The sequence below is a fragment of the Saccoglossus kowalevskii genome, chromosome 16 (genome assembly GCF_978046115.1).
Source record: "Saccoglossus kowalevskii chromosome 16, keSacKowa6.1, whole genome shotgun sequence".
Classification (NCBI taxonomy): Eukaryota; Metazoa; Hemichordata; class Enteropneusta; family Harrimaniidae; genus Saccoglossus; species Saccoglossus kowalevskii.
In genome coordinates, this window is record NC_140656.1 from 10,253,106 (window position 1) to 10,313,088 (window position 59,983).

Sequence of the window (59,983 nt, forward strand, 5' to 3'; positions counted from 1 at the left end):
ACTATATATCACATTTATCCATTCAAGTGTTTATTTTTTTTACTACTTTTGGTACTTAGGTGGTATTGAACGATGTACGGTCCTGATCCGTTTCGGATTGAAAATCATAATCATTTGACAGTTTTTGACCTTTTTAACTAATCATCATATTTCACTGAAACATGGTACATGGATGTCACAGGAAATTGTACAGACCTGGTTAGTTTTAGGTTAAATTCTGTGCATAATAATAAAGTAATTATAATAACTTAATTCCACATAATTGTGCTTACCAATTATAAGCAATCAATTACCTACTTACGCTCATACAGTAACCTAAATTTGCATAATTCATCCGTTTTTCCATCAATTATCTCATTTTAATTAAACTTGGCACAAAGGTGCTCTGGGTTAATCCATAGTAGTGATCAGTTTCGAATCAAAACCGTGAATATTAATTACCCAATTTTCATTTGTTAGCACATCTCAAGTACAACTAGTATGTATTTGCAGAACACAACTGCCCTCTACACTAGAATATTTTTTTTTGGTATGGCATGAAACAGATAATTTTGTGTGACAACTATACAACATATAAATGGACTAGTATTGAGTGTTGTAATTGCTACTTTCAGTACCAGTTTCACTATCTCCATATAAAACTACCCTATCTACAATAGTGTCTACTCCAGAATCGTCAAAATCATGACCTATATCAAATCAGAGGATTCACTTGTATTCTGTTCGGACATGCTGTCTTAAAAAATGATCCATCGATATGCTGACAAGTGATTTTCAGAATTTCAATGATTTTTTAGCATCTGTATCGGAGAACACGCCGTAGTTTAATTGTTATCGTTGAGAAACTTTCTGTCGCTTATTAAGTGACGGTCTTTTACTACATCTTTAGAGGGCGCCGCGTCCTGCTCGATATGGGCGTATACAATGCGTGTAAAATACATTGTTTGTTTACTGCGCTGCGCGACGACCACCGCCTTTTGTATTTCAGTACAAGCATTTATTACCTAATTTGCATAATAACTAGTCAATTTCCAACTTTTCTATCAATATCTCAGAACTAATTATCGCATTTCAATAGAACTTTGTAGATATATGCTCTTAGACAATGCCCAGACCTGGGCTAAAATCCGTCATTATTCATCATATAATTTTCAGCTTTCCAGTCTCAATAACTAACCATGACATTTTAAAGAAACTTGGAACATAGATGAATGTGCACAATGCATATCCATTATAATCCTTAGCTTTTTCATTGATATTCAATGATTTCTTAGCACATAGTACATAAGTGCCTAGGGACAGTGAACAGATTTGCTTAGTTTGGCATTGAAAAATGTGCATATTAAATCTAATTTGCATAAATTAATCCTTTGTTATCTTCAGATATCTCAATAAACATTCATTAGACTCAATACATGGTCAGGGGTAATATAACACATCAAATGACTAATTAGTGATATAACTCATTAATATGCATAACTGTAATATCTCAAACACTTTTGCAGATATTATGCATAACTCTCATAGACAGGAACATTCGACCAGTGCTATAATAAAAACATCAAACAAGAGATATGACAAACAGATAATATATACATGGTTATGTGACCTCATTATTATGCATAACTATTATAGAGAGGAACATTCGACAAGTGTTTAATAAAAACATCAAACAAGAGATATGACAAACAGATAATATATACATGGTTATGTGACCTCATTATTATGCATAACTATTATAGACAGGAACATTCGACCAGTGCTATAATAAAAACATCAAACAAGAGATATGACAGATAATTATATACATGGTTATGTGACCTCATTATTATGCATAACTATTATAGACAGGAACATTCGACAAGTGCTATAATAAAAACATCAAACAAGAGATATGACAAACAGATAATATATACATGGTTATGTGACCTCATTATTATGCATAACTATTATAGACAGGAACATTCGACCAGTGCTATAATAAAAACATCAAACAAGAGATATGACAAACAGATAATATATACATGGTTATGTGACCTCATTATTATGCATAACTATTATAGACAGGAACATTCGACCAGTGCTATAATACAAACATCAAACAAGAGATATGACAAACAGATAATATATACATGGTTATGTGACCTCATTATTATGCATAACTATTATAGACAGGAACATTCGACCAGTGCTATAATACAAACATCAAACAAGAGATATGACAAACAGATAATATATACATGGTTATGTGACCTCATTATTATGCATAACTATTATAGACAGGAACATTCGACCAGTGCTATAATACAAACATCAAACAAGAGATATGACAAACAGATAATATATACATGGTTATGTGACCTCATTATTTCGCATAACTATTATAGACAGGAACATTCGACCAGTGCTATAATAAAAACATCAAACAAGAGATATGACAAACAGATAATATATACATGGTTATGTGACCTCATTATTATGCATAACTATTATAGACAGGAACATTCGACAAGTGCTATGATAAAAACATCGAACAAGAGATATGACAAACAGATAATATATACATGGTTATGTGACCTTATTATTATGCATAACTATTATAAAATATATATATTAAATATAGGATCACGCAACCAAATCTAAAATGAAAGCATCAGACATCAGATGACCATTTTGGGGTATATGCATAAATGTCTCGTGCATTGTTAGAGGTATTCAGAGCATGAATAACCTATCAGATGACTTTATATAATCACATGACCTCATTAATTAAATCAGCATATCCTATTCCGAGAAATAAACTGTAGATATGCATGTGAAACTATGATTAAAGTATTAATTCAAATATTCCCCAATTCTGCTTCCAGTACACCCAATACCCTCAGCACTGGACTTCATTCTAAGCTTTCTTTGATCTTTACTCGATTTGAGAGTAGTGTTGAAGCTGTTTTGCATTGCATTGCTTTTTCTATGCTCAGAAAAAAACAAATATTTGCTAATTTGCATAATCAAACTTTGTGCCAGAATCGCCAAATATTTTCTAAACATCTATTGAGTTCATCCAAAAGTTGTGTATAGTAAACTGTGTAAAGACATTCCTCATATAGTACTCTTGTTTGCAGCCCTTGTTAATCATTTCAAAGACATGCAGCTCAGCAAATAAAGTACTAAACAATTTTCAATAAAATAAATATTCTCGGTCCATTACAACATTGGTGTGCAATCTTCAAAAAGTCTAGCTATATTTAATAGTTATTTAGAACAATAATTACCAAATATATTATCTACTAAATATCATATATTTATTGGTCTGAGCTTCGTTTAATTAGCACTCAAGAATGGCCTGGTGAATTGCTAACTTAAATACATAGACAGCACAGAATTCTGTGTCATCACTGTTTGGTAATCTCTCATGCCTAGAGTACATTACCATGGGAACTCGCATGCGTGGATTGACCTGTACACAAGGGCCGGTCCACTGCCCTCCAGACTGATTCACTAGTCTATTATTCGTAAATAGACTAGCCATCACCAATAGTTTAGTCATTTGTATCAGTTTTTCATTAGGCCCCACTAATCAGTTGATAAATATGTAAATTATGCAAATAACATACTATTTATTTAGATAATTTTTGAAATGTAATATTTATTACGGTATATCTACAAAACTAACTTTTGAAAGGCAAGTTCGAGAAAGCCAGAATTCCAGAAAAGTCAGCAATACAGACATTTTATTGTTGTGCTGGTATAATATTTATAATCTCAAATTACTAAGTTACTGTGGTAATTTTCCATGATGCAGCTAGCTTGTGAAAGCAAAAAATGTTAACTTTAAATGGGATTTATCGCAAGAACACAACGCGTATGCTACACATAGGCTTTCATTTATGAAGGTAGTCAGCTTGATTGCAATCAGTTAAAGCACAATTGTTTGGGATATAGATTGGTACCAAACCAAGACTTTTAATCTCATTTCTAAAAAAAATGCTTGCATCAAGGTCACAAGTTAAATGTATGTACCAAGTCAATTAAAATCTAATGTGGAAAGGCTCAACTTTGATGCATTTCGAGCACTAAATTGGCCACCATCTATCCATCTTCAATTAGATAGTGAAACGTATGCACCTGCATATATGTGATATGATGTATTATGTATAAATTTTGAATGTAATCGGTCAAGGTATCCAATGCATGCATATACCAGGTTGAAATAAAATCTCCTGATACCGGTTGCCGAATGGACCAAATTCTTGATTTCTTGAAATGGATCATAAATGTGCAATGTATGCTTAAAGATTGAATGTGATCAGCCAAACAATGTCAGAAATATGGCCCAGGAACACTAAATGTTAAATCAACATGGCAGCCATCTTGAATCCGATAGTAAAAGGAATGCGCATATGTATCCTAAGATGTATATATGAAGTTTGAATGCGAGTGGCTCAGGCATGCCCAAGATATAGAAGTGGGCATGCACATAGGTCAATCCAGTCTCAGGTTTTGTCCTGTGAGGAATGAAAAATTATGTACACACTATAAATATATCATGTAAAATAAAGCTACGATTTTCGAGTAGCATTTTTATTTTATAATAGTATCGCATTGACCATGGGCGCAAAGCATGCCCATATCAATCATTTGACGACAATCGGAAAACAATTACTCAAGTTAATGTAACCACAAGAAAGTTAACATTGAAAACTCTGTAATAAGAATCTCTCCATTTTTATATGCTAAAACGTGAAAACCAAATAAGCACTGTCATTTTCATTAACCTGCATAAAACGAAATATGAAATCATTTTAGCAGTGTTATTATTTTTAGAACAATCAGAAATATATTGCGAAAAAAAAATTTCACAAATATTGTCAGAATTTTCTATAAAATGTGATTCAATGGTCGGCCCATATATTTCCTCTCAGATGTGCTCTGAATAAAGGTGGTCTATTTTTATATCTATATATTTATTACCCACCAACAAACTAGCAAAAAGGGCATATCACATAACAAAAATTACATCAGTACGGCCACCAGACAGACATTTTGGATTAAATCAAGTCGGCTTACATGTAAACATTCATGACTATATTATAGTAATTTTAAAATAATTTATTTCAAGGCATCATTTACATCTGTTCTTCTGTCAACAAAGTTGTTTTTTCAACAAACCTGACCACTCCTAATCTGTCGGGACAACATTGACGACATTTCTCTGAGCGTTAGTGTTTACGAGAATAATGTTTTTCCAGACTAGTTCGAAACAAAGACTGGAGTACTAAAGGCAGATCGAACATCATGTGTATCAACAGTCTTTGAAATCCACTACATGAATAGTGTATTTATACAAACACATGGACGAACTTGCCTAAAGTGGTTTGATATTTAAGCTGACTGCAGTAAAATGAACCGATCAGCTACCATGTTGGTGCAGTGTTAGCCAAACGACGCATACGCCTGAAAAGAAAAAAAATATCAAGAAATTAATAAACAGATATTAAAAGATGGTGGTTGGCATAGCAACATAAACATTACACATGTTGTAACTATATGTAGCTGCTAAAACAACTGCAAATCTACAGGAACTGTACTCCGAATTTATACAAATCAAATTCTTAATGTCTGCAAGTTTTTTAATGAAATTTCAGGTTTAATTCTCACCTTGTATTTCTGTCTTGATCTCGTATTTTCTTTTCCATTTCTTGATCTGTTAGTGTTTCTAAAAATGGACACCACTGATCTGCTTCCGCCTGGTTACGAACTGCTATTTCTACTGTTGGCAGTGGTGATTCACTGAGATGTAGAATATAAATAAATGAAGGAAATTAAACTTGCATGTATACATTTAACTTTTTCAAAGTGAGTCATAATTTAATAAATGCCATTTTGGTTTATGCATGCTTCTATTGTAGATGCCCCTCTAATAGCAAAAATATGGAATTACCATAATAACAGCCATGAATGTAAAATATGATATTTACCTAAAAGCATATGTTCTTTGATGCCAGCTGAGTTGTCCTCGTATACTATAGGCAATGGCAGTAACAAACTCACCACCAAGTCCAAGTTCAGAACATAGTTTCAGTGAAAACTCCTCAGGGCTATTATCTTTTTCTGTCATGTCCCATTCAAACTGGTCAACCAAAGATATATTTCCCACGTGGATATTGAGCTGAGGTGAGCAATATTGATACAAGTACATAAATAAACTTTCCTTGTATGACATCAGTCCCGCTGATGCAGGGTTATAGCCAGAAAATACAAAGTACCTGTCTGAAAAACTTTATTGAAATGAAAGATAGCAGTGGCTAGTATGTAACCACAGAATAGCAATCAATTTTTTGGTGATTATGGTTATTTTGTAGTTTACTGGTAATTTTCAATAACAATTAGATAGCTTTGTAGAAATTTTGCTTATCAAATGAAATTCTGTCAGTTTTTTTTTTTCAAACAAAACAAAAGAATATCACTATCATTCCTCCTGACCATTTAATATTATTTAATGTTCAAACTGCAAGTGCTGACAGATAGTGGATTTCGCCACAGAAACCATATTCCTGTTTGGGGGTACACAATAAGGGCTGTGTGGCCATCTCTGTATCTTGTAGCAATTTAATGTGCTATCCTGGGATCAACCATGCCCTGTTAAATACAAGCACCTGCTTACCTTCCCCATACAGTTACATTTGTTGTTGCCAGTGGATTTAGCCTTCCCAGTTTGCGGACATAGGTAACTAGTAACCGCCATATTGTTCCACTGGGCCAGGATTTTGGCCCAAAGGTACGTGATTAAGTGACATAATTTGAAAATATTCCAATTTTAGTTTCCCGTAAACAAGTCTTTATTACTGCAATGAAGCCATGCCAACTCAGTCTGCCTGCTTAGACTTCCTATTTGAGATGGTTCTGGTATTTCTCGCTATTTGCGCAACAAAGAACACAGTTTTATATTCACGCAACTTTTGAGAGCAAAAGGAGAACCCTGCTTCATATATAGAACGACCACAAGCGTAAGTACTGCCGTCAGGTTACCAAGGGAAATAGAACAAGGAATGAGAACGTGATGAACCAATCATAATGCCTGAACCATTACTAGTTACCAGCCTTTTGTGGCTTGGTGCGCCATGACACTTGTACTGTATGTCATTTCGACATCATGGTAGCATATTAACACTAGAGGGCTCGGCTCACTCACCTTCAAAATAACCCTTTGGTCTGTTTGATCTTCTAGTATACTATTGTCAGCAGGGAATGCTTCTATCTGCGTTCTAATGGCTTGTGATATAGCAGGCACAAAATTGATGGGATTTAACTCAAGATCATCGGCAAGAATTTCAGCAAAGATTTCTGGGGTTATTAGAGTTTCTGTCAAAAATAAAATCAAGCATGTAATTATATAGTAATTGTTATACATCTGTTGATGTCCCTGTATAAGTTACAATTATGCTAGTCAGTATGTAGTATTTCTGCTCTTAAACATCTCATTACCAAAATTAAAAAATTTGTAAATTCTTGAAACACAATTTGTTTAAAAATATTAACGAGTTCCTGAAAACTTGGGCAGAGTCCAAATGATCAAGTATGTATTGTAAAACCACTTATTTTCACTATTTCGATGCTTTGAGCGATTTCACTGAGTTTTAAGTTCATTATCCTGGCAGGAAACAAGTTCTATTGTTATTTTATATGTCCGCATGGATTTAATATTACTTTAATATTACTATAACAGTTGAAAATATATACAGTGATAAACATGGTACAGCTGCATGAATTGTTTTTCTCCCCATACTGTTCCACCATGGATAAAATGATGACAAGTACTACAAATATCATGACATTTACTATACCATATTAGCAGTGATATCCAGGATAAACATCACAATGATATGCCGCATAGTCTTGTGATAATATTTAATTTGGATAGAAATTGTGCTGTTAGAAAGAAGAAACTGAGTATTACCATTGAGGTCATTTTGACACAGAAACTTACCATTTTTGTTCCAAGTAAAAGTATCTCTTAGTTTTTGTCCTTCAAGTTCCATATCTAGTCTGATTGGTACAAGGACGTCTCGCTGTGCAGCATTATCATGTATCAGAGCCGGATCATGGTCATCAAAACTGCAAGAAATGCAGAAAACTATCAAAGCCTTGCCTGCATATGGAATTCTGATTTCTGATGTAAGCAATGTTTTACTCCATGAATTAAAAACTATCAGAGCACCATCTCTTGATCAAAAGTTTGGCACCCGTAGTTTGGTTATTCATAGGAGTGCTTATCGATTATCTGATATTTTGTTTTCTGTTAAGATAGTTTGTGTATTTTATTGGTATGTTTGCAAATGTGTATTAGACTCAATTGCAACAATTCTTCCCACGAGTTGACATTAAAACCCATTCTAGTATTCCCATGGGATTTGGGAAATACATGTACATTACCAATGATATTAATCACAAGATAAATAATTTTCTTCATTGAACACATACACCAATGTATATATTCCTTCTGGACTCTTAACCTTTGAATGTGTATCAACAGTAATCAGTCAAGCAGAAACAGTAAAATGAGATTTTCACTACGACTTTCTCAATTTTTGCATATTTTCACATAGGATATTTGTCGTTCACACTATTAAAAGGTAGATTTTATACTAATGAATTAGGTGACCAAATTTGATAGAGTTTTGGAATAGAATTAGTAAAGTTATTGTGCACACAACAATTATTAACAACAACGAAAATGCTGACAGGCATTTTTTCAGTTACAGTTACTTTTGATTTGTGTGCTTCTAATCCTGCCAAATTTTCTTTATAGAAAAAACCTTTCTTACCAAAGTGGGAATGTCCTTTGTCTTTTTGGTCCTATTCTATTTCTGTTTATAGCTGTAGAACATGGGACAGCGTCCAAATGATGGGAGCTGTTTGGTATTGCCGGCACCCAGTCTCTTCGCTTGGATTTTCCTTCCCTGCAAAGTAACACATTTATAAATATCGATGAGTTGAAAGAGATACAAAATGTAGCTGCATCCCTGTTAACTTGTTTGTCATTCAACCAGATTTGTCATTTATCAAAGAAAGTTAAAAACCTATGTATTTTTTAAAATTAAATCCAGACAATGATCTTAGAAAGAACTCCCGTGTGCTGAGAGTATTGGAGACACATTAAAAATTAATTCAAAATTACTTGAACTTGAGATGTTGATGGAAACGCAGAAAATTAATTATGCAAATAAGGTAACAAACAGATTTAAGTGTAAAACTAATAAGATCTGCACAATGTACCAAGTTTTATTCAAATGTGATGATCAATACTTAAGATATACAGTATTAATTACGTTAATTAGGTGATTAAGAAGCATAAATATTTACCAAAAACTAATATGGTGTATAATCCTAGGTTCATTGAAATGTGATGGGTACTCTTTAAAAGTTTCATTGAAATCCAATGAGTGGTTTTCAGACATCAGTGCAACAGCCATAGAACAGCAAAAAATTAACTAATTATGCAAATTAGGTAATTAATAAGCACAATTATTTATCCCAAAATTAATCAGGTCTCTGCATAGTTCTAGAATATCTATGTCGCAAGTCTCATTGAAATGTGATGATTAGTACTTGAGATATCTGGTGAAAAGCTGAAAATTAACTAATTATGCTAATAAGGTGATTAATATGCACAAATATTTACCCCAAAACTAATTAGGTCTCTGCACAGTCCTCAAGTAACTATGTACCAAGTTTCATTATAACTCGAAATATCAAAAGCTGAAAATTAATTAATTATGCAAATTAGGTAATTAATATGTACTGATATTACCCTAAAAACTATCAGGTCTGTGCAGTGTCATATGACATCTATGTACCAAGTTTTATTGAAATGTTATTAGTACATTATGTAAATTAGGTAATTAATAATATTAACAGATTTTTACCCAAAACTAATCAAATTAGTTCAGAGCATCCATGTGCCAAGTTTCATTGAAATCCAATGAGTGGTTCTTCAAAAATCAGTGGAACAGTCATAGAACAGCTTAAAATCAGTTAATTATCATGTAAATTAGGTAATTAATATTCATAGATTTTTACCCAAAACTAATCAAACCTGCATATTGGTTCAGAACATCCATGTGCCAAGTTTCATCAAAATCCAATGAGTGGTTCTTCAAATATCAGTGGACCAGTCATGGAACAGCTTGAAATCAGTTAATTATCATTCAAATTAGGTAATTAATATTCATAGATTTTTACCGAAAACTAATCAAACCTGCATATTGGTTCAGAGCATCCATGTGCCAAGTTTCATCAAAATCCAATGAGTGGTTCTTCAGATATCAGTGGAACAGTCTTGGAACAGCTAATTATCATGCAAATTAGGTAATTAATATTCATAGATTTTTACCAAAACCTAATCAGCTCTGCGCATTATCCCAGAGCATCTATGTATCAAGTTTCACCAAAATTTGATTAGTGGTTCTTGAGATAATGGTGGAACAAAAAAAGTTACATACATACATACATACATACATACAGACAGACATACAGACAGGGTAACTGCAAAGACTCCCTTTTGTGCTTCGCACACGGGAGTCAAAAACACAATATCCCGTAGACAGTGTGTAATATGATGCAAACTGTTTGCAATAAAACTCCATATCAGTTTTGCAGTGAGATTTACCATAGGATGAAATATACCAACACAACTGATAAGTAGAATACCAGTCACTTACTAGTAACTGCTTTGATTGAAAATATAAATACATTTTGTTGATGGGTAACCATGCCTTTGGCCATGATTGACCATCTTACCCTATAATTTGGTTTTCTGACTTGTATTTTACCTCCACATTATTGACTCCACATGTTGACCTAACATGTAATAATTTACCAGATATTTATTCAAAGCACAATAGTATGACGCTTACATCATTGTAGTGTAGTTATATGTTTAGCTCCCAAGAGTTTCCTATTCACAGATTCTGAACTTTTAATTTATATTTGATTCAGTGAAATAGAAATTCAGGCGATGGTGAGCACATAGCGCCCTCAGAAGCCATTTAGTGAATACACCTTGAGAGGGCGTTCTTCTCACAGGATTCTTTAATCTCTCCCAGAATGTGACCCTGCTCTAGTGTAGTAGAAGCTTAACCCATAAGCATCCAATTATCCATATCTATCCAAGCAATGACAGAATGAGCATAGCAATAGGGTGAACACTATTCACATCGCCATCAGCAACTAGCCATTTTAATGAAGAAGTTACTGCATTTGCAGTTGACCCATTAGATTAATATATATAAAATAAAGCACTGCTCTTGCGATTTTTATGTTAGTAGACCCAGGCATTAGGCTAGGACTAGTATATTTTTTGGGGCACTGAGCACACACTAGAAAAGGCTACTTTGCCACATGTGATGCAAGTATTTGCAGTGATTACCTGAGATGGCACACTGGAGATGGCTATTTGGGGTCATGTGTGAAGTGCTTACCTGAGAGGAGTGGGATCAACAGAGATGGAAACAGCTTTGTATTTTTCATCGTTTCCTTCAAGAATTTCTTCTACCTCTGAGGCTTTCAACAAAGTAACATTGGTGGCTAAGCTGTGCTGACCAAAACCTAAGAAAATTGTTAATTTGTAATGAATAATCACAGAAATTTAACCATTGTTGCCCGGACTTTGACATGTAAAGGGACTATCTGATAGTTTCAATTTTAAAGGTCTTGACTGACTTTAATGAAAGAAGGTACATTGATATAAATGGGTAGTACAGTTATGATGAGTGGGGCCAAAAATATGTGGAATTGTGGTGCAATCAGGATTTATCAGACACAACCCTTGGATGCCACCCCTTGTTGTGTAAATGGTACAGCCCATTAACAAAATCAAATCAATTTGACTTGATGGAAGGATAAAAACAAAACTATCAGATTATAGTACCCTTTAACGGGAAAATTTAAGGTTAATACAACAGAGATCACTTTAGCTGAAAATGTCTATTTTTTTTAAGGTTAAGTTTGACATTTTCTTTGCAGCTCCTCAAGACGTTAGATAGAACCCCAGCATCTGAATAGATTCACATATGGGGTATGAGGAATAACAAGTGAAATGCTAAATTTAACACTTTTTGAATTTTGATATAACAAACTGTACTGAAAGATATTTAAAGCAGTGATATGAGGGAGATCACTTTTAAACCAAGAAATTGAAAATTTGGTTCAGGCTGCATAAACATTTCTGACATTTCTGGTTAATTCATTTTCTAAAATCAAATATTTTATTTTGAAATTGTTCTAAACCAGTGCTTCAATTTATTCTAGAATTCTGTCAAAAACCAAAAAAAGCTGTCACACACACATTTTCAATCGACATACAGAATGACTAGAAACAAACTTTCAGCTACTTGAGTGTTTGTACACGACATACATTTACAACAGAAATCAAAATATTTTCAGCAAAGTTTGACAGTGTTGTATCAACTTCCTACATGTGCTGGAGTCAGACTAGACTAGCTATTCTAAGAATGTCATGATTTCATTTCTACACACTACCTGTGAAAGAAAATAAAAAAACAAACAAAATTAGAAAAGCTAGGAGAGCATGGTACTAGTTAAAAGCAAAAATAGTATCAGATGTTTAATTGGCTACTTCTATTGTCTGTGCCTATCCTATGTCTGTTTTTACCATTTTGTCCATTTTTCTTCTCGGGCGCCGTGTTTCCTACGAAAAAATCAGAATGTGGTATCATGATGTAGTGAATGACACATGATGCAAAATGTGCAATGCAATCTACGGATGTATTACTGAAACCCAAGCAAATGAAGGAGGGGCAAAAAAAAAAAAAGGAAAAAAAAGACAAGTTTGCATTTTAGTGGTTTTAGTGGATGCAGTTGCCAAAAAAAAAAAAAAAAAAAACACCAGGGAAGTCAGCAGACCATGCAATAAAACCATGGAATGGGTTTATCTATGGCTAGCATTTATGATGATGATGACAAACCAAACACACTCAGCAAGAAACATGCAATGCAGTTAAAGAACAAGAAAAGACAGCATGGAGAACATGCTTGAGACTTGAAATGAGTACATGATGATAGACGACTATACACAGACAAAACAGTAAAATTGTACAGCTAGGATAGGCAACATAAACCCCCCCCCATCCCGAACAATTTAAATTTACCTAAAAAGGCTTCTACATGTATATTTTTATTGCTTATGTGTTGTGGACACGTTACTCAAAGAGTAGCAGAGTACCCAGTCTGTAGTATGCTAAGAATGTATGGTTCAAGACAATTTTTGTTTTTTGCAAAACACAAAGAATGATTTGGAAAACATTAAGAAGATTTGTCTTATGTTTTCGGATAAATTCTTTGAATTTACTAACATCACTACAAGATTTCAGCCTAGCAACTACCGTAACTATAAAATCTGCAGAGAGTCAGATTTTAGAAAACCTTTAATATCAGGTGATACTAAACTACATGTACATGCACAGTGTAGGATAAGTCAAGATTCTAAAATCAATCTCCAGTTCAGGTTCAGAGTAGACAAAATCTCAATACGGTACACTCCACTTGGTCAGAGTCTATCGTTAGGAAAAAAAAAACACATACATGGTACATGAGATATGACAAATGTTCTAGACAATATGTTAAAAAGGAAATTTAGATGACAAGAAGAAGAAAGTCACATGAAACATGTAAAATCATGTAAATAAATGCTTTTACTTACGTTCTCCCAAGCTGACTATTTGTTTCCTTTCATCCACAGTGGCCAACCGTCTCCATAGTGATGGGTACTTTTTATATAGAGAGCCACGGAACATGCGCAAGTAATTACCAACCTGATAATAACAAATGGTTTATTGCAATATTTTGTTACAGCAAAGATTAAAAGGGCGTTGATCGTCATGTCGTTTCTTGCTCAGTGAGGGACTCATAGCAACACACACAATGTGTGTAAAATGTCTTGTTTGTTTACATCATATTCGCATGACGACCACCTTTCTTTAAATACAGATACCCAATACACAAATGTTTACTGTATAGAGTTATCTATTTAAAAAACTTGGGAAGGGGGGGGGGGGCATGGCTTGAAGTTTTTCAGCACAGACTGTATTAATTAAAACATACATGACAACTAATTTTTTATTTGCTATTTTAGTGAATATGACTTCATCATTTGATTGATTTTATTTCGCATCATGATCCCAAATATTCAGATGAATGAGCATTTACGAAAAATGCCAAGAACCACAACTGTAAAAATAGACTTCAGCTGTCAGCAGATTATAAACACTGATGTACATGTACCTGCTCATCATATCAGTAAGGTAATGTGATGACAACAATGTAACAATGGAGTTTGCATTGATGCCATTGGATATTCCCTATTTTATTCTTATGATGCCAAGGCAATTTTATCAATTGTGGTCTGGAAAATGGGTACAAAGCCCTCTCAACTTGGCAATTCGAGCCCTGTAAATGTGTACATGTACAATACTTGTGGTTTGCAACGCGCATAGTACTGTATGGTGACATCATGCCAAGATCCCATTCAAATCTCATCTCGTAGATAGCGAGACTGATGCTACAACCTTTTGACATGAAATAGGCGGTTTGTAATAAAAACAATAAAACATGGATTACCACATTCATAGTGAAAAAATGTAGTACATGAAAAATGTACAGAAAATATAGTTATCGTAATCCATCATATCGTGAGCAGCTATTTTGATCCACCTGAACATCCCAGGATTCTAGTTACCTCGGGCATGCGCATTCGCATTTTTCTGAATTGGAACGCTTATGTGACAGCGAGATTGAAACGGGATCTTGGTATCATGTCACCATAGTGGCAAACACCAAGTAATGTACTTTTTTTTTTTGTACCTTTGATACTACCCATTGATGATTCTTACCACACCGTCAGTGGGCTTTCAAAGTGGTATTAAACATGTACATAAAACAAAAATAACCTAACAATGCAATTACATTAAAGACCATGTTATTTTTAGAAATATGATATGTTTGTTACAAAATTGTTCATGATAAGCAAAAACTGAAATTCACACACTAAGTCTTAGGCTTACATACAATACATTATCTCTTTATTATTTTATTATCTATTATCTCATTTTAATTGTATATGCCCCTCTTCAAGAGACATAGTTGGGGGCTGGAGTGATTAATATTAGGGGGTGGGTGGGGGTGGGGTTGAGGCTTAAACTCTTTACCATAAAACATAATCTTAGATCCATGGTAAATGCTACTACTAGTTAAATGAAGGTTAATACTTTCGATATCATGGAACTGTAATGGTGTGTGTTATAATTTGCATGTCATAGATTTATTTCTGGTGTCCACTTACTAGCACCTTCTTTTCAAACCCGAATAATTTTGAATAATCTTCTGAACAAAGAAAACATCAAAACATTGTGTCTGCAGCGATTGCAGACGCGTGCTGGGTGGTTATTATGAGTTCAACATAAACACTACGTAAAACGTATTCCTTTACATACCTCCGAACCTATCATGTACCATTCTCCAGCTTCTAAAAGCTGAAATTTCTCCGGCTTTTTGCCGAACGTGCGTGAAGCCGCAGCCATTTTGTTTGATGGACAAATTGTCATTACGCCCTCAGCGGTAGTGGGTTACTTTTAATCAATCAATTTTGAACAGAAAGCGAGAAATAATTAAAATTCGAATTATTGTTCTTACATAATTCGATATTTAATGAGGTTATATGATTTATTGCGGTACACTAATAATCTACAAGTCACCTACAAAGAAATATGTATTGTCGGAAATTTACAGTTTCTTGGATAAGCTGTTATGTACGCGAAAACTGATGACGTTTTATGCAGCTGGCCTGGACTGGAGGTAGTGAGATCACTGGCAAGGAAGTGGATCGGCAATATTCAAGGCTCAAACTCTGTCACTTACTTTAATTATTCCAACCCGTTTCCGGATCATTTTAGCCTTATTTATCAACAAGTGTGGACATAAAGAAGGCCTACAAATATGCGAAATTTTAGGTAAGTCACCCAGGTAATGTAAATTGCAGTACATTTTTCAGTTTACGTTGAGACCGCGTGTACCATAACACAGATATAGCATGAAGGTAAAATCAGATATAGATACCGGTGTGCTTGTCATGAATTATAGGTCATGTAGTCTGGTTCCACTGTGTAGCCCCCCCCCCCCCGAGTAAATATCATACACTTTTGCAACGACATGATCGAGGGCTATAGGTCAGTAGAATACAGAGGTTTGTTTACATTTGAATCGACCTTCCATGATCTATCCACAGTTCTTCTTTTCAGACGGGAATGTGATCTATCAATGTTTTCCACCAGAGGGGAGGGGGCAGGTAGTAAATTGAGTTTTGTAATGCTATGGATTCTTTTATTTTTGTCGTCCATTCATTCATTTGGTGGTCAGTTTCCCTCACCAAAATATCAAGAATTTATAATTCATTTTTACTAGTACACATGTAATGTGTGAGGTTGTGATATAACCCAACCCAATTAACCCTAGCCTAAAACATATTGCCTACCCCTAATTTTTTTTTGGCCAAACAGGAAAATATGATGCAAAATTACACAATATTTCAATGAGACTTAAGTGAAATTGAATTTATTATTCTGAATTCTCGTCAAATTGGGAAGAATTTTCTTACTAGGTATGTTGTTTGTTTCAGAGTGTATGCTTGTACCTGGAATGTTGCCACTTTAGATCCACCTTCTCCAGAGCTCCTACGAGAACTATTACACTGCCAGGAGGAGGAAGAGGGGGAGGAGAAAGAACCTGATTTGTACGCCCTTGGGTTTCAAGAAGTCAGTGCCAAACCACATCATTTTGTGAGAGATGTGGTTGTTGATGACCCGTACACAGATTGTATCTGTAAACAACTATCTCCTAAAGGATATATAAAGGTTAGTGTGAATCAATAGTCTTGGGAAAAATGTCCTGAAATTGCAGTCATCCAATAATACAGTACAGTAAAGGGGGTAATTATTCACTGGGTTTTAATTTAGCTTATTTCGCTGACTGGAAAAATGCGCTAAATTAAAACCCAGTGAATATGTAAAATTTAGCATAGAACACATTATCTAAATGACGAAACTGTGAATTTAAAACCCACTGAATATGCCAGAAATGGCAAATCAGTGGAATTTAAACCCAGTGAAAATTAGTCATTTTACAGTAATATCTTCATTGTGTTCATATTAAGCTTTTGAATGAAATGCAATGCAGATGTGAAAAAGAACAAAAAGAGTAACGAAATTATATTCAAAATGTGAGAAAAACCATATGCATCTGAAAGATCATCCATGTGCAATCAGAGAAAACTGTCTTCAACATTTTAACATGAGGTATTTGACTGGTCTTAAAAATTAGGTCAGAAAAAAAAATAATACATTAAAGAAGAAAAATAAATCCCAAAAAATAGAATAATTCTCGCACATGAAATGCAATTTTTTCACGTATAGTCTATATTCTTGCTAGCAGGGACTGTGCGCTCTGTTGTAAGCGCACCACAAATACGAAACTGTATCAAACATACTTGATAAAACCTTCTTTAATTCTTATTTGTTAGAGTAAAATGACCAATGTCAGTTTGATTAGTGACATTAAGCCAGGAAGTTGAATGTACCGGTACATTTAAAACTTTTGAACTGTAACAAGACTGCAAGGTTACACTTTCATTCACATCATTAATATTTCTATCATTTCTCAATAACTTTGTTATGATTATAAGATCTTACTAAAATTAGAACTGATGTCACAAACAGGAATATGGGAAACAGATCAAATGCTGACAATAAAGACATTCACATTTCTAAATACAGTCTGGGTTTTTAGTGTTTTGTGTTACATCAATTTATTTCATTATTTTTTATTAGATTAGAGACATACGTCTACAAGGCTTACTCTTGTTGGTCTTTGTGAAGCTACAACACGTACCATTTCTTAGAAATATACAAACAAATTACACAAGGACTGGATTAGGTGGATTATGGGTAAGTATTTTGTTCACCCATCCCCATTGTAGTGCAATATTATGCTGTATTTCATTTACGGTAGTCTTGGTTTCAAAGGTCAAATATTGAACTTTGTCATCTGAACTCAAAGGTGGATGTTATGAAGTAGGTCAAACCTGTTTAAAATAAGATCTTAGTTTGATCTTTATTTTTAAATTTTTTTTTATTAAATATGTATTTAATTATTTATATTTATTATACATTTTCTTTAACTTTATTTTTTTTAATTTTAATTTATTATTTATTTGCTGGCAGATTTTAAGAGTTTTGGTAATCACGACAGCCCAAAAAGATTCTGACCCAATGCCCATATAAATCCTGTTCAAATCTCGCATAAGCTACAGCCAATCATAACTAGCTTTTTGGCCGACAGCGTATGCACTGGAGAAAATAGTTAACAAACAATGACAATGTACATTTTTGTACAAGAAAAAAGATTGTGTTGCGTGGCATTGGTTTCATTTTCAAGACAATCATCTCAATCAAAAGTTGGCCAGAGAAAATGCCAGAAAAAAGGTGGTTAGATACTCGTGTCAATTTTTCAATTGGCTTTGAATACTTTAAATTCAGCTGTCGGTCCATCAATCACTACTGCGACAGACAATTTATTTAAAGTTGTATAACGGTCACCAGCACAAGGCGTCCATGCTTAATATTGGAGCAAGAAATATTTCCTGATCAATTGCGATATGGGGAAATGTTTTATTACAATCCATATAAGTCAATTACTTAAATAAAGAGTAATTGTACATACAGCTACGGCTTTAATACCACAGACTATTTTGGCCCGTTCATCAACAAAACTTCATCTGTCTCCAGGGCAAGCGACCGCAAAAAGTTACCAGTGTTCGTTCAAAACAGTGGAAACAAATCTTCACTCCCGGAACAACCATGCACAATATCGACCTAACCTGTAACCATTTAAGCTACAATATGATCATAAAAATCATAGATGATTTTTGTTGCATTTATCAATGATAAACTTATCAAAAAGCCATGTTTTTCCCGATTGTTTTCATCACTAACATCGGTAGAATCCACCATTTTATTTGAGTGTGTTTGTGATCTGTTTTTGATCAGTGACGTCACCAGGCGCGCTATAGAAGGGGATTTTTGATTGGTTGAATGTATCAGTCAGAGGGGATTTCGTTGAAGTCTTTTTATATATGTGTTGTTTCAGATGAATGTGGATATAGTTGAAGTAATGCAAACTAAGATGTATGTAATATTAATAAAAACAATTACAAATTATTAAAAATATATAGTAAAAATAAATTTTAATCAGATTGGATTCTGAGCATCATGTGCTCTTGCCTTTCTTCCTGCCTTGCTGCTTTGCCTCATTGCCTGCCTTGCCTGCTGCTGCTGCCATTCATTCTCAACCAATGCAATTTACATCCTATTTCATATAAGGATTTTACCTTGTCCATATCATTGTAGAGGAAGGTCAAGTACATGCTTGTTTTTGTAGTAAACCGATATGTTGTTTTCATTATGAGTATTAACCAAAAAAGTGACAAGTTTAGTTTTCCCACTTTTTTCAAAACTGGCTAGTATTTTATTTTGCTTGTATATATTACTGCACTATTATTTGGAAACTTTTATACAATTCATGTTATATAATTATTTAAAGGAAATTGAGATTAATACAGTACATATAGAACTTGAGGAACATGAAAATTGATTAATTAGGGTTTCAAGCCCAATTGATTCAAAACTATGATTGTTTCATTTATTATTATTTTTTCGCTGATTTTTCATCAAGCGTTTTGTCTACTCTGCTGTTCTGATTAGCTTGAAATTTGGTATGATAGTGAAGTTTGATGTGATTTGGCGCATATCCTAAGTTCAGCCACATATATCACATGACCAGACCACCATCTTGAATTGAAATATTTTCAAATGTCGCTCTTGCATAATAGGGACATGCAACCAGTGCAGTATGATGCAATGCATGTCGTTTTGTTTTTCAGATTCAAAATGGCCGACTGGCAATTATTTTGTTTTAACAAATGCTGTTTCAGACGTATCTCTGACATTTCTGACCAATCACAATCACATTTCACACATACATCAAGTCTAGACAAATCATGTCTCACAGTGCCACGTCTTATTTGACTATTTTTGCCTGTAAATTGTGACCCCTTTGTTTTCATGGACAACACCAATGTGTATCAGTTTAAATATACAACTCATTGATATACATGTACATGTATGCCCTCTAGTGGCAATGTTTGCAAATGCCCTATTCTTTGGAAAACTAAATAAAAAAAATTTTGTTTTTTTTGGAATGCACAAATCCTATAAAAAGGGGAAAAAAACTGTTGAGCCAATATGTTCCTAGCATTTTTTTCAATAATTGGATTTACAGATGGTGTCATTTTCTCTTATCAAGACAAGACTACTAGATAGGTGATTTGTCTGGGTCTCTTGATCTCGTAATCAATTTGATAAACAATGTAATTGTTTCTATGCAGGGGAATAAGGGAGCTGTTACTGTAAGATTTGGTTTGTATGGATACAGCGTGTGTCTGGTAAACTGCCATCTGGAAGCCCATTTAGAAGGCTGGAAGCTAAGAGACAGAGATTATTCTACCATTATTCGAGATCAAGTCTTCGAAAATTGTCGTGCTAAAACTATACTTAATCATGAGTAAGTACATAGCCGGGGGAGTCGTTACCTGCACATGTGACAGACGGCCTTAGCAAGTCATTGTTCACAAATAAGTGTCTACTCATGACCCTTTGCATTTGTTTGCATGCGCTGTTATCATCCCTTAGAACTTCCCACGTATGTGCAGGTGACAACCTCTCAGCTTTAAGATAGAAGCCTACTCACAATTACTGAGAAGGTTGGTTATAAATAGCATGACAGTGTTCATTGGTTTATTATGTAAAATCATGAGCTTTTGTCCCATGGCACCATGAAACAGCATTCGTTTGTGTGTTACAGTGACGTATTTTGTGGATCTTGTCCTAATATTTTTCAAAAATCGCTATTTTTAGAATAATTCCATAGAGCACAATGTGAAATAAAAATTGCATTTTTTGACACTTTTTAAAATAATTTTCTTGAAAAAAGTACAAAAGTACTCCATCATTAACAGTATGGTTTATGATTTTTTCAGCCTATGTCACCAGCCTACAATTTGAGATATGGCATAATATCTCTGCCATAGGACCATATGATAAAACTGTTATAATACTGCCAAAACAACCACTATCAACAAAAATACAACCAATCAAAATTGTAAATTAGGCTGGGGACCCCTAACTTTTTTTAAGTCAATATTCTTATCCTTGGCATACAATTTTTTGTAAAATTAATAAATTACTTGAATTCATGAGTAGACTTCTACCTTAAGGTAGAGTTATCCTCAATTTTGCAAATAATCACACTTTTATTATTGGATGCAGTTTACAATATATTTGATTTAGTCCATCTGTTTTATTGGATGTTAGAGGGCGCTCTACCTGCTGTGGTTGATGTTGTTAGTTCAAACGAACAACTCATCCATTCTAGATGTTGTACATTGGTTAGTTGCAAAGTCTGGTGAAAAACCATGTAGGTTTACAAGTTATGTAAGATTTACAAATGGCATTTTCCTGTGTGTAGTTGCATTGTGTATAGTTCATGCCAGTATTGCACTGATTATTGCTTCTGATCTGTTGAAGGTATGCCTTCAATGTATAGCAAGTTTGTTCATGTGAGGTGTGGCCTTTATTTGAGAACAATTGCGCCCTCTATAGCTCTGTTATAGTTACCGTAAGTGTTTTCAGGAGTATCAGTCTTAGATCTCAGTGTTATATATTTTTTGAGTGCGTACTTTTATGATATATTTTTTGAGTGCGTACTTTTATGATATATTTTTTGAGTGGGTAATTTTATGATATATTATTTGAGTGCGTACTTTTATGATATATTATTTGAGTATTGTGGTATATGCAATTTGTTTGTTGTTTTTGTGAATGATGTCTAAAGCTACTTGGAGATTAAAATCCCGGCCATAGATAATTTTTCAATAGTCTTAATTCTATTGCTAGCCAGTTAGAGGAGAAATACAGCCATATTGGTTAACAATCTGCATAAAGACAATAAAACATTCAGAACAGTGGATCATGTGACCAAGAGTAGTATAAAAATGGTTAAATATCTACATCCATCTTATATTAATTCATTTTTTTGTTTCAGTTACGTAATTTGGTTAGGAGACCTTAACTACCGTATTTCTGACATTTCGATTGAAGATGTCAAAGATGTCTTAAATAGAAATGAATTACATATACTGAAATTTAAAGACCAGTTATTTTTATCACAAGAAGCCTGCGATGCCTTCCATGACTTTAGCGAAGGAGATTTAAATTTTCCACCAACTTACAAACTGAACCCAGGAACCAACGAGTATAATGTAAGGTAAGTCAAACTGTTGATTGTCTGTTGAAATCCTGAAACCCTGAACCCACAAGTTTTCATTGTTAAATCACTGAAAACCTGAGCTATCATTGTTAAATCACTGAAAACTTGAGCTTTCATTGTTAAATCACTGAAAACCTGAGCTTTCATTGTTAAATCACTGAAAACCTGAGCTTTCATTGTTAAATCACTGAAAACCTGAGCTTTCATTGTTAAATCACTGAAAACCTGAGCTTTCATTGTTAAATCACTGAAAACCTGAGCTTTCATTGTTAAATCACTGAAAACCTGAGCTTTCATTGTTAAATCACTGAAAACCTGAGCTTTCATTGTTAAATCACTGAAAACCTGAGCTTTCATTGTTAAATCACTGAAAACCTGAGCTTTCGTTGTTAAATCCCTGAAAACCTGAGCTTTCGTTGTTAAATCCCTGAACACCTGAGCTTTCATTTTTGAGATCTGAACAACTGAGCTTTCATTTCTGAAAACCTGAGCTTTCATTGTTAAATCCCTGAACACCTGAGCTTTCATTGTTAAATCCCTGAACACCTGGGCTTTCATCATTAAAACCCTGAACACCTGGGCTTTCATCATTGAAACCCTGAACACCTGGGTTTTTATCATTGAAACCCTGAACACCTGGGCTTTCATTGCTGAAACCCTGAACACCTGGGCTTTCATCATTGAAACCCTGAACACCTGGGCTTTCATCATTGAAACCCTGAACACCTGGGCCTTCATCATTGAAACCCTGAACACCTGGGCTTTCATCATTGAAACCCTGAACACCTGGGCTTTCATTGCTGAAACCCTGAACACCTGGGCTTTCATCATTGAAACCCTGAACACCTGGGCTTTCATCATTGAAACCCTGAACACCTGGGCTTTCATCATTGAAACCCTGAACACCTGGGCTTTCATCATTGAAACCCTGAACACCTGGGCTTTCATCATTGAAACCCTGAACACCTGGGCTTTCATCATTGAAACCCTGAACACCTGGGCTTTCATCATTGAAACCCTGAACACCTGGGCTTTCATCATTGAAACCCTGAACACCTGGGCTTTCATTGCTGAAACCCTGAACACCTGGGCTTTCATCATTGAAACCCTAAACACCTGGGCTTTCATCATTGAAACCATGAACACCTGGGCTTTCATCATTGAATCCCTGAACACCTGGGCTTTCATCATTGAAACCCTGAACACCTGGGCTTTCATCATTGAAACCCTGAACACCTGGGCTTTCATTGCTGAAACCCTGAACACCTGGGCTTTCATCATTGAAACCCTGAACACCTGGGCTTTCATCATTGAAACCCTGAACACCTGGGCTTTCATCATTGAAACCCTGAACACCTGGGTTTTTATCATTGAAACCCTGAACACCTGGGCTTTCATTGCTGAAACCCTGAACACCTGGGCTTTCATCATTGAAACCCTGAACACCTGGGCTTTCATCATTGAAACCCTGAACACCTGGGCTTTCATCATTGAAACCCTGAACACCTGGGCTTTCATCATTGAAACCCTGAACACCTGGGCTTTCATCATTGAAACCCTGAACACCTGGGCTTTCATCATTGAAACCCTGAACACCTGGGCTTTCATCATTGAAACCCTGAACACCTGGGCTTTCATCATTGAAACCCTGAACACCTGGGCTTTCATCATTGAAACCCTGAACACCTGGGCTTTCATCATTGAAACCCTGAACACCTGGGCTTTCATCATTGAAACCCTGAACACCTGGGCTTTCATCATTGAAACCCTGAACACCTGGGCTTTCATCATTGAAACCCTGAACACCTGGGCTTTCATCATTGAATCCCTGAACACCTGGGCTTTCATCATTGAAACCCTGAACACCTGGGCCTTCATCATTGAAACCCTGAACACCTGGGCTTTCATCATTAAAACCCTGAACACCTGGGCTTTCATCATTGAAACCCTGAACACCTGGGCTTTCATCATTGAAACCCTGAACACCTGGGCTTTCATCATTGAAACCCTGAACACCTGGGCTTTCATCATTGAAACCCTGAACACCTGGACTTTCATTGCTGAAACCCTGAACACCTGGGCTTTCATCATTGAAACCCTGAACACCTGGGCTTTCATCATTGAAACCCTGAACACCTGGGCTTTCATCATTGAAACCCTGAACACCTGGGCTTTCATCATTGAAACCCTGAACACCTGGGCTTTCATCATTGAAACCCTGAACACCTGGGCTTTCATCATTGAAACCCTGAACACCTGGGCTTTCATCATTGAAACCCTGAACACCTGGGCTTTCATCATTGAAACCCTGAACACCTGGGCTTTCATCATTGAAACCCTGAACACCTGGGCTTTCATCATTGAAACCCTGAACACCTGGGCTTTCATCATTGAAACCCTGAACACCTGGGCTTTCATCATTGAAACCCTGAACACCTGGGCTTTCATCATTGAAACCCTGAACACCTGGGCTTTCATCATTGAAACCCTGAACACCTGGGCTTTCATCATTGAAACCCTGAACACCTGGGCTTTCATCATTGAAACCCTGAACACCTGGGCTTTCATCATTGAAACCCTGAACACCTGGGCTTTCATTGCTGAAACCCTGAACACCTGGGCTTTCATCATTGAAACCCTGAACACCTGGGCTTTCATCATTGAAACCCTGAACACCTGGGCTTTCATCATTGAAACCCTGAACACCTGGGCTTTCATCATTGAAACCCTGAACACCTGGGCTTTCATCATTGAAACCCTGAACACCTGGGCTTTCATCATTGAAACCCTGAACACCTGGGCTTTCATCATTGAAACCCTGAACACCTGGGCTTTCATCATTGAAACCCTGAACACCTGGGCTTTCATCATTGAAACCCTGAACACCTGGGCTTTCATTGCTGAAACCCTGAACACCTGGGCTTTCATCATTGAAACCCTGAACACCTGGGCTTTCATCATTGAAACCCTGAACACCTGGGCTTTTATCGCTAATTTCAGCTTGTTAAAAACTTGAAAGACAAAATAACTTTGTTGTATGTGAGAATTTAATCACAATTTTAACCAGAGTTTCAGCTTGAATGAATGTGTTCTAATATGACATAAGCATGACACATATTTTCCAAATAGGCAAAACATTCTAACTCATTCGTTTTACTGATGGATGAGTGATATTGTATTTGATGTCAGATGTATGATAATGTAAGATATCCACATTGCCCTTTCAACTGTTATTATTTGACAACAAACACGATATAATTCATCGTTCATTGTATAGATGACAGTATACATGTTAATATCATTGACAGAAATATAATGGTTCCCAGCTGTGAAGTAGTAGTTTTGTGTCCAACATGAAGTAACCATCACCATCAATCACCTTTATAAAAACCTGTCCTCTGTTCCAGTTTTCTCTGTGCACATCTGTTGTCATCTGTGATTATGCACTTTAGCAACAGATGTATAAATAACAAACTTTTCCTGACAGAATCAGGGTGGAAATCATTCAGTGGTTTGAATTATTTTGCATCATTATAACATTGTTATTGCTTAATCCTTAAAGACCAACATGATATATAAGTCTATTATTGAAATATAGTTGCTCTCACCCACAGCAACAGCGGTGACTAAAAGCTCCACAAAAATAAAATCGCATGACAACTATACATTCCTAGCAATACTAATGCAAATGAGCGATAATGAAAAATACTGGTTAGTGTGTTGTCTTGGGCCATTGCAAACCATGTATTAAGTGTGTTTTGCATTTTTTAATACTGTGATAATCTTGCGCATTTCTGTTCATGCAATAACAAATTTTCTACCACGTTCTGTAATGCTATTAGTTTGAAATGCATTTGATGCACAAATATGATTGTCATGAATTATTAGGACATTTTTTATAAGATAATACTTTAATATGGCCTTCAATTGAAATTGTTCAAAGATCTTTTTTTAAGCAGATTTTCTCCGAACAGATATTACATACTGGGAAAAAACCCATTAAACAAAATCAATAATTTGTGACACTTTTTTAACAGTACAATTTTTTAAGTTGAATACCCACTATTTATTATAATATCAATCTAATATTTGTAAATTTGATCATCTTTCTTATTATATGTTTGATTTCTTTCACAGCGGCAAACAGCGGAAACCTGCATGGTGTGATAGAATATTATGGAAAGTTAACAAAGATAGAATTAGACATGTGGACCTAAACATGGAACTTGTCACTTATAATAGTATTCAAAAAGTACAATGGAGTGATCACTTACCAGTCTACGCTGATTTTATTCTTGGTGTAAGTCTGTTCATACATGTAGTACCTTTTTTGTTTCTTTGGTTGCTAGAACAAGAACTATGCCCATGATAGTGGTATCGATCTCTAAAAAGATCTGAAAAATTGATGACATACCCATATAAATATGTATGTGATACTTTAAAAACAAAACTCTTAATTTTTCTCTTAGATCTTTATATTTTTGACATAATTATGATATACCGGTACAAAAGAAAGTACCAAATGAATATACGCAAGTTAAAATGTTAGGATATACCAGCCATGGTTATAGAAATAGCAACTAGGCAGCTGGAAATACTCTTAAAAAAGCCTGTATCCTCTGCTTTCAAGATACTTAACTCAAGTTAGCATTTTTGTGATCTTTTTAACACATTTAGTTAAAGAGTACAGACACCAAACCATTGATCAAGTTTCATTCCGTTAAAGACTGGAAACAATATCAGGAAAATGAGTGTATATATATGGTGGATATTGACACTAGTACAAGTGCATGGGACTGGATTGCTCTCTATAAAGTGAGTACTCTGATATGGTATTTGTATACAATCAATCTATCACCACTGAACGCAGAACCCAATTTTTGGATTTTGATGTTATTTATTCATTTATTTATTGCGACCCTTTTTGACCAAGGGCTCACTAAAACAAAGTGCTGCAAATTAAAACAACTTAAAGTTCTTTCTATTTTTCATAGCATCAGTGACAACATTTTTGACAGTCTCATTGATTTATTTACACAATTTGGTATTGTAATTATCGGTGATATCAACTTGTAATTGTTCCACATTTTGTCATTTCCTCGATTTCAGGTTGGTTTCCGACATCCTAAAGACTATATCACTTATGTATGGGCAATAAAAGATGGAGAAAACATGGAGCACGGTTGTCATGTTGTATTTGAACCAGTTTATTTACCTACTGACCTGACCTCTCGGTACATGTTGGGGTATTATAGCAGCCTGAGTGATAACTTACTTGGTTTGAGTAAACCATTCCAGGTAAATACAACTGAGATATTTAATTGTACTTAGATAATCTGTGTATAATATTCATATTTGTTAAACCAGAATATGAAACTCTTACCCATGATATGCTACTTCTAATCACTTTAACCATAGATCTATCATCAAATTTCAATGAAACTTGGTACATGGATGCTCTAGGACAATACACATACCTGTTTAGTTTTGGTGTAAATCTGTGCATATTAATTACCTAATTTGCATAATAATTCATAGTTTTAATCACATTTCAATGAAAGTTGGTACATAGATAATCTGTGCCATTGACTTAATTAGTTTTAAATTAACATCTGTGCATATTAATTACCCAATTTGCATAGTAATTAGTGTTCAGCTTTTCTATCAATATTTACATCAATAAGTACTTATCTTATTTCAATGAATCTTGGTACATACATACTCGAAGACATTGCAACAATCTAAGTAGTTTTGAGTTCATATACATCCATAATAATTAATTTGCATAATAATTTACTATTCATATTATAATGAAACTTGGTAAATATATGCCCTGGAACAATACACAGATCTAATTAGTTTGGGATTGAAATCTATCGCTTAATTGCATGATAATTACTAATTGTTTTTCAAAAAACAATTATTGCATTTCAATAAGACTTGGTATATACATATAAGTGTCTGGGAACAATGCTAAAGACCTGATTAGTTTTGGATTTGAAATTTGAGCATACTAATTGCATAATGTACATATCACATTTCATTGAGAAGATTTAGACTTGAATTTATTTAGAGGTGCTCTGGAATTAATTAAACTGAAAACCACAGATCAAATGTATTTTCTTTAAGTATTATAAACTTCAATAATGTGGGTCACAGTGTTTCACATAGTGCATCTCAAATAGCTGACAAATTAGTTGCCAAGCTTCTTGTTTTGAAGGCAAAATAATTTTTAATACATCTGAAATACTCTCAGCACAGTAGAGTTCTTTCTAAGCTTTCTTTGATCTTATATTTTCTTTATGTTTGCTGTCAAAACACTGTTCTTATTTTATATATATATCATGCTCTGTTTGAAAATGCATTGCACGCCAAATGGTAATAATCTTCAGTAATGCTGAATTTTTTTTCATCTAAATTATTATTTCAAGAACTTGGGGTAGAAATTTTATTTCAAGCACCACAGTCGCCACACTGTGTTATGTTCATGTACAACAAATGTAAAATATGAAAACAAATATAATCAACCTTTTCACCACCAGACTTTCTCACCCAAATTATTCTGCACGTTTTTTCTTATATTCTTTATTTCTGGAAATGAACCCTAATTTTGGAGCCAACAGACAAAATTTGAGTGAATTTTCGATTTTTACTCAAATAAATTGGCTATTTTTGCCCCAATCTTCTGAAGCAAAGTGCAGACTATAAACAGGACTTTTTTGTGATGAAAAGAGGAAACTGGTAGTGAAAAAGTTAAATAATCATAAAGAGTTCCTAATGTTGTAGCCGGTGGGCACTTAGTTATGCACTGTTTATTTCAGATTTTTCCAGCAAGCCCAACACGAAATATGGATCTAATGACATGAACATGAAAGACTTAAGAATCTGACAGAAGTTTCATTGTAAATATGGGAACAAATAATATTTATATATATATTATTGAAATGCTTAAATGTTGTCAAGCCTGCTGAATAGACCTTTCAGTGAAAAAGGTGAAGTCCACAGGATACCTGTCACCCAGTCAATAGACCTGTCACTGTAATTACCAGCATGCTACGGATACTCAACAGATATGTTAAAATTCATACACTTATCTTGTTAGTTGTAACAAGATTCTTCTGTGATGTTGAAATGTCATCAATGGGCGGGCATTGATAATGCATTATTTGTTTTATATGGTGATGCATCACTAGCGAGGATGACTTTTGAAAGTTGTATTCTGCTAGTGTCATTTGGTATTTTTTTGGTTTTGGTATGTATATGAATGGGCATGAATACTATAGTGTGATTGGTTAAAAGAACATTTTTATTGACTCATGAATTGTGTCGCATGTTATTTGTGTCTGTGTGCATAATAGCATTTAAAATAAATCTGCATCTGGAATTAAAACAATTACAAACTTGCTTCATATAAAACTTGTATATGAAATGCGATTTCTTCAAGCTAGCGCCAAGCTTGGTTTTAAAAGGAGATTTTTTAATAATTCTTTATTTTAACGTTGACAAAGTATATTTTTTTGTTTTAAATATGGTACACTTTTTAACATTGGGTTTGTGTTTTTAAATTAATTGTAATTATGAAATACTACTTTTTTGGGTATCTGGTTTGTATATATTTTATGATTTATTTATGACTGTAATTTGCTTTGAACTTTTGGGATTATTATACTGCCATAGTGTTGTTCTTTGTGATATTAAACCTTAAATATTTTAACTACTTATTCTCAGAATGAAGCATTAATGTATTTTAATATTTCACAGAAAATTGGTTTGGAAATATAAATTAGCCTTCAAATAAATAAATTGATTTCAAATAAATGAAAGTGATTTTATAGACATATATCATATATTTCATTTTGAGTTTACAATTTGTAAGGTTGTCATTCCCTCAGTTGGTTGTGGTCTTGGGGAAAATCATTTGATATTCTGAATTCGTACAGGAAAATACTAAGTGTCAGTGATCAATTCGGATTCTCCTTTGGTTATTTGTTTAAAATATTGCGGGCCAGTCAGAGCACAGGTGAAAATGGCTAACATTTTCCACAATTTGTGCCATTAAATATTTCACCTAATAACCCCAAGATCCCAATAACACGTTAGGAACAATATCAGAATGCAACCTGATTTGAATGAAGAAACAAGATATACTACAGCAAATTCATCTTTACATCTACACAAATAGTCTGTGAATAAAAATTGACATCTGCTTTAATGTATCTCTAATTTTGAATGATGGGCAAGAACTATAACAAATGCTTTTTTGATGGAATGATGGAATGAGATAATAATGGTTTCCAGACACTTTAAACAGCACTATATGCACATGTTCATCATTCACTGTTTATTACGAAGTGTGATTTTAAATAGAAATCCCAGCAGATAATTGAAGTAATATATAATTATCCATTAAAAACTGTTATTGATAAAAAGTGACAGCATTATTAAACATGTTATATGTGTATTTAGGTGTGTGTTGTAATGAACTATGGTGTACAATAAATACTAGCATATCAATCAAAATAAATGTAGTATATTGCTTATTTGAAAGATGATATTTTTCAATTATTATGCTTGAGTGAATAATGTGCTTTATATTCAATTATCTCAAAATGCATGCAAGTAAAGATGATTTTTACACAAACTAAAGTCTGCAAACTATACTGGATATATGTACTTTAAAGTCTGTAAACATTATCTTTTAATTTGGTTCCCATTTGTGTTGATATGTCTGAGGCAATTACTAAATACATTGATCGTTCACTGAAAAAATAACTTTCATATTATGCATATACGTTCATTTTATGATCGATCCTACTCGGTACTGCAGTGTCATACAATTGAAAACCACTGCTGTTTTTGGACATTTTTTAGGCAATTTCATTCACCCACACTGTGACCTACTTTTCATAATCTAATTTGATCACAATTTGTTGGTGATCTTATGAAGAAATATGAAATAATAGACTGACTAGTCATTATTATGAAATCTTGTGTTTCTGAGACGTCTCGTTTATGTTTGGCGTTTATGTTAGTGATATATATTTATACTTGCTTTTACAGCATGGAACTACAACACATGTGTTACATAGCCTTTTATATAAGATTGTTCAAATAATTTACAAAGATCGTACTAGGTTATGATTTGTTGAGGCAAAAGAAGATCACATTAAGTATGACATTACTTTTCAATTGGAAAAAATCGTGCTTTCTTGATATTTATAGAAATATTTCACTCCCAATCCATTCGCAACCTGGAGTAAGTACGCATTTTAAGGTATTAAAACGAGAAGATCATCCCACTTCCAAAGTGTCGAGGATGTGCTTGTTATCAGCACATTACAAGCGTGTTGATTACGTGAACTGAACCTTTGAGAATATTGAGTATTCGCTCTGCCGTGACGTGACTGTCATAGTTTTATTGCTTGTAAGTGGCGCAACACCTTTATTTCGAACAACACAGAAAAATACCGGTCTGCTCAGATGTATTCGTATCTACCTGCACAGTTATCTGTCAACACAGACAAAATCATTGCAATGCTTCCTGGAGAATTAATTAATTGCAAAACTAGTTCTGGACATTAAGATGATCAATCCATCAATGTGTGTTCGACACATTGATGGGCGCAACTTATTTACACTCGGGAGAACTTCTCCCACGCCACAGGAAGTTGTTTCTACGACGATGGGCTTTTCACCTATGTGCATGTACATTGAGTGATGAGTAAAACAACTCTTGACTATTCATTATTATTATGCTTACTGACGTTATGTTCTCAGAATGAAGACATTGTATTTGCTTCTGAATAACTTGATTCTGTCTGTTATATCTTGACAGTATATTATTTAAAACAACAGGACAACACATTCAACTATATAAACGCATTGAGAATTTAACTAATGTTGACACATACAGACATTGACTGATCTGCTTTAGTGATAACTTGAAGATCCTAATATTTTGTTGGAGTGTATTCAAACTGGTGTATATAAAATATAATGTAAACGTGAGTCGGTCTGAGCTGATATAAGTGTATCCCAATATTCAACATCATTACGAAATCAATCATATCACTACCCAGACCCTGTGCCCGAAACTTGCGGCATTCAAGTGTCCCTTTAACTCAATGTTTGCTTCAGCAAATAAGGCATCCTTCCAAAAATATAACACTGTTTTTTTACAACTATATTTGGGAATTACTATCATGTTGTTTTTTCTTCTTCTGGTAATAGTATCAATCAAATGTGGATTTCAATTCTAAATAACTTGTCCGGATCATTGTCTGTCATTACAATGTTTATCTTACAAAGTTTTTTCCCATATGCATGACCTCGCAATCAACATTACTTAATGTATACATCTTAAACGCGGTGCCTTTCTAGTTCTCTCTCCACGTGGCACCGGACTAATAATTTTCTGTGCATTAAATCATTTTAAATATGTAAATAAATTAATTTAAATAAATGTATAAGTAATCAATCAAATTGTCACCATTCGCAATGAATCTTCGCGCACCAGTTTCAATGACCATGGAACTGTTTAGGACAAAAACAAAGATGGCCGTTGCCTTATTACTAAGAACCAAGCGACATTTACAACGTTAGAATTTGCATTGGCCTGTTCATATCTCAAACAAACAGGTAATTTTTTAAAAAAATGTATTGTCATTTTTTAAAACTACTGTATTAATACTGAACGAATATATTGAGTGTATTGCAAACATGTTTGTATTTGAGATTCGATGGATGAACCATGTTCCAATGAGTATATAACTACTGTCATCGCAATGATGGAAAGAACATCAAATCAGCTAATTGAAAAAACAAACATACAACTGCGCATAAAAACACACGATTTGATTCGGGTCACACCATTATCATGAGGATGTATGATACTGTGAGGGAAACACAGCCGGCTTCAACCGAAATATTCTTCCAGTTTCAGATAAAATATAGAGGAATGTATCGACAATGTTACTCTGTGAATTTTTACTCATATTTAGACCTGGGAATAAATGTGAAAGACGAAACATTACCATACAAATACCGTCATCTTTCGGGTTTCTTTTCATATTGGTTACAGTCGTCGATGGCTTGCTTCTTTTTAAAAAACTCCACACAATCAAGAGTTGCTAGCAAACGCCGGCGACTGGTAAGATTTGAAGCCATTATTAATGTTGTATCTGGACATATTTTTGACACTTGGCTATTGACCAAAATGTTGACCCATCCAACTAGTCTGGTACCACGAACAACAGAATGGAATGTTGATATACTCATTTATTTATTTTGTTTTCAAATGTTTAATTAATACTATGTACACGATATATACATGGCATATTAATAATGTTCCGTACCAAATTTATCTCAATTATGTCCCTCCCACAATGTAGCTCGCCTGTCTCCTCTTTAGAATGTTGTGACCCAAAATCATATTGTGAGTTCCAATGTGTAGCTGTATGGTCAGCCAATTAGGCGGCAATATTGCTGATTAGATGTTGCATCCATTATTGCAATGGCAGTTGTACGCTTTAAGCGCTTCTCAATCAATTGCAGGACTCTATGTACACAAAATGTCCTGTATTCGAGTTTTACTCGTTGACTCTAATCAAATTTTCGATGTTCTCATAAATTTTCTTTGTAATTATATATAGATTAAGTGAACGCAAATAAGCATTACAATTTTTTATGTGCTAAGGAGAAGGCTGGATTCGAACAAAGATACGCTGCCCGCTCATCTGGAATTCGATCATGATGGACATTAGATTTTGGGCATTACGATGTTCATTATCAATATGCAGTTCTTGGGTATAGGGTCCATGCACAGTCATCTGGCGCACACGTGATAATAAAATAAATGCGATATTTATTACTATATATGATCCGCCATCTTGAATGCAGCATAAAACTAAATAAAAGACAAGTTGTAAAACGCGTTTTTAAGATTCCTACAAATCAGGGCAAAAATACCAATCTTTCACAGAAATACGATACATTGGGGGTAATATTAAGCCAACCGATAACAAATGTGTGTGGAGAAATCGCTTAATTACGAACACCTAATTACACGAAGAACATAGAATACTTTTCTGGGGTATTTGAAACCAAAAATTGTCCTTCCAGCTCAGAAGCCAATCAGCAACGACCATACAGTTAGATGACAATTTCGGTTTCAAATACCCCGGGAAAGTGTTCTATGTTCATTGTGTAATTAGGTGTAATTTGTGTAATTAAATTGTTCTACGATAAAATATCTCATCGGGGGCATGCACCCTATTGAATGTTCGTGCAGAATTGTTAACAAAATTCACTCAATGCCTTAACAAGTGTGATACGTCTATAGATCTTAATCATCAGTTGTTTTCTTATGAAGGCATAATCAACTTTAACCTATACCTGTACACATCAATACACAATAACAGTAACAGAATAGAACTCTTAGTTTCCAATATATAAAACATATGCATTCGATGTTACTTAAAATATATGTCGAAATAATGTCAGAACATGTGGTAGAGCAGAAGTGGGACTTTAGTGTGCTAATTATTGATATAATTGTTGAATATTTCCGCTTGGATGAAAGATTCACGACACTAACAAAACTAACTTCTGCACCAATTATTATGACTAACACTGATGTGTCATGATATGGCATATGATAGTTACATGCATGTACACTCACATAGAAGAAAGTTATATTATACTAATTGTCACACGCAACGTAATATTACCGTATTTGGTATAGTACAGGTGTGATGGTTCAAATACCAAAATGGCAACAGTAATAGGAAGACTTTCTCGGCGGCGATGATAAAATACGAACACGGAGCCAACAGATGAGGTTTCAACTGGTACTGGTATTATTATACTCTGCAAACATCAAGTACAATAACGCGGTAAAACTCCACTACTCCAATGATTAAACTCCAATACAATTCAACGAGATCTCCGATCTGAACTCAGTGCTGAACAACTCCCCTATATATACCCACACTGTCTATAAATAGACCATTACATCAGCATACATAATGAAGCTGGAACTTACTACAAATTTCTAGAATGTTCCATTACCTTCTATTGCCTCCTACAGTGTTCTATTACCTATTCAACCAGTTTCTAAAAAAAATCTAGAATATTCCACCCAGACACAGTACGGTTCTAGAACATTCTCAGTGACACGGAAGTGGTAAATAAGTCGTATGCGACACTAATACAAATTACGACTCTATTTAGATCATTTATGACTTTACAAATGAGATTCGTATTACTTGACATGTATCACAATATGCGACCAATCATGATGGATGTGACTAGTCAGCAAGTTATGCTTACTCATTCCAGACACCGAGTACCATCGCTGGGACGTCAGCAGTCCATGATTGTCAGTTTTTAACAGTGATCTACATCTCGTGGACTTCCACCTCCTGTTGTTTGTGGGACATTGCACACTCTATTTTTCCACTCTTTTTTTCAGGCAATGATGGATAGACTGCGGCACGGGGGGGGGGGATACGAGCGCTATACGGTGAGTCACTTCTCGGCGATGAGGTCACCTTCGTTCAGAATACCGGGGGACTATATATATATATATATATATATATAATTATTTAGGGAAAGGTTAGAATATTTCGTGCAAATGTAATACGTATACGACTTTCAAAAAACACGCCCTTTGTCATTTCTGTCTGAATCCTAAACCTCTTGTAGTCAGACTCCTCTGAAAATAAAGTCCTCTCTTCCCTCTTGCAGGTCACAACATTTTATCGAACTTTATATCCCACAAGAGTCCTACACATGAGTGAAGTGAGCATTCGTATATATGCAGCGTATTGTTTGTCGATTTAATTTTGCTTATATATTAATGAGAATTCAAATTTTACTATCATCAATTTTCCATAGCTCACAGCAAAATCTTTCTCTCCTACCTTATACGTTTTTTGTCTTATTCTGTATACTGGGATTTTTAATACATTATGAGATAATTGTATTCTATTTAATTTATTAAACTTAGGGCTTTGTGGAAAAAGACTAGTCTTTAAAAAATGGTATAGATATAATGAACTTCCGGTTAAATTTAGAGTTTTTAGTTTCAAATTTCAAACAGGTTATGAACATATTTTCTATAGATATGGTCTGTTACTAAATAAGTACTCGAACATCTGAAAATCATCTGTTATTTCAGTCGCGAATTTCACATTTAATTACAATTAATGTATATTGACAATGTAACATTTTCCAATTTTGTTTTGTAAACATTTCTGCATTTTAATTTGTTAGATTGTGATTACTTGTTGATATTTTTAGTTTAAAATTAAAAACAGATGAACAGTATTTAAAACTGTAAGAAACCTTTTTTTACATGAATTTTCTTTTATGTCGAGAACTTAATATATTTATTTAGTCAAATTTGATTTACAGTGTTTATTATTTTTCGAATATATTTATTTATCTAAGAAATGGATTGAGAATTTAAAAAGTAGACTGAAACCGCTTTCCTTTAGCAGCGTAAATTGTAGGCCCACTAGTAAAGTCATTTCTCCTTTTAGTCCTAGTGCTCTTTTGCAGAAACTTAGTGGTACTTTTTCAACAGGACATGGTTCAGGGCTTCGTGTGTCTGCACCACGTAGGAAGACAGGTTTGACTGAAAAAGTGATATAATTATTTTTTTGATGTTAGTATTTTCTTGTAGGGTTTGTTGAGTTAGTTACTTTTCTAGTACGCACATGTGTATTTAATTGTAATCTCACTATTAAAATAGAAATAAAAAACATTTTCCTGATGTTTCAAAAACCCTTTCCTCAAGATTATAATCCTTGTTTTGGATATATTTACTTTTAATTTCAACTATTACAATAATGTTTGTAATAAATACATTGCAGTGTGTTTGTCTGTGTTATTGGTCAAATAATTCTATCTAGACATTCATTTAATATTTTAATGATGAGTGTTGTTCGTTACTCTGTGTCGTGTTCGATATTGGATCCATAGAAAAATACATTGTTAACGCGGAATTCGAACACGCGTTGTGTCGCGACTGTAACACACGGGATTAGCGAATAAAGTGTTAGCACTAGGAAACAATAAACCTCTTTCCAATACATAAATGAATACAAATAAATACATTACAGTATAAATATTTTAATAAAACCTTGCGTTAACATATAATACGCCCACAAAAATAGACTTCATATTAAACATAGACAAATGCATTCATAAACACGATTTGCATATACGTCATTTGTTCAAGTTACAATGGGTTGATGCCATAGATACATGTAACATATATTTATTGAATTATCATCGCCACGAATACATTTATATGTATGATGCTTTAATTGTTATACATCTTTCAAAAATACGTGATAGATATTTTTTTGTGTTTTTCACCTCTTCCAAATTAGAAAAATTACCCAATATTTACAAATAATATAACAAATTACTGTCAATATAAATAATTAAAGTCTGTACACATGTTAAAAGATAAAATGAAAGTTGGAAAACCACAAAGTGTTTTTTTAATATTACAACACCCCCAATTAATTTGTATACAAGCGTGAAGCAGCTTACCCTCAAATTAACTTTATTGAACTCGAATAATCAAGGTATAATCTTAATTGAATGATACTGAGACTTTCTCGATGAGCGCATGTTTTTTCTGTATGTCTTGCTAATGACTGATTGTTATTCGTATTTTCCATATGCATAGTGAATGTGATTTCAGAATCTGAATCCGGTGTATGAACCTCAATCCAAGACTCGATTCAAGTTAATGTTTAGGTAATAACGTTAGTGATACCAGATTACATTCGCCATTACGTAAAAATGTACAATTAATTTGTCTGTTAATACGTGCCAGCCACGAAGAAACGTTCGCTATCTGTATTGTCTCTCTTTGGGATACAGATATATCAAGGGTAACGCGGTAAATACAATTTTTCGCTTTATATTTGTGATTGGTATATTGGGGTGTTTTTATAGTAAAAAGTATTCATGATACAAAAGATATATTCAGCAAACAACCAATCACCAATATAAAACACATACACAAAATCCATTTTCTAATTATCAAATTCTATAAAAACTATCAATTCCTCTAATAACTAATATACCCAATCAAAGACATATAGTAGTAATTAACATAACTATAACATAACATAACATAACAATACAGTCACTTCAAATGTGAGAATCATATTAACATATTCATGGGCATATACCGGACACGAATTAAGAATTGTATATCACCGCATAGAACAGTATACTGCATTATTTGTCTCTGTAAAACTACATATAATTCTTGGTATATACTGTCCAGCAATGGTGATTAAAATATACAAAATTTCGCAGGATCAATCATTCTATATCAAGGTGATGAACAATGATGTTTGAACTATGTACATATGCCTCAATGCTAACCGAAACCACACATATCGACACAAATCGCGACGCATTTGAGCTACACACGAGGCAACCCTGGACCTGTCATGTGGAATGGTATTCAATTATCTGGACCTGACGATTTAGGTTGTTACTCACTTTTTGTTCCACGTGTTATCGTTTATATAGGTATATTACACAATTGGTCATATGGGTATGACTTTCGAAAGGATAATTTAACTTATGGTGGTATAAGAAATACAAATAAATAAACAGATAAATTATCAGTATATTTGTTACACTATCAAAAATCGCCTCTAAAATATTATTACTCGTATAAGTGTATGTTTTACTGTGAGCAACATGTAGGTTAATATAATATAGAGTAATTCGCGTATAATTGCGGAATAAAACACTAATATTGTCAGAATTTGAGAATTCCAAACTGTAATTTTGATTTGACAATTCAAAACATTAAAGAACAGCTTCAATACTCTGTGATCACAATATTTTGTGATAAAACTATCGTTAAATATTTTATTTTATTTTGGCAGGTTTCTATTTTGGTATTACCCTAATGCCTAATGGATATTCCTGGGCAGTAGCACAATTTTAATAGATGTTCCCGTACTGGCATTGCGTTCTCCACATTGTCGCATCTTCCATCGGTGTATCTATTTGATCGGAATAATTTCAGTTTACGTATGCGATCGGATTCATCAGTGTGTACAGTCTTCGGTTAATCTACGTGGGCAGATTCTTTAAAACGCTGTCACTTCGTCATCTTTATTAACATCTACCGAAAGAAAATGTACGATATTAGTCTTGAAGTTGCAATTGCTTGAAAAAAGCCAAACAGATCGATCACCAATACAAATTGCCAACATTTACTGCGCACCATACACATACGCAATATAGTATATCAATATTAATATTAAATTCAATAATGGATAACAAAGGTGTGAAAACAAGTGTGTTGTATATGTCACGAAATGTCAGTATTCGTGTCAGCTAAAACAATGTAATGAAAAACAACAACAAAAACAACAGCAACAACAACAGTAACAACAAAAGCAGAGGCAGCTATTTAGAGAAAAAGGAAGAGATATCTAACAATACATGTATACAATATATACGTTGTACTTTGACAAAATGATACGGTTAGTCTTCAAAACACATTCGCACAAATGATCATATGTATAAACCTCATCAAATTATATTCAGCCACTCGAACAAAGAAATGTTTTTTTAATTAGCTAACTGTATTCGAACATGTTGACAGGACACAGGATATAATTTCTTCCTTGTTTGGCATAGTGGTGTCGCTTTTACTGCAATCATTTCTATCGAGTAGATATTCGAAATAATCAGGTTATTCGTGTTTGTTAATAATTTGGTTGTTACCTTTTTGTTAACTGGTACTTTATGATCTCCGAGTTGAGCTAATGGTTATGTATTTTTGTTATTTTTACTGCCATGAAAGTGCAACAAAACATACACATGAGTGCATCTTGCTTCATATAAAATCAATTTGTGTATACTAATTTATATAACAGTGCAATCATTTTCATAATAGTTCATTTAAAAGAATATTTGCTATAGTGCCACCCTATATGTACGTTATCTGAGGCATCCAATAGGTCTGGTCATTTAAAGGGGTGTGAGGAATACGCTATGCCATTCTGGGTGGTAAACAAACGTGCATATGTGTGATCAAGAGTAATTCGTGATTGTACACCTCCTGTTGGTAAACTACTGTATTGAAATGTGATTCCGTTAACACCCAATTTATTCACTATAGCAAATCAAGCTTTGAAAAGAAGCATACCAACAGCTGCTAAGTGTCTTTGTCCGCAAGGAACTCGTCGATATCAATAAACTCTGAGTAAATAAACAAAAAAACGGACACCAAAGATTCAAAAATAAAGTTGAGATATTATTCCGTCCTAGACAAACTTAGAACAAATATTAGTTGTGTATGATCTAATAAAATAAATGTGTTTTATAATCACTAAATAATAACGTCAATTCACCAACACAAATTAAGAGTTATTTTCTAAATATATATATATATATATATATATATATATATATATATATATATATGCTTCCAATAAGCTGCGATGCTGTGTATACACACAGTACGGGTACATACCTGGATTGCTATAGACGTACGATTTCCCCATATCATTCCCTGTAGTTCCATCATCTTCATCCTTTGCACGGGGAGTAGTCAATGCATTTATTTTAGGCATAAACATGAGAGCCAGAATAACGAAGGCGTTTGTGGTGATGCCAACACACAGGGCGGGGTGTTGGTATTCTTCATCTGCAAGCATATATATGAGGATCCAAGCAAGCATAATGAAAATAGAGACAATACAGCAGGACAGGATGTATGCCCCTTCATGTAGAAGTTCAGAATACTTCCTTGCAGGAACTGCGCACCATAATGTGACTAATAGTAGTATAAAAACATAGACTAATGACGTCACCAGCCATTTATTGTCATAACTACACATCCAGACCAGCTCATATGGCGGTTTCGTGTTCGTTTCCCGTATCTCATGTTCAACAGCGGGTGGATCCAAAATCAACCATTCACCAGTAATAACCAGCTGAACTGTCAACAAAGCCAGCATTAGAAACGTCTGGCTCCATGGACTGACAAAGGCAATTTTGGTGTTTATTTCACCTTTCCCACATACACGTAGTATGCGAATAATCTTGCAAAGAAGAGCACTCCATATTATAGCATGAAAGAAACTAAGTCCAAAGCGCTGTGCCCCACACACGCTGATGGTAGGGGAAAGCATGAAGGCAAGGTTTAAAATAAATAGTAAAGTAATTCCCAGAAGTAAAAAATAGCTCAAACTAGATGAAGCTCCTTTGACGACAGGGTGGCGGAATTCAATGAGAAAATAAATAAATATAACAAAACAGAAAAGCATTCCGATTGCACAGACAGCAAGTATAATTACAGCCCATATAGTGTCTCCATAAAATTCTAACGGCGGACTATCTGGAACGACGAGTGGTGAAACACCTTGCTTATAACATTCAGTGCAGAACTTTGGACATCTTGATCTGATATATGGTTGCCGGTCCCCAGAAAAATCATAGTACTGCACCAGACTGTCATTTATTACCAACTCATTATCAATCCATTCACCCACCTGGAAGTGATTACATGTAAATAAATAAAAAAAAAATTAAAATAAATAAATAAATTAAATTTAAGGTGTATGTATGATATTTTTTCATAAAGTAAACTTAACATTGTACACAACTGTGCATGTAGTGCACAATCTCAAGATTGTTTTGAACTATAGTCATACAGCAACTTTTATTGAGATTTTGTAACTTGATGTGATTTAGTGATGAAACAATCAAATATATGTATTTATTTGAACGGCATTGTTCTATGCCATTTTGACGTTTAAAATGGCAACGTCGCTAGAGCGCAATTTATTCACCAGAAAATAGTAGTTTTAATTTGGGCAAAACATGTATTGTAAGTTGTGCCTTTCCCTTTGGTTTCATAATATGCGACAAGGCTCCCATTGTATATAATGCTCACTCACCCATCTGTAATTTCCAGCCATCTCATTCTCATCCACCACGTAGTTCATTATGGTATATCCGCCCTCTCCTGCCTCTCGGGCAAATGAGAAAGGTCGTCCGCCAGCAGCTTCTTCAATGTTGACTTCCTCTATTGCCACAAACACTTCCAGTGGAGTTGACTCAAAAAAATTTTGGCAAAGTTTCAAATCAGGACATTTATTAACCAGAAGTCTGTGTAGCCCAGCAGCAGTAGCATAAACTGCATTTATTGCAAATGATGAAAGGGCACTATGAAGCCTTGAATCCTCCACATCAGTAAGACTTTCCTGCCCATCACATGTTCCTTTACTGCACTCAAAAATCGACTCCCACAGGTAATTGAACCAAGGATTTCTAGAATTATCCGACGGCGTCAAGCTTCTAAAATATGTTTCAAATAAAGGGAGTGGAACTTGAAGAGGAATGATTGTAAATGCACCTTTAGTTTCATCCAAGAGGCCTGCAACAACATCACTATATATACCCCAGGCATCTGGGGCCACCCATGTCAAATGGTATGGCTGATCTGGCATTGGTCTTGCAGACGTTTTTGCTGTCTTCATCAATTCACGCGTGTCATGGTGATTTGTAAACAAAACAACAACATTTGATCCTTTATCTCCTCCCATTGTTAGAAGATCTGTCATGACTGATAAGTAATTACCAGATGTTGCTGCTACAGGAATTGTCAATTCTATTGACACACAGATTCCAGCATCATTAGCCTTCTTGATGAATGCTTCCATCCCACTGTTTCCATACACTGTGTCTGATTTGACAGTCGATACATATATCCAGCCATGCTTCATTAATAGGCTAACCATCACATCAGCTTGTCGATCATCTGAGGGCACAGTGCGTAAAAAGTTTGGATACTTTTCACGATCTTCCAACTCATAACTGGTGGAACCAAAGCTGACCTGAATGGAAGAGAGAGATGAGTGTGTGTAAAAATCAAATAACTGATAAATACAAATTCATGTGATTATTATTAAAAAAATTAAATTAAACAAACTCATAACATACTTGTGTTTTCTGCAATGGTCCAGTTATCCGTAACATCTCCATGGAAACGTCACTTATTAATGCTCCAATTGTTGCCATAATATCTCCGGGTCTACCAACACCAAAGTTTTGAGCACCACTCAAAGTCAGCATTGCCTCAGTGGACGCACGTAGGGGGCTTGAACATGTGTCTAGGATGGTTGTACCAAGTTTAATATTTGGCAATATGTCCTCATTATTGTTCACCTGGTCTAAGGCGTATAATATTGCCTCTACATTGACCACCTGGTCAACAGACACATCTCCACACAGCAGTGGGTTGTCATCGGCATTGCTAATTCCAAACATTACAGGAATGTGAATATCTCCATCTACATGAGAATACATTATACTACTATCCTTGCATTCAGAACATGCACCGATGCACTGTGTTGGCATGGATTGGTCAGGATAAATAATCACTCCTCCTGGTCCATACAGCGTCACTGGTTCGGGATAACCAAATGTTAGATTATCCTTGCTCCAACTGCCAACCTAAATTCAAGAATAGAAAGATAACGATGGGTCACATACACAGAGACTTATAACCGATATGCTGCATGGAGTGCATTGATTGATCAAAAAGTGCATTTCCAACATTAAGGCGGGTTAATTCAATGGTAAAAACACTTATTAGATAAATGTTAAAGATTAATGCCACTTAAACTAGAATCCTTATTTTAGTACAAAATCAGAGAAGAAGTACCTGATTTATTTGTAAAGTGAAAAACTAAATAAGGATGTTTTCGTTGTTGTGTTGCATCACTTAGTATCAGTATCTGTTTGATATTTCTATATTTTATGGCAAATGAAATTCGACCTTCAACAATACTATTTGTATATACCACATATAAATGATATTGTGAATACATATATCCTGATGAGTGAGGTACTTGTACCTTACGAAACAATGCTGTCGAGTTTCAATATTCATATAGTTGTGTATTAATTCCTCCATTTCCGTATTTATCCGCTCTACATATACTTTGTATTGAGCACTTTTGTTTTGGAATAATCGACTCCCACATCTAGACCAACCAACCAACCAAATACCAATAATAATTTAACTACAACACACTTTTTCCAAATAAAAAAACATTGTACACATAAGATACTTACCAGTACATTATTGAGAACATCAGTATCACCAATTAGTTGTGAATTATAAATATTATAAAGTGGAACTCCATCACCATTGTCATCAAATTCAAAGGTTTTCATGGAAGCTGCACTTTCAAAAGTAACACTTCTTATTTTTTCAAGAAGCTCATCGGGAGTGGACATCACCAGGGCATTGCACATTTCAGTCTTAGGTGGACATTTCTCGCCATAAAGTTCATCGATGCCTCTGGCTATTGCAGTCACAGAGTCCATTATGTCCGCAATATTATCAGCATCACCATCCGAGGCCAATAATTCTTGGTTAACTGAAATGAAAGGTACACACGTCAGAATATGGAAATAATATTCCCAGCTACCATCTTTGAACAAAAGTCCAAGTATATAAGGACACAAACAAAGGACTGACTTCAATTCACAAGAACAAACCAAAACAATAGACATGTCAAATTAGTTGGAGAAAGATATGTGGATGCATGAAGGTGTTTCAGGAAGAGTGAGCAGATCCTGCTTCACATGTAACGCCTACCATATACTATTTAAATAATTCATATTTAAATTTCATATGAAACCTGAGGTCTACATCGGACAAGTGACATTCATGCCATCTGAGATCATGTTTGTAACAGTGTTATTTTAATCAACCAAATAAAGCAAATCAATCTAGACATCAAAATTCGGTGGTCTGGGATTCCAGAAAATCTGCTCTCCAATTTTAGAGTACGACTTTTTTTAAGAAGATGGTAAATTATAAGAAGAGCCTCATCCACTCAATTAGCTTACATATATCCAAGCTTGCGATAATTGTGATCATAGTTGATTTTAAAACTAGAGATTTCTACTTGCCTTCACAGGCTGTCGTCTCTGTAGAATATTCTCCTGGTAGATAGCATTGAAAGCGCTTCATCCAGTACTCTCGGAACCATGGGTTGCGTCTGTTTGAATCAGGTTTAAGACTCTTAAAATAGTTTTGAAAGTCTGGTATAAGTGGGTCATATGGGACAACCATTAATGTACCTGTAAGACCAAAGGTGACAGCTATATGCTAGTGTACTGTTATAGGTAATGTAAAGATATGTTATGATGGAGGAAGAACCTTGCTGGATACTATAACTATGATGTTGCAATACTGCACCAGGTTATCCTCCTGAAAAAAAACCTCTATCCATGAGTCCTGATAGCATAGTATGGTTTAGCATTATTATACTTGTTTGGATATTCTCGATAAACCTGATCCCCAATAGTCAATTTATGTTGTGTTGACTTACAGACATGTTATTATTATTCGAATAGCGTGGTTCAAGCTAAGCCCACCTTGGACCAGAAAGTAATTTGAAATGTTCTAAATACTATTCTCAAAACTCTAGAGGTGCTACAGACATTTCTACTAGTGTGGACCATCATTGTAATAATTTTAATTATATGCATATGGTATATACATCGCTGATGTTTGTAACACATATAATTGCATTAAGTAACACCTATACATAAATTATCACTTCGTATGATCTACATCTCATTTTAGAATCATTAGAACTTTGTACAGTTCAGAAATCTAATTCAACAGAATCGTGAAATCGAATTTCTAAGAACCTCCTAAGATAAAGTAGCCTTTGAGTGGTTACGCCATGTTTTTTTCGTTATAGTGGAAGGTGTTCAGTGTAAGTAACTTTAAATGAGTGGACAAGTTACCAACAATATAAAGATTGTGACACTCAATGAAAGAGTGATATTGTAAATATGTGTAATAACGTGCAGTTAATCATACTCCTGAGTAAAGCTAATCTCACCAGCAGCCACATCCGGAAACCCCATAAAAGCTTCGTGGAAATCTTGGGGAACAACAAGTGTGAAGTTCTTCTCGAGTTTGTTATCAGATAGTTTTCCCACCAATTGTCGACTGTCAGTGTTTGATGTGACGGCCAACAAACCCTTGGCATCAGTTCTTGACCTTATTGCATTGATTATGACATTCATCTCGTTGTCGCTATGTCCGTCTTTGATCACCAAAGAATTGGCGATACATATACCAACCTAGATGGGATCGAAGCAAGAGTATGTCACAAAAATCCCTCCTTGGAAATTTTTAGAGGAATGTACGGATGGTATCATTTCTGGGGAAAAACGATGTTCACGGTACATTGTGTAGTTGTCTTAACAACTCCTCTTTACAGATTAAATATATCATCTTTAGTTATTTTTAGATGCCGCAGGGATAATTTTTTCGTGCAGATTTGGCTATTGCAACAGAAGGACTGTGTAGTGTTAGTAGGTAATTCGAGTATTTTATAACATTAGAAAGTGTTATGTATTCCAGACATTTCTACGAGGTCCAACAGCATCAGTGTTCTTTGTTTTTGTCGAATGGGATGGTTAACCTACCTCTTTAGCGAAGATTTTGATGGCTACAAAGCCTTCATGACCAATCGGAGTGTCAGAGTAGATAACCTGTATGTACCACCACTCCAAAGCCACTGCCATATCTACCATCGCTTTAGCTTGATAATGAATGGGGGCGCCAGTGCTGAATGTGTTCGGGAGACGTTTCATGCTTGTCGGCAGGGCGGGCGGAATATTGTAACTAATCTGTGGGAGCATGACAGCACTGACGGCACCATCCATAACACCAGTCAGCTCATTGATAGTCGTACCAACGACACCCATTATATATTGCGTCTCATCCAGTTCACCCGTTCTTTTACCGCCCACCCCTCTGCTAAAATCGGCTGATCCAAGTAATTCGACTATTTTTCTCCCGACTGTAGCGTCATTGTTACAGCTATCCATTCCAATCACACCCAGGGTGATGCCAGGCAGAATGTTCGGGTCGTTATTGATGTTATCGACAGCGTACATCATTGCTTCTAGTCTTTTTACGCCGTCAAAGCTAATATCTCCGCATGTGTCGGGGGTGCTGCTGTTGTCGTGCACTGAAAACATCCCTCCGATAATAATATGACCAGTGATTGATGCGAACTGTTTCTTTACTTTACACTGGATATCAGTACATGGCACAGTGCACACGGATTTTACGTTTGTTCCAGTCTGCAGTAGTCCATTCTCCCAGAAACTTACAAGATTAGTGTTGAGGTTAACAACAGGACCAAGCTGAAAACACGAATCAAAATGATCCTTTTTAATGATTCATACTTAAAGTAAACGAATATGGACACATGTGTATATACGTAACGTTGTGTGAGATGGTCAGGAAATTGTGACAAACATCATGATTTAATTGAAAAAGTGCATTTATATAACTTCGTAAACTTTAGATAACACATGGCACTGGATCATGGACATTACTGTTAAGTACCCACATTACCAAAAACACATGGGATATTTAATATTTCTGAATTATTAGTTCTCGTTTCGTTTCTGTGTTGTTTAAGAATAACCATATGATTATGAAGCTACAAGCTTCAATTCATTGATAGTATATTGAACCGATGCATATTTGGGAGAGATACACTTCGTGACAAATTCGGTTTCATAAAACATGAATGAATCAACATTGGGTTACATGAAACGTTTACGCTGGTAAATGATCATTCAGTTACGTGAAAATTTAATAAATAAACACTAGAATGCGTAACTAACAAGTAGATGTATAGAAATATGTACTCACATCCGCGAGATGGTATCCGCTGTTACCATCTTCTTTGTAATTCAGAACGACAACATCCGGGTTTTCAAGGAATCCATCTTGGTCAAATGATATTACCATATTGCCATAACCAGTGAAATGGACATTCTTCAGATAGCTAGCAATACCCGTATGTTCAATGTTCGCCAGGGCGTAGCACATTCCGGGGCTTCCGCATAAATCAATATGAGCTTGCGTCAGAGCCACGACTAACGCTCTTACTGAGTTCATGACCTCGGCGACTCCGCGAGTCAAAGCAACGTTTGCTTGTTGGCTATTCTGTGTCTCGCTACAATCCTCGGCATACACGCTACCGCCATCTAAATTACAGCTGTACTTGGTTTGCCAGTACTCGGAGAACCAGGGATTGCTCACATTATCGTGAGTGTCCGGAGTGAGCCCTTGAAAGTACATTTTAAATTCTTCAACTTCAGGGGAACGTTGGCCAATCCCCAGCGCGCCACGCGTGACGTCACTGTAACTCTTAAACGAGTGGACCAATCCAATTGTCGGTATGATCCATTCGAGGTCCTTCAGTTGAGTGGAGCCAACATCTTCGATAGCCTTAAAAAGATTATTCTGTTCAGCATCGTCTAAAAGAACTAGGACACCTGTAAAAACGCAAGACGAACCTCCAATATGTTAATATTTGATAGAAATAACACAGAACAAACGTTTTTTTTTTTACGAATTAGACCTGAATAAATTAGATTGAAGTTGGCGTGGTTGACTCCTGGGCTTGTATAAATTTTATTTTCTCTGCCACATTTCAAATGAATAGTTCAATGATTCGAATAGCCATTAATGTTAGGAATGCATGCCAAGGTATGGGAAACACTAAAGCGATAGCGATTAACATGAAACGTAATGAAGTCATAAGGCAATCAGTTACTGACATTTGGGTCACACCATCAAGTTCTGAAATTGCATTGAATTATTTACGATAGCTTATGATCTAATGTTCACGATTGTTTCACCATTTGTCACCTGATCGTTTGCATAAATAAATCAATGATCAAAGTAATCATTCATACGAGCTAGTTTGTTATCTATAAATGAAATAGTCTTCTTTCACCACCTATACCTTTCAGTTCAGTCGGCGTCAAATCAATCAGCAACTGAGTGTAATCTGTCTGTCCCGATTCCACCTGTAGGAAGCGAGCCACGCACACGTCATGCAGATCCAACTCAGCCTCGATTTGATCTTTCATTGGTGCCACGTTACTGTTTGCTACTATCGCAATGTACGTCCAGCCGAGTTTCTTCAGTAGTTGCATTGTGTTCTTTTATGAGAGATAAAAACGAAGATTCGATGACAATAATATGCTAATCTTACCAGATATTAAGACGCAAGCAGAAACAATTTAGAGTATTTTCAGCATGCGAACAATCATATGATATTGTTTTTATAGAAATGCTTTTTTCAACAGCAAAACATACACATATTGCCTGTTTAATTTCAACAATTTAGTCAGAGAGGACGCGTACAACTGGTAAGTATTTAGTACGATTCGTTGTCTTCTGAATTAATGTTATGATGAATTTTATTGATGCGAGTACGTCTTTTGAATAGCCACGTGTAACACCCAATATTTGCATATTACCTTTTCAGTCCACCCATGATGCTATACAAATCATCGTAACTTTAAAATTAAAGGGTGGTGGTCGTCGCGCCGCGCATGCGCCATATTAACAAAGATTTCACGATGAGTACAAAAAAGAAGACACTACTAAGGCATTAATAATATTAATAATGAATCTATAGAGTTAAAGTCGGTATTCGCGGCCAGAAAAATACATTTGCTTGGCACATTGTGAGCACATTGGGTTGTGGGAAAATCACTGCCTGTCAACAGAAATATTGCACATGCGTGATGACGATTACTGCAAAGACTAACGCCTTTTTAATACAGAATGAATCACACTATACAATACCAATAGTAGTTGCAGGATTATCAAATTTTTACTCGACCTGATTTTCAAAATTCTGGTTAATATCAACATGTTTTTTTCTTCGTAACGTTTTATTGTATGTATGGTAGTAATTATAGTTGTCATGACATCTGAAATCTGTCACATATTTACTGTACCTGCATGTTGAGTTGGGGTCTCATTCCAGTGGTGACCGTTGGCATGAACACATCTTGCATAGTGCTGATGACAGAGACGGTTGTTCCATACAGTCTCGACGTCGCCGAGCTTGGCTCTTCGCCTGGTACGTACGTAAACGTCGGCTCAGTTGCTATGACGCCTGCAATACAGAAGGAAAGCGTAGCGTGAGTGTAACTATATTACTAGCCGTGCTCAGTACAATGTTATACTTTGTATTGGCAATGGTTTGCAAATAATTGTTTCATTTAAAAACGCGTGAAATGTGATTAATGGTGCGTTATGAACGAGAACGTTTTGTTTTAAATAGTTTAGTTTGGTACTGCATATTGATGACCAAATTGGATAATGATTTATTGTGAATTGAAAATGTTGCTGTTGTGGCATACAGAATAGTACTCGTTTAATAAAACGCGTTATAGTACAGTACATTGGGATAGTGTAGGTTTCAAAACTAGCAGCGCGCATGCGTATTGGAGAATTTCAGTGTTACATTAAGCGAATACTCAGTCGTGAGCTGCAAGAACAACATTTAATTTGCAATACATCGTAATGTTATGTATTCTTTAAACAAACATTACCAAACAACAATATTACAAATTACCTGCTCACTGGCATTGCATCTTTAATATACCTTGCGCATCGTTGATTAGTATCTAAATCGATTAAGCCTCACACAGTTATTGGTAAGTTTTGGAATCATTTCGCCATTACTACTCAGGTTGAAAAATAACATTTTGCACTTTGATTGTAAAGACGCATTATTGTTTAGTGTTATCACGTTCTGAAATCTATAACAATTATTTTGACAGCGTACAAATTATCATGAAAAAATGAAAATAATGGATAACACAGTGCACCTTGAATTACTAGTACGTACCTGTAACCATGAGCGCATGCGCAGTCGCGCAGTACCTATTTACATCAAACGCGGAGCCATATTGTGCATTGAAGATATACCGCAATCCAGTTTGCATATCAGTGTGCAACAATGAACCAAATTACCAATCATATGTAAAAGATATGAGAGAGACTGTTCTTCTCAACAAAAGACCCGACTCAGGGGCTGAAACTTGACATCGCGCATGAGTATGACTAAAACAAATTCCGAAATATTTTAGATAAAACTGCCACAGAGGGCGCACTGTATGAATATGCAATCGTCTCTTACCTGGTCTCAGAGTTGTTGCTGGGCACATGTTTCCTTCAACGTCCAACATATCAACCATCTCACTGACATAATCGAAGGTTCGTTGCCAGGAAACCGTTGGCGAATAGCATGTATCCCTTGCTTCGATACCTGTTGTGAAATCCCCATCATCGGATAAGTAATCGTAAAATGTTAATAAGTTAATAATGTTAATAAAAATATATATTCGAATCAGCAATTTCCAAGTAAACCCGCTCGTCAAATACAATCGATTAAAACGACACTTGTTTCAAGGCCGTGCCGTACTTACCTATTGTGACACCGACGATAGCGTTGCTGAGTTGTTCAGCTGCAAAGTTGGCTGCTTCGAGAAGCTGTATAGTTTCCAAGTCGAAGATATCCGAACTGCACCCCGAGCCATCCTCTGACTCCGAATGAAATGGAAAATTCAAGCCGAGTATGATCTCCCCAGCAAGACGACCTACGCTGGGACGTTCACAGGTATCCTGTGAACTAACCGTTGCCAGGCAACCACAGATGGCGACGAAAAGCGTGCTAAACCACCTCATCCTGGCGGAAGTTATCTGAAAATGAGCAAAATATAGTCATGTATCGACGATGAATGTACTACACGTAAAAGAAGAAAACGTGAATCGACCTTATCGCATCGCGATAATAGGATGTGAATTTCCCTCACGAGACGTGTCAGTTATTTTAAATCTCGTGTAATGCAATTCTCATTTGGACTAATTTAAGCATTATTTCCGACGACATTCACTGCTGCATTTTATCATCAACGCCTATTCACACATGGTGCCATGCAGTCAGTCTCAATCGTTTCGCGATATAGAGCTATTCGGAAATCCATAAATAATTTCTGTCCGTTCTCATGACGTAAGGGTATTAGTGCGCGAGTTTTCACACATTTACATAAAAGAAAAGGCGCCATTTTGTAATGCCTGGTGTATTTCAATGCACCAACCGTCTGCTTCACGTAATCGAGTGTTGACCTCATATTGGGCACATAAAACTAATTTACAACGTAAAATTTACACGTTGTTTACACCATATTATTAACATGACAACAACACTTAAAACATATATATAATATTATTACAATTTCGTATTTATCACTAGGTAATTTGTTATTCTGTTACTGTACAGCAAAGCAACCGGAGATCATATTGTTTACTGCACCGATACCATGTAATTTTCAGAATGCGCTATTTTTAACGTACACGATAGCCAGTTCAGATGATGTTTACTTTTCATTTTTGATGTAAACAAAATTCCTTTGTGGCTTAACCTAATCCCAAATTCAGCATGTCACCGATTTGGTTAAATCTATTTGAATGTATTAATTTCGTACTTGGTAGTTACCCATCCGAGCTTTACATAAGAAATCAACATCCATGCCATTTACGGGTGTAGTGTATTTCACATATGCAAATAAACAGATGACCTTTATTTCAAAATAACGAGAGGGTAAGTAAAAATATAACATAAAATAAAGAAAATTTTGGAAAAACCAAACAAACAATAATTAAAAACAAAAATTGAACTTGGACACCTGGTAAGCTATGTCAAGTTTTTGTTATTATACATATTATTATATATACCAATATCCGTTAATTTGTCATCGTTTGTAAGAATGGTTATAAACAATTTTCTGATTTAGTTTTCTTTAAAGTCTTGATTTCAAATGCTTGACAAAAATGCTTCCCGGGATTAGACTATACTATAATTTAGCATAAAATAACACACGTTCTCAATTTATATATCTTTTCAGTAGAGAACTATCGGTTTTATACCTCTAATTTGTCTGATGTGTGTGCACTATATCCCAATTAGTGCCGATTTATGCTGTATGGTTTTTTCAAGCTCCTTTTTACGTGTTTTGCACTTATTGTGGTTTTGTAAATATTCTTTTCATTGTCATTTGTGACGTCATATTGATCTTAATGGAGGCGATTACAATATTTATTCAATGTGTTCACATTCCATTTTGATCAGCATGTTCAAGGCTTGTTTAAGTAATGGCACTTAATTATTATTATACATTTGTCAAGTAAAATATCACTGAGCGTAACTATGGTTTACATTAAACGTGGGATATCATCGTGGCAAAATATAAGGGGGTCATACATTGACCGAAAAACTGCATCCGAACTTATTTCTATGGAAACATTGCAGCCATTTAAATTTTTAGAAAATGGTCACAATACATAAAACTAAGGTTCACATTTCAAAGCATTATGCTGGTACCCTACGTTTTTTTCTTCAGACTTTCAAATAGCCAGTCATAGGGAACAGTTCAGCAGTATTTCAGAATAGTGTATTGGCCACAGCATAACCCGTTTTTCAGTCGATTTTATCTCCTAAGACTGTACTGCATTATGCATAATAGGCGATATACGATACTCAACGACATATAGATTACAAATAGAAATACGCCATTTTATTGATCCATGGTGTAAATTATACGTGTTTTTTTCCAAATCAATAAGAAGTAGACAACCCTAATTTAACTATTTATATTTCAACTTATCACATATTTTTCCTCTCTAGGTGTAGATCTACATCCTGTATTCCAGTTCAGATGACATGTAATTTATCTAATACATCTTTCATTGACGCCCTCTATTGACGAAGCGCGTATGTGACGTCAAAATGCCTGGGTGAAAGCAGTGCCGTTCGAAGCGATCGTGTATATCTGTGTAGTCGTTCCTCATTTAGAAAACAGTGAATCGCCCTAAAACAATTTCTATTGACGAACGACATTATATCAAACAAATTCGACATTGTGAACAGTTTTTCACGCGCCAATTTACGTCACAGACACGATTTGTCGTTTGAGGGCGCAGATGATGTGCAGTCGTGCATAATATACCCAGCATTCCGACGTGAACACTCCATGAAGCGATTCATTAAATTTGCCCATAAAGGTTTTCCCTAGGGATCCGGTATAATCAATTCATCATATACAGTCTTGAGCGCCATGAAACAAACGGCAATAACGTATTCAGTCAGCGTATCCCTGGTAAAGTATGGGCGACATTTGCCTCAGACAGACAGCATCGTGTGATACGTGTTTTTGCCCACGATAATATATTTAGCAGGTATCAACATCCCCTTGAAAAGACAATTGATTTAGCCAATATGCTATCTCAGACAACGCTACTTCAATGTGTGAATTCGTTCATTCTTTACCGCGCGTACAGTCAATATAAGTATATATAATATGTAATGGATCTTTTCGAAAAATCTCGCCCTCTATAGACGAAGTTTTACTGTGACGTTAAAATGACGTATATGGTGTAAGCAATATCGTTCGAATAGACAGCCGTGTTTGTGTAGCTGTTCTTCCTCTACAAATATAACAGGTAAATTTCGAAAAAAAAACATGTTTTTTTTTATTGACGGACGAAAATAGATCAAGGCAATAGCGACGAACCCTTAATTACGTCACAGATTTTTTTCGTCGCCTGAGGGCGTGGCTTACTGAAAAAAAAACTTTTGAAATATATAGTTACATGTCATGTTAGCGAATTTGAATTAACATAACATAAATTTAACTGCCAATAATGCCATTGTGATAATACTCCTTTTTTAATTAACTGCATCTTGAATTAGCGAAAAAATATGCTAGGTATGTTGTACAATATACGGTGTATTTGCGCTTCAGGTGAGCACGTTCTCAACTGTCTAATACATTTTGTATAAACTGTATTTTAGAAAGATTATTCTACTAACTATAATCCTTATTTCAATAGATCCCGTGTTTTATTACTAATTAATCACCCATGTTATATATATCGTTGACACAACTAAATGTTATCGGACCGATGAATTAATCAAACTTTTAGAATGTAATCCGGGTGATATAGCCTTGGTAGTCTCAATCATTTATGTCGTCATGGCAACATAAATAACGTATGTACGTTGTTCATTTTACGAGACTTTGCCAACAATATTGATTGTGAACTATTTTAAAAAAATCAAAGCATTGCACACTTGCAGAATGCCAATTTTTTGTCGGTGGAGGGGAGGGGGAATCAACTTTAAAAGCAAAAAATCATTACGAGATACCCCCCTCCTTTCATGATTTCGGATACTCTTTTTGTTTTACTTTAAAATAATTGTCTGATCTGAGTGTTTTCATATTTCTTATAGTGGCAAGTTTGTGTTAATTGCGCCTGGTAGATAAATGTGTCTATCACCTTGAATTTGGATGTGACCAATTTCCAGAATATTGTCAAACACATTGATACATACGCTTACTGTTTGTATAAATACGGTTTCTGTACTGGTTCCAAACGCCCATTTACGAATATCAACAAAGGTTCGAGATTTATTTACCAACCTAAATTTTAGCTTAACCAATAAACACAGCCTATTCAATTCAAAACAAAAATAGTATCCAACTTAGGAAGACAGTCAGTGTTGGTCCGTATACGCTGTGTGTTCTTGCACTTACTTAGTGGAGTGAACGACTGTACGTCATTACGAATGCAAATATATCCTGCATTCAAATATTCATATGTGACTGGCAGAATCGCTGAACTTGACAGGTTTCCTAAATGAAATATAACAAAACGTGCCGATTCACTCCGATCTAGTTGTCTTAGCTTTGATGCATGCCCCGGGAAATATTGTACTTAAATACAACGTGGTAAGTCGAGGGAGGGCGAGGGAATACTCAAAGGATAATAATACCCGTATTCGTGTCTCTTTTTTGTTTACAATAATAATGAGATTTGATAATCAAAATATCAAAGTAATGACGTTGTGTTAACACGCAATCCCTATGGAGGGACTGTCGTTAACCCGAGTATTCGAACCCTCAATTGTGGCGGTCACGTGACCTTAATACCCATCATTTCACATGCACTTACACTCTCAGGATGAATTGAATTTCCATCGATTTTAGAGACAAATTAATAAAATAAAAGCGGGCCGAGGAGTTTTCTCAGCCATTTGATAAATACGTCAATGGTTCAGCTCGCAAACACACACCGGAAGCTGGAAACACGAAACATAAACAGAATTGACAATGATAGAAATTCTAAATTCAACCAACCAATTAATCATGTATTCAGTATCTCGGCCATTGTACACTGAAAATTTCAAATGAAAAGACAAGAAAATAAAATGGAAATTTTGACAAATTACGAAAGATAAGATGTGCTAGCTGTGATATTAAAAAACTAATGAGTATTAATATTTCTACACAAATGTGAATAATTGAACAGCAAAATAAAATAAACCAACAACGGAGTCAAAAAACGAACATTTTCGCCTTTTTAAAGCCTTCATTAAAAATTAGCTGAGAAATAAAACAAATGTATTTATATTTGAAAGCAGTGGCACAAGTTTATTCTACAAAGGTATTATTCTGGAAAATATAGTAATCTAATATAATCCTGATACAATGAACATTCAAATAAACAAAAATTATATTTATTTATTTCTAACTGTATTCATATACTTATTTAGAGTATATTTATATGCAGACCATCCTCGGTGTTAAGGTTAAGAGCAAGAACACCGGAAATGACATAATCTTAGCTTAGTGACATGTAATTGGCCCAGGGACTGTTATCATGTTCGGTATTAGTCATGTTCAGTGAATGTGACATCCGTTTTCAAAATCATTCACATCAAGATTCCAAATGGCGACATTTCAACTCAATACTATTTTGTGAACCATTAGAATAACTGCAATGAAACAGCTCGGCAAATAGTTCCAGCTGTTTTCCCCAATCAAATACATCTGAGGAGAGCTGTCCACATAATCGTAATATATTTGTGTGATGTATATTAAATAATAACTAGAACAAAGCAAAAATGCACGACTGTGCAAAATAAATGCTATAGACCAGCAGTTCCTGCTGCGTAATTATAATAATAGTATGTATAAATTGCGGGGGGGGGTAGCATCACGGTGGTTAAAATCAACATATCCACTTAAAATTTCCTGGAAAATCCAACTAGTAGACATATTATGAGGTTATTACGAGGATACCTCAAAGTATGCACGAAGACAGTACAGCGGGGAGTATCGACCGACGCGCAGCGGAGGTCGATGCGACGGCGTACCTTATTATTATACACCTTTTCCATCGAAGGATACATCATTGGAATGCCAAAATCCAATAAGTTTAGAACAGGATTAGCGAACCTCTTTGTGCGGAGTCCGGTCACACCCTGGTGGCAGCCATATTTGTTTTTATTATTAGAGGACGCTTACGCGCGCAATCATTCCATATTTGGAATTCGCATTTCCTAATATGGTACGATGAAAATACCCCTTAAAATACCGCAAATTTACGGCACGCTGCAACTTATGGCGTTACGGGGACAATAATAAATATATAATAATATTATTATATAATAATAAATATTATTTTTCAATACTGTCTCAGAACGATGTTAATGTGTTGTAGCAAATCTACATGTAATACATTTTGTTTGTTTCTCTTTTTTAATAATAGTACATCATAAATGACGCCATCTAGTAATACTAACCATAACACATTCCCTTATGTATACCTGCGTATTTGGGTCATCCAGGCTATATGGTATTTTCGTCGTTGGGCGGGGCGCGTTTCACAACTATCGAGCCATCACGGCGTGTCAACGGCTTACGTGTGCAACGGAACTGTCAGACTGTTTACAATCAATGTATTTTGAATAACTGGTGCGTCATCTTATTTGATATTGATTTGTATGCTTATAATGTCACAGCTCGATGTAGACGGGATCGTTAACAATGTCTATACTGGTGTGTTCATCATCCATTATGTCTGTTGCGAGTAGAGCGAATCACACCAAAGTTACGTGAACTTATTAATCCTAAATTTAAAAAAAAATGTTGAGACTAAGAAGCTTGATATTACGATTTATTATCCAATTGAGAGGGGATCTGGTGGTAATGTAATAATATAGTGTCCCTGGATATGGCTCGTCGTGAGGCTGCAGCTGTGGCTAAGGTCAGAGGTCACGCGACTTATAATTATTCCACTCAACGAACAAAACACTTTCAACAACTGCGCATGTTCAGTTCCTTTCACGGGGTTATAAACACACAGAGAGAAACCAAGTGAATGGTTGGTTCAGTTGTCATAAATCATTGTTTCACTTTGTTCGAGATGTTTCATTTCATTTACGAAAATATTTTACGTTCAACTCACCAAACATCAGTAAAATCCATACAAATCAGCCAAAATATCTTTTCAGCAAAAATTAAATGCAACTATTTAAAAATTTCACAATATAATAACGCTGTATCAGGAAATATTCATTCGTATGTTGATTATTTGACGCTTACTGTCAGATTAAAGAAGGTCAAAGTGACACTTTGTGTGTGTATTTAACCTTGCTCACTACTTCTGATAAAGACGCTGATATTCTCGAAAAAATAATGATGTTTAACTCGTGGGAAAATGTGACCTTGAAAAGCGTACTCAAGAAAAATCAATGCTGGATTGACTCAGTGAAGTGTTTCGCAGAGAGTTCTCAAACCACAATCTTTCATTTTCTGTGCAATTAGGTTATACCCCCAGGCCATATACTGTAGACACACCTTAGGAATTTGTCCATGTCTGTACTACATTTTTGTGTACGCCAAGATGGACACAATCGTCTATTTCGCCATAAAATCGACGTGTACAACGAACATAAATATACGCTGTTGGTTCAAATAAACAATTCGAACGCGCGCTAAAACAAAATTACAAGCTAGACACCGAGCGAAACAAAAATACATACAAATTATTGCAAGAATTATTGTTTGCAAAATTCAATTAAAATAAAATTTTACAGACAAAACACCGCTAAAAAAATGCAATGGTCACACTTTTCCAGTCACCCACGTGATTCCAAGTGTTTGGCCTCTAACGAAAAAGCGGGGGCGGTGTCCTAATTCTGAGGATACGTACGAAATGGCTAATCTATAGTCGATGTAATCTGTTAATATAGGAAATTGATGAACGAATCGGTAAACATACAATATATTGCCTACTATGCATTTCAATTTAGTTGTAAATGCCGACAGAGTACATTCGTGATAATTGCCAATGAGACTGAATTGTTCACATCATGGATATATTGAATGCGTACTAGAGATGAAGTCTTTATGAACCAAGTATGAGATACATGAAATGGTTAATTTAGCCACTTTTGTGAGGTTAGCTCTGATTGACATTTTTTTAAAAGTTATTCATGTTTTTAAATTTGTTCAATTACTGTATCGGGCACGTGCCGTATAGGAGATAGCAATAGAAACCTATTTTTTGTGAATATGTGGGTGAAATGTTTCCATTTTAGCGCAAGAAACAAAAACTTGGATGATGGCTTCGCAGATTTGGATTGTAATTTTTTTACAAAACATATACGCCGTTATGTTGTTCTGAGATGCTTCAAACGCCGCACAGTGTCTAATTAGATGTAAAGCTGCATCTTGTTCGAAATGCTTAGTCTTTCGTTTA

The 59,983-nt window shown here is 35.0% G+C and overlaps 3 protein-coding genes across 5 annotated transcripts; 1 reads left to right on the forward strand and 2 right to left on the reverse strand.

Moving 5' to 3' along the window:
• Window positions 1-5,094: 5,094 nt before the first annotated feature.
• On the reverse strand, window positions 5,095-15,617 carry LOC100366401 (SWI/SNF-related matrix-associated actin-dependent regulator of chromatin subfamily B member 1-like). Of its 2 annotated transcripts, XM_078008683.2 has the most exons (10): window positions 15,510-15,617; window positions 13,721-13,832; window positions 12,674-12,709; window positions 11,481-11,607; window positions 8,826-8,960; window positions 7,988-8,115; window positions 7,193-7,362; window positions 5,979-6,169; window positions 5,659-5,790; window positions 5,095-5,454 (listed from the first exon to the last, which is right to left on the reverse strand). In XM_078008683.2, the coding sequence occupies exons 1-10, from the start codon at window positions 15,594-15,596 to the stop codon at window positions 5,415-5,417; spliced, it is 1,158 nt and encodes a 385-aa protein (XP_077864809.1). In that variant the 5' UTR covers window positions 15,597-15,617; the 3' UTR covers window positions 5,095-5,414. The 2 variants fall into 2 exon arrangements, with proteins under 2 accessions (XP_077864809.1, XP_085346976.1); XM_085490850.1 differs by lacking the exon at window positions 12,674-12,709.
• Window positions 15,618-15,847: 230 nt separating this feature from the next.
• LOC100366552 (phosphatidylinositol 4,5-bisphosphate 5-phosphatase A-like) lies at window positions 15,848-30,976 on the forward strand. The gene is made up of 9 exons (XM_006815673.2): window positions 15,848-16,025; window positions 16,691-16,925; window positions 17,898-18,014; window positions 20,513-20,688; window positions 22,228-22,449; window positions 26,590-26,752; window positions 27,130-27,267; window positions 27,562-27,750; window positions 29,274-30,976. Exons 1-9 carry the CDS (start codon window positions 16,012-16,014, stop codon window positions 29,316-29,318), a joined length of 1,299 nt encoding a protein of 432 aa, XP_006815736.1. The 5' UTR covers window positions 15,848-16,011; the 3' UTR covers window positions 29,319-30,976.
• Window positions 30,977-37,567: 6,591 nt separating this feature from the next.
• On the reverse strand, window positions 37,568-52,063 carry LOC100313618 (metabotropic glutamate receptor). Of its 2 annotated transcripts, XM_078008681.2 has the most exons (13): window positions 51,805-52,063; window positions 51,516-51,644; window positions 50,326-50,486; window positions 49,320-49,518; window positions 48,218-48,846; window positions 46,975-47,700; window positions 46,383-46,626; window positions 45,439-45,609; window positions 44,593-44,900; window positions 43,456-43,968; window positions 42,411-43,349; window positions 40,982-42,002; window positions 37,568-39,622 (listed from the first exon to the last, which is right to left on the reverse strand). In XM_078008681.2, exons 1-13 carry the CDS (start codon window positions 52,061-52,063, stop codon window positions 39,588-39,590), a joined length of 5,334 nt encoding a protein of 1,777 aa, XP_077864807.2. In that variant the 3' UTR covers window positions 37,568-39,587.
• Between the last annotated feature and the right edge of the window lie 7,920 nt (window positions 52,064-59,983).

Bases quoted from the DNA above. Each gene is read 5' to 3' on its own strand.
- LOC100366401 (XM_078008683.2), bottom strand. From the start codon at position 15,596: ATGGCTGCGGCTTCACGCACGTTCGGCAAAAAGCCGGAGAAATTTCAG. The intron at 6,170-7,192 runs GTGAGTGAGCCG...TGCTCACCTCAG, and splicing joins ACCAAAGGGTTATTTTGAAG to CTCAATATCCACGTGGGAAA. The intron at 5,791-5,978 runs GTAAATATCATA...TCTACATCTCAG, and splicing joins CAAAGAACATATGCTTTTAG to TGAATCACCACTGCCAACAG.
- LOC100366552 (XM_006815673.2), top strand. The intron at 18,015-20,512 runs GTAAGTATTTTG...GTTTCTATGCAG, and splicing joins CTGGATTAGGTGGATTATGG to GGGAATAAGGGAGCTGTTAC. The intron at 27,268-27,561 runs GTGAGTACTCTG...CCTCGATTTCAG, and splicing joins ACTGGATTGCTCTCTATAAA to GTTGGTTTCCGACATCCTAA.
- LOC100313618 (XM_078008681.2), bottom strand. From the start codon at position 52,063: ATGAGGTGGTTTAGCACGCTTTTCGTCGCCATCTGTGGTTGCCTGGCA. The intron at 51,645-51,804 runs GTAAGTACGGCA...ATTTCACAACAG, and splicing joins TATCGTCGGTGTCACAATAG to GTATCGAAGCAAGGGATACA. The intron at 43,350-43,455 runs GTATGTTATGAG...TCTTCCATTCAG, and splicing joins GACCATTGCAGAAAACACAA to GTCAGCTTTGGTTCCACCAG.